Raw genomic sequence first — 72,089 nt, 5'->3', positions numbered from 1 at the left:
ATGTTCGTTTGTTTACTTGTGTGGACAAAAAAAAGGCTATCTACCAAGCCTTTTTGCCACCCTTACTTGCACCAACCTACACAACATCAAACATAACCAATCCAAGCATAAACACACATAACCAAAACAGCCACAACCATGAGAATTTTCATCAAATGCATTTAATAATAATCAATATTAGCCAACATTAATGGCCTAAAAAAATGAATATCACATCCATCTGAGCCAACACTTGTGGTTAAATTAACATGACACTAAACAAAAAGACCAAGTCCTTATACATGCCACACTCAAAACATTTAAACTAGCTATATGAAAAGCTCTAGGTGATAGTGTTATCGATGCCTCCGACATCCCTTGATTCCCGATTCTAGCTTGGCGACACTATATGAAAATGTAAAAGAGAGGGAGTAAGCATAAAGCTTACTAAGTTGCATGTAAATAAGTAACAACATCAACCATGCATATTTAAACACATAGCATATTATAAATCAACACAACATTCTTGAGTGAACAAAGGTAGATATCACTACATACTTATATATCACAAGTATATGCAAAAGATTACAAAATCATCCCAAAATCGTTTTTATATATACAACTTACTCATGTTTTTCTTACCATTAAGGCATCATAACTAGACTCATACCTCATGAGTTTCGACTAAGAACCTGTACCACTCACAACATGATTATATCATTCCATATCTTTATCATAAGCTTTAAAATAACCAGTGAAACCATTTCGAATACTAAGGATATCCGATAAGCCTCACACAAAAGGGTAAATTGCCGATGCCATGTCCCAGACATTGTCTTACGGTGGCTCATATGTTGAGGTAGATGCCATGTCCCAGACATGGTCTTACACTAGCTCTCGTCTCAATGCCAATGCCATGTCCTGGACATGGCCTTACTCTAGCTCTCATAATATAGCTGATGCCATGTTCCAAACATGGTCTTACACTGGATCTCATAATGTCGCCAATGCCATGTTCCAAATATGGTCTTACACTAGCACACATATCACCCAAATGTAATGGCATGGATATCCAATCTTGTCCTAGGTTCAACTGGGAATTTACCACATTAAATTTCATTACGCATTAATCATAAGCATATTCAACATTATTTTGCAAAATCAATCATTCCGCACATAATAATGATGAAGTTGTCTTCCTTACGTACAACTTACCTCGGTATACAAAAGGTGGGTGACTAGTCAGTTTTTAATCCACGGCTTGGCTTTCCCTCGGTCTAGGTCCGAATTTCGGATTTCTTGATCTATAATGATAAATTTTACTAGTTTAATCATCACATTAATCAAGACATTTTATAAACCCCATTTTTGGCAAAATAACCAATTTGCCCCTAGATTTTCACAAAATTATGATTTTACCCTAGGCTCGTAAACTGATTTTCAACAAATTTTCTTACTATCCAATCCTAGCCGAATTCTTTGTAAACCAGAAGCAGCCCACAATTCCAATTATTTCACACATTTTCCACATAATTTATAACTTATGCAAAATGGTCATTAGTTAAGGTTTTGAAGAAAACTACTTCACAAAAGTTGTTTATTTAACAACCATAAGTCATTTTCTTCAATAAAATTTTAGCAACCAACATGAGTACTCTCATGGAAAAACCCTAGACTCTCAACCATTTTGCAAAATAGTCCCCCATTAGTTAGCTTATGCTACAAAGGTCCCAAAAATACAAAAATCATCAAGAAAGACCATCAAAATTACTTACTTACAAGAATAAAGAGTGGCTGAAATTTTGAAGCTCCAAAACCCCTAAAATGGCTAATATTTTCGGTGGTGAAGAGAAGAAATGAAAAAGATGATAGCTAGTCTGTAGGTTTATTATTTTTTTATCAATTTAGTCACCTAACATTTGACCATCCCTTTATTTAAGGCTCTATGTCCAGCCACTAATATTTTATTGATCTATTTACTCAATAAGGACCTCTACTTTAATGTTCCATAGATATTTGACACCTTTATCTAGTAGAACAAAACTTTTGTACTTTATGCAATTTAGTCCTTTTTCGCAATTAAGCATGCAATCTCTAAAATTATTTCACCAAAATTTTCATGCATTCATATAATCATGCTGTAACACATAAAATAATAAAAAAACAATTTTTCCAACCTCGAGTTAGTTGTTTCAAAACCACTGCTCTGACTAGGCCCAAAATCGAGTTGTTACAATTCTCCCCTCTTAGGGATTTTCGTCCTCGAAAATATTACCAGTGAAAAGACTTGGGTATTGGTCTTTCATGGCCTCCTCGAGCTCCCATGTGGCTTCTTCAATCCTATGTCTATGCCATAATGCCTTCACAAGTGCTATACTCTTATTCCTCAACTATTTAACCTCCCGAGCTAAAATCTTAATCGGTTATTCGCCATAAGTCATATCTAACCGAATCTCAATCTCTGTTGGTGAAAGAACATGCAAAGGGTCAGAACGGTAACGATGCAACATCGACACATGGAAAACATTGTGGGTCTTCTCTAACTCGGATGGCAAGGCTAGTCGATAAGCTACCGGTCCAATTCCCTCAGTCACCTCATAAGGTCCAATAAAGCGTGGACTTAATTTTCCTTTCTTACCGAATCTGAGGACTTTCTTCAATGAGGATACTTTTAAAAACACCTTATCACCGACTTAAAACTCAATTTCTTTTCATTTCAAATCCACGTAGGATTTCTGTCTATCAAAAGCAGCCTTCAAACAATAACAAATTACCTTTACTTTCTCTTTGGTCTCTTTGACTAAGTCAACCCTATGAATCTGATTTTTTCTGAATTCAGTCCAAAACAAAGGCATTCGGCACTTATGCCCGTATAAAGCCTCATAAGGCACCATTTTCAAACTCGACTAATAGCTATTGTTGTAGGCAAACTCTACCAGTGATAAATACTTTTCCCAACTGCCTTGGAATTCAAGAACACAACACCATAACATGTCTTCAAGAATCTGAATTTCACTTTTCAACTGGCTGTCGATTTTCGGATAGAAAGCCGTGCTAAAATTCAACTTTATCCCCAAAGCTTCTTATAACTTTTTTCCAAAACCGTGAGGTAAATCTCAGATCCCTATCCGAAATAATCGACAATGGCACTCCATAAAGTCTCACAATCTCAGAAATATAAAACTCAACTAGCTTATCGAGTGAGTAGTCAGTACGTACCGGAATAAAGTGAGTTGATTTCATTAATCGATCAACTATGACCCAAATAGCATCTTTCTTTCTTGGTGACAACGACAATCCCATCACAAAATCCATGGTAATTTGATCCCATTTCCACTCAGGGACCATCACAAGCTGAAGTAAACCCGAAGGTACTTGGTGCTCAGCTTTCACTTGCTGACAAATTAAACACTTAGAGACAAACTATAAAATGTCTCTCTTTATTCCCGACCACCAATACATTTTCTTCAAGATTGTATATTTTCACACTACCCAGATGGATAGACATACAACTGCTATGTGCCTCATGTAAAATTTTCTGAATTAGCTCATCGTCTCTAGGTACACAAATTCTGTCTCGAAACATTAAATAGTCATCCGAACCAATCCAGAAGTCTGATTCTATGTCTGCCCGAACTGATTTATCTTAGCTTGCAATTCTTTATCACCTTTCTGAGCTTCAGAGATCTCTTGGAGAAACATTGATCTAGCTCCCAACTCCATTAGTATCGAACCATCATCGAACACAGTCAACTAAATATTCATAGCTCTCAAGGCAAATAAGGATTTCCTACTTAAGGGATCGTCGACCACGTTCACCTTCCCTGGGTGATAGTCGATCACCAACTCTTAATCTTTTATGAGCCCTAACCATCTCCGTTGGCAAAGGTTCAATTCTTTTTGAGTTGTCAAATACTTTAGACTTTTATGGTTGGTCAATACTCTGCATCTCTCACCATACAAGTGGTGTCTCCAAATCTTCAGTGCAAACACTATTGCGGCTAACTCCAAGTCGTCTGTCGGATAATTTTTTTCATGTGGCTTCAATTGTCTCAAGGCATATGCTATTACCTTGCCTTCTTGCATGAGCACGTACCCCAATCCATTCAAGGATACGTCACTATACACTACGAATTCTTTATATGGCCTTCTTTATATGGCCGTGTTAAAAGCCCGTACAGTTCACGCGGCCTAAACACATCAGAACACGCCCGTGTCCCTAACCCGTATGGAATTAATTTCTGATTCAAACCAACAGGGGTTTCCGCACGACCTAACACACGCCCGTGTCCATGGCCCGTGTCCCTCACACGGCCGTGTCTTAGCCCATGTCCAAAAACCTTGACATTCTGTTTCTGACGTCAGCAACCATTTAGGTGCACACGGCCAAGGCACACGCCGTATACTAGGCCATGTCCTCCACACAGCTAAGACACACAGCCGTGTCTCTGTCTGTGTGTTTACTACCATGATCTTGACTTGAAATTTTAAGGTGCAGGGGACACACGGCCGAACTATACGCCCATAGGGCTGACCGTGTGGCGCACACAGCTTAGACACACGCCCATATGTCTACCCTTGTGGACAAAAACAAGGTTATCTACCAAGTCTTTTTGCCACCCTTGCTTGCGCCCACCTACACTACAAAAAATATCTCCAATCCACACAACAACATAAGACTAAATCAACCACGACATTACATTCAGAAGCAAACCAAATATGCACTTGGTCATTCATACATTTTGTTCATTCATGAGAGTATCATCATTGCAATTATCAATGAATATTAGCCATTAACCATGGCCTATACAAAATGAATATCACATCCATCATATGAGCCAACACTTGTGGCTAAACTAGCAAGACACTAAACAAAAAATTCAAGTCCCTATACATGCCACAATCAAAACACTTAAACTAGCTATACCAAAAGCTTCGAGTGATAGTGTGAACGATGCCTCCGACATTCTTTGATCCACAAGCTAATTTGGCAGCACTACAAGAAAATGGAAAAGAAAAGGGTAAGCACAAAGCTTAGTAAGTTGCATGTAAATATCGAAATCACAACCATGTTACCACATGTGATCATACTCCCAATATATCATAACTAGTACAAAGAGTAAATGTTCATAACACAACTTACTCGTGTTCATTCCTTACTATTCGTACAATAAGAATAGAGTTCACATATCATCAATTTCATATAAATCCCTATACCACTCACAACATGGTCATAAGTTCTATCATTATGATATAAACCGTAAATTTCCCGTTGAACCATTTCGAATACTACAGGATACTCACTAATCCTCAAACATAGGGTATTATGCTGACGCCATGTCCCAAGCATGGTCTTACTCTGTCTTTCACATCTAAGTCGATGCCATGTCCCAAACAGGCCTTACACTAACTTTCATATATCGAGGCCGAAGCCATCTCCCAGACAGGTCTTACACTAGCTCTCGCTTATCAGTGTCGATGCCATGTCCTAGACAGGTCTTACACTAACACACCTCAATTCGATGTCATGTCCAACATGATCTTACACTGGCTCTCATCTATCATTGCTGATGCCATGTCCCAAATAGGTCTTACACTAACACCCACATCACTCAAATGTTATGGCGTGGATATCCAAATTATTCTAAGGTTCAACTGGGAGTCTCTACTACATCAGTTATCATCATGCACATTCACGGGAATAATCCACAATTTAGGCCATATTAATTATACAATACATAAATACCAATAAATTACATTATTTACGTACAACTTACCTCGATACACAAAATGTAGGCGGCTAATTGGATTTAGTCCACTAGCTTGGCTTTCCCCCCGTCTAGGTCCGGATTGCGTTTTTCTTGATCTAAAATAATAAAATTCACTCATTTAATCATCACATTAATTTAAAACATTTCAAAATTTATGTTTTTGGAAAATGACCATTTTGCCCTTAAACTGTACAGAATTTACGATTTTGCCCCTAGGCTAGTAAAACGATTCTAATCAAAATTTCTCACTAATAAAGCCTACCCGAATTCTTGGTATACTAGAAGTAGCCCAAAATTTCCATTATTTCACACAATTACTATCTATTTAACAAACTTTACAAAATGGTCCATTTAGAGGTTTTCATGGAAACCCCTTTCACAAAAGTTGTTTATTTCATAACCATGATTCATTTTCTTCCATAAAAATTCAACAAACAACATAATTAATCTCATGGTAAAACCCTAGACTTTCAACCATTTGCAAAATAGTCCCCTCATTGGCTAGGTTAATCCATAAGGGTTCCAAAAACACAAAAATCTTCAAAAATAACCATCAAAATCACTTACTTGCAAGGGATTAAAGTTGCTAAAATTTTGAGCTCTCAAAACCCCTATTTTTGCTGGTATATTCTGTGGGTGAAGAAGAAGAAGGAAAAAAAATGACAACTTTCCTTTTTGTTTTATTTTATTTCCAAATAAGTCACCTAATGCCCACCAAAATTTGACATTTGACCATTCTTGTCCTTTATTGCCGACCATCCAAATTTTAAGGGTCTATTTGCTCTTTAAACACCCCTAATTTTTGTTATCTAGCTATTTAAAATATTTAGGTAGTAAAACAAAACTTTTTCCCTTTATGCGATTTAGTCCTTTTTCGCAATTAAGCTTATAAACGTTAAAATTAATTCACCAAATTTTCATGCACTTATATAATCATGCTATAATACCAAATAATAATAATAATAATAATTTCTCCGAATTTGAATTTATGGTCCCAAAACCACTGTTCCGACTAGGTCCAAAAGTCAGGCTATTACAATTCTCCCTCCGTTAGGGATTTTCGTCTCCGAAAATCTTACTGGTGAATAAGTTCGGGTATTGGTCTCTCATAGTCTCCTCGATTTCCCACGTGGCTTCTTCGACCCCACATCTATGCCATAAAACTTTCACGAGTGGTATACTCTTATTCCTCAACTGTTTAACCTCTCGAGCCAAAATCTTAACTGACTCTTCGCCGTAAGTCATATCTAAGCTAATTTCAACCTCTGCCGGTGAAATCACATACGAGGGATCAGAATGGTAACGGCGCAACATAGACTCAGGAATACATCGTGGATCTTTTCTAACTCAGATAGCAAGACTAATCGGTATGCTACTGGTCCAATTCTCTCGGTCACCTCATAAGGTCCAATAAACCATGGATTTAGTTTTCCTTTCTTACTAAATCTAAGGACTTTCTTCCACAGGGATACTTTTAAAAATACCTTATCACCGACTTGAAACTTAATCTTTTTTCACTTCAAATATGTGTAGGATTTCTGTCTATTAGAAGCGACTCTTAAACAATCGTGAATCACCTTAACTTTTTCCTCGGTTTCTCTGTCTAAGTCAACCCCGTGAATCTGACTTTCTCTAAGTTAGGTCTAATATAAGGGCATCCGACACTTAAGCCCATATAAAGCTTCATAAGCTGCCATCTTTAAACTCGACTGATAGCTATTGTTGTAGGCAAACTTTACCAGGTGTAAAAACTTTTCCCAACTGCCATGAAACTCGAGAATACAATACTGCAACATATCTTCCAATATCTGAATTACTCTTTCCGACTGACCGTCGGTTTGTGGGTGGAAAGCAGTGCTAAAATTCAACTTTGTCCCCAAAGCTTCTTGTAACTTTTTCCAAAATCGTGAGGTAAATCTCAGATCTCTATTCGAAATAATTGACAAAGGTACTCCATGAAGTCTCGCAATTCCAAAAACGTACAAATCACCAATTTCTCAAGTGAGTAGTCGGTACGCACCGGTGTAAAATGTGTCAACTTTGTAAGTCTATCAACAACAACCCAAATGGCATCCTTTTTCTTTGGTGTCAAAGGCAACCCTAACACAAAATCTATGGTTACCCGGTCTTATTTCCACTCGGGAGCTATTACGGGTTGAAGTAAACCCGAAGGAACTTGGTGTTCAGCCTTCACTTGCTGGAAAACTAGACACTTAGAAATGAACTTTGAAATGTCTCTTTTCATTCCTGACCACCAACATTATACATTTTAAAGCTACCCGGATGGATAGACATCCAACTACTATGTGCCTAATGCAAAATTTTTCGAATAAGCTCATCGTGTTTGGGTACACAAATTCAATCTCAAAACATTAAATAACCATCTGAACCAATTCGAAAGTCTGATTCTATACCCGTATCGCACTGAGCCATCTTGGCTTGCAAATCTTTATCACCTTTCTTAGCTTCACAAATCTCTTGTAGGAACGTTGGTCTAGCTCTCAATTTCGCCAAAACTAAACCATTATCAGCCACAAACAACTGAGTGTTCACGGCCCTCAAGGCGAATAATAACTTTCTACTCAGAGCGTCGGCGACTATATTTGCCTTTCCCGGGTGGTAGTCGATTACTAAGTCGTAATCTTTTATCTATTCTAGCCATCGCCTTGGTGAAGGTTCAATTATTTTTGAGACATTAAATACTTTAGACTTTTGTGGTCGGTGAATACTGGCATTTCTCACCATATAAATGGTGTCTCCATATTTTCAATGCAAACACGATGGCAGCCAACTCTAAATCGTGTGTCAGGTAGTTTTTCTCGTGTAGTTTCAGCTGTCTTGAGGCATAGGCTATTACCTTACCATCCTGCATAAGCACGTACCCTAATTCATTCAAAGAGGCCTGGCTATATACCATAAATTCTTTTTCCGGCTCTGGTTGCACTAAAACTGGGGCTTCAATCAATAAGGCCTTTAATGTCTCAAAACCCTATTGGCATTTATCTGTCAATTCAAACTTGACCTCTTTCTGAGGCAACCTCATCATCGGAGTAGTTATCATAGAGAATCCTTTAACGAATCGTCGGTAGTACCCCGCTAAGCTTAGAAAGCTTCTAATCTCTGATACATTCCTCGATAATTTCCACTCGATAAGAGCCGAGACTTTGCTGGGATCAACTCTAGTTCTATCACCCGATACGATGTGCCCTAGGAATCTGACCTCTCGGAGCCAAAACTCACTTTTATTAAACTTGGCATACAACTGCTTATCTCTTAAGGTCTGCAAAATAGTTTTCAAATGCTCTGCGTGCTCACTCTCATCACTAGAATAAATTAATATATTATCAATAAAAACCACAACGAAACTATCCAAGTATGGCCAAAAAATACAATTCATCAAGTCCATAAACACGATGGGGGCGTTTGTTAAGCCAAAAGGCATGACAGAAAGCTCATAGTGCCCATATCTTGTCTAAAACGCAGTTTTTGGCACATCTTGATCCTTAACTCTTAACTGGTAATAGTCGAATCTCAAGTCAATCTTTGAAAACACAGTGGCTCCTTTCAAAGATCGTCGATTCTTGGCAAAGAATACTTGTTTTTCACAATCGCCTTTCAACTCCGTGTGGCTGTCTATAGTCTACGCATAACCTCATCGACCCGTCTTTCTTTTTCAGAAAAAGTACCAGAACACCCCACGGAGAGTAGCTCAGTCTCACAAAACCCTTGTCTGTTAACTCTTGCAGCTGTACTTTCAACTCCCTTAACTCTATCGGAGCCATCCTATAAGGAGCAATCGAGATAGGTGCCACACCCGGGACTAACTCGATACCAAACTCAACTTCCCTAGATGGGGGCAATCCAGGCAATTCTTCCGAAAACACATCCGGGTATGCACATACCAGTGGTACTGACTCTATCTTCACTTCAGATACTTGAGTATTCAACAAAAAAGTGAGATAAGCTTCACACCCTTTTTCTCAAATATCTATCCATAGTCAAAGACGATATTAATACAGGCAAGCTATCAGCTTCACCTGGTTCAACCCGAAGAACGTCCCCGCTTTCATATTTCAACTCAATAACTTTTCATCCACAATCCACTACAACACCATGAGAAGTCAACCAGTCCATACCGAGGATTACACTAAATTCATCAAACGACAATAACATAAGGTAAGCCGAAAAACACTGACCTTTAATTGTTAAGGGACAATTTCTACATACTTGGTTTACTAACACATATTTGCTAACGGGTTAGACACTTTTACCACAATTTCAGTGGACTCGACTAGCATGTTCATACTGGTTATTAATTTCATACAAATATAGGAATGGGTAGGCCCCGGATCAATCAAAGCGACAACAGGTATACCATGGATAGAAAAGGTACCCGTAATCACATCGAGAGACGCAACCTCTTCACGGGCACGAATGGCGTAAGTCCTTGCAGGCGCCTCAGACCTCACAGCAACATCTCTAGGTGCACCTTTACTGCTAGCCCCACTTTCAGGGTTCTTATGTGGTCTACCCCTCGAAAGAGCGTTACCTAATCTCACACCTTGATCCTTATCTTTCTCGACCATCTCAAACAACTACGAATAAAATGGTCCAGCGACCCACATTTGAAATAGCCTCTTTCATTACCTCGACACTCACCAAAATGACGTCTACCGCACTGTGAATATTCTAGTCTATTTGGTCGAGCACTGCCAACACTCACAATGGAAGTGGTCTGAGCTTTAGACACTACATGCTGCTTGTTCTTGTTTTTGCTTGAGAATCTTACTGATGCATTTGATTGAGTAGGAAACTCCCTCAATTTCTTGGATGAGGTATGATGTGTTTTACCCATTTGTCTTTTCTTTGAGTCATGAGACTCAATGTCAGCTCTTCTCTTCTCTTTGGCCAATTCTTCGGCCTTGCAAGCTCTCTCAACAAGTACCACAAACTCTTTCAGCTCTAAGATGCCAACTAATAGTCGGATGTCTTCGTTTAGACCATCTTCAAACCTCTTGCACATGGTGGCTTCTGTAGATACGCACTCCTGCGCATATTTGCTGAGCCTCACAAACTCGCACTCGTACTACACCACAGTCATATGGCCTTACTTTAGTTCAAGGAATTCTTTCCTCTTTTGATCAATAAACCTTTGGCTAATATACTTTTTACAATACTCTTCCTGAAAGAATTCCCAAGTTACTCTCTCTCGGTACCACTGACATGAGAGTATTCCACCACTGGTAGGCCAAGTCTCGCAGAAGTGACACTACACACTTCATGCACTCCTTTGGCGTGCACGATAGCTTATCAAATACTCTGATGGTATTTTCTAACCAGAACTCTGCTCTCTCTGGTTCATCATCAACACTAGCCCAAAATTCCTTAGCCCCATGCTTTTGGATTCTGTCCACTAGAGGTCTCTCTCTCATTCCACACATAATAACGATAAAGTTTCCTTACTTACGTACAACTAACCTCGGTATACAAAAGGTGGGCGACTAGTCGATTTTTAATCCACTAGCTTGGCTTTCCCCCAGTCTAGGTCTAGATTTCGTATTTCTTACTCTATAATGATAAAATTTACTAGTTTAATCATCACATTAATTAAGACATTTTATAAACCATATTTTTGGCAAAATAACCAATTTGCCCTTAGACTTTCACAAAATTATGATTTTACCCCTAGGCTCGTAAATCAATTGTCATCAAATTTTCTCACTATCCAAGCCTAACCAAATTCTTTGTATACTAGAAGCAACCCATAATTCCAATTATTTCACACATTTACCATAATTTATAATTATGAAAAATGGTCCTTAGTTAGGGTTTTCATGAAAACTACTTCACAAAAGTTGTTTATTTAACAACCATAACTCATTTTCTTCTATAAAATTTCAGCACCCAACATGAGTACTCTCATGGCAAAACCCTAGACTCTAAACCATTTTGCAAAATAGCCCCCCAGTAGTTAGCTTATGCTACAAGGGTCCCAAAAATACAAAAATCACCAAGAAAGACCATCAAAATCACTTACTTGAAAGAGTAAAGAGTGGCTGAAATTTTCAAGCTCCAAAACCCTTAAAATGGCTGATATTTTCGGTGGTGAAGAGAAGAAATGAAAAAGATGATAGCTAGTCTTTAGGTTTATTATTTTTTTATCAATTTAATCACCTAACATTTGACCATCCCTTGAATTAAGGCTCCATGTCTAGCCACTAATATTTTATTGATCTATTTACTCAATAAGGACCTCTACTTTAATGTTTCATAGCTATTTGACACATTCAGCTAGTAGAACAAAATTTTCGCACTTTGTGCAATTTAGTCCATTTTTTCAATTAAGCATGCAATCGCTAAAATTATTTCACCAAAAGTTTCATGCACTCATATAATCATGCTATAACACATAAAATAAAATAGAAACTTGGGTTAATGGTTTCAAAACCACAGTTTTGACTAGGCCCAAAATCGGGCTGTTACACACAACTCCACCTTCAACCGAACTGTATGTGGAAAACCATTCTCTGTTGGAATACATGTGGAAAGAACATCCTAAATTTAGGATCCATTCGGACGTAAGCTCTTGTAATACCCTATTCGCAAGGCACAACTAGATTGCAAACAAGGCCTTTTGATCAAGCTCTTCCCATTCTGTCTGATCTAGATTCTTAGGCTTTTTCCCAATATCAACCTTTTTCAGGTCAGTCTAAACTAGAATTGCCATCATCCAAACTTGCCACAGATTGAAATTTGTGACACCATCAAACTTTTCAACGTCATCTCTGAACAGGCTGATCTACAAAAATTGAACCAGCTCTGATATCACTTGTCAGAGATTGACTCGATTAAGCAATGAACAAGTAAAAAATAGCAGAAGAAATTGAGAAATTGAACACACAAATTTAACGTGAAAAAACCCTCCAAAGAGAATAAAAACCATAGGCAAAGATAATTTAACTATAATAGCAAAAGAATAAAGAGCGAAAAAGATGGAGATAAAAACTAAACCCCGAAACTCGAAAACAAAGAACCCTCAAAACATAAACACAAAATTCTCCACAAGTGTTATGAGTTCTAATCATTAATGGGTGTATTTTTTAATGTTGTAAAAGAGCCTATTTATAGGCTAAATTCGTAGGTCAAATAATAATAAGATAACCTAAACTAATTAAAGTTCGACTTAAACAAATAAACAGAGTTTTTATCTCTTAAATTTGACTAAAATATGAGGCATACTCAACATTATTATATGAATTTATAACTATTTGTACTTGTGAAATTAAGTGTCATTTGGATCCTATTTGGAAGTTAATGTAGTCATTTATTCATAAATGGAATTATTAATGTTTGCAATTTGAAACTATGCTTAAATAAGACTTGAAATAGTTTGGAAATGTTTGGAAATTTATTGATATCATATGTTGATGTTTGGGAAATGATTCAAACTGATTTTAAGAATGTATTCAAGCTTTCAAAATATTAAAAATGGTTTTAAATAATTTTTATTAAGTCCTAAAATGGTGTTTTATTAAAAGAAAATTTTTTTTTAAGCAAAGAAAATATTTTCTTAGCATCTTCTATTTGTATTGATTATCAAGACGGGTATGAGATGTTACATGCCTTACGACATTGCACGAAAGTTCATAGTGAAGGCCCTAGTGTTTGGTGTGATGGTTGGGTTGCATATTTAGTGCAACAAGTGTATGTTGTTTAGTTGGAATCATGAGTACCCGAGTGGCTTTTACTAAGGTTACTAAGGGTGAAATGGTTAATATTTGGCTAATATGAAATAATAATGAACATGACTTGCTTTAAGTGAAACAAAGTGATATGTGTTAAGTGTTTATAATAAGTGTTAATTGGACTAATGATTATATGAAGTATTAAAATGGGTATGGATAAAGTGACATGAGTAATAAGGAGGTATTAGTTTGTTAAGACCCCTAGTATCGTTACAAGGCTAAGTCTTGAGACTTGCAAGCCGAAGCCTTTCGACTTGAACGTTAAGTTTTAACTTTCACTTCCAGATGTGTTTACTTAAGACCCCTATTATCGATACTTAGTTACCAAAATTCCTTAAAAACATTTTAAACTCCTTTAAACACTTTTGTATTAACTCAAAATTATTTTTCAACAAGGTGAAACGTAATTAGAATGTGTTTTTGAGCATTTTGTAAGTCTTTGAAAATGTTTGATCCCTAAATGACTTAATGATAAATTTATCTTAAATATTGTTATATCAGAAGCTCTTGAGTTTGTAGATACTTTGCATCAACAGACAAACATTTTTACTAAAACCTTTAAAGAAAGAGTGATTTTTGACAATTAAAGGAGAGTTAGGAATCATGAATATTCATTTATTTGAACTTTTTTGTTTAAAGAAACCTCAAAACAATGTTATAAAATAACATAATTTTGAAGCCTCTTTTACTGCAATAGTATTATTGTTATTCAAGTAATAAATTTTACAATGAAATAATCATACAACGAGTATTCTAAGGAGCGAACTCATAGAACTGATAGTAACCACTTAGGAAATTAGAATTGAAGTTACTGAATTTAGGCACTAGTAAGTTGCCAACTTATGATTAACAACTGAATTAAGTCTAATTTATCAGTGTGACTGTTTGATGTGAACAAAGAAAACTAGATGCTACACTAAATCTTAATTGAAAACTAAAAATATTTCCTAACTTCAGTCGGACTATCTAACTCGAATCTGGAACAGCACATTGGTCACTTGCGTGACTCTCCATACAAAACACCAATCAACCACAAAACCATCTGTTACACCATGCAAATACATACATAAAAAAAATAATCATCGAGTAAAAATAAGCATATATATCCTAGAATCATGCTTTTCTAGAAAAATGATCAGAATAAAGTTCAGGGGAAAATTTTTCATTTTACACTATTCATGCAATTACTCAAAAACAATAAATAAAACATACATGTAGACAATAGGGTATTAAAAAAAGTGATATGTGAAGGAATTACTGAAAACTGATATATGAAACTCATTTAATTTTAAAATGAAAGTTTAGAACTAATTTGTAAATTTGACACAATATTTAAAAATTACCTTTTTGAAAATTTATAAGTAAAATTATAAAATTAGACATAAATTATTGAATCATGCACAATTTCAAGGCATTTCATAGCATTTAAGGACTCTAATTGCATAGCATAAAGTCTAGGACTAGATTTCAAAGAAACCAAACAACTCAAAAACAAAAAGTGAGTCACGTCATGACCACACGATTTACCTCATCATGACATGGTCTAGGATAGGTTCCTCATCACGATGATGTGACTTTGCTCATCTCGACGTCACCACTTTGTCACAATGTCATTCGAATGACGTCATAACATTGACTGGATATTCTGTAATAGCAATCATGTAACGCCCCTAACCCGAATCCGTCACCGGAATAGAGTTACGGAGCATTACCGAAGTTACCAATTCATTTATCAGATATTTCATTAATCCGATATCTTTTCTTTTTCACGTTCAAGTCTCGTATTCAAGTCATCCGGATCTTTATAAAGAAATTTGATCGTCGTTTTCATTTATTTCATGTTATAATACATTCAACTAATGCTCTAAACAAAATTATCATTTTACCCCTAAACTTTTAATTAATGAAGATTTCATCCTTAGGTTAAAATAAAATAAAATTATTGCAATTTAATCCTTATTTCCAGCCGTTATTCTCACACAAATTGATAACAACCTATGAATTCTATAAAATGTCAAAATTTTCCATAATTTCAACACTTTTCAATTTAATCCTTAAAACATGTTTTACCCTGATCTTGAGGTAAATTAATAATTTCATTCAATTTTGTAATTTAAATAATAAAATAATTCATTTCATGCAAATTGGTCATTTCTAACTTTTTTTTACAAAATTGCCCATAAAATTTTACTTTTATTCAATTTAGTCCATGAGTCTAAAACATACAAATTAGCCATGCTAGCTGAATATTCATACATATTTTCCTCCTCCTCCTCTCCATTCCACATCCTTAATTTATATAACATGCAACAAGTAACATTATCAATAATTTCACTATTTACTTATGTATATTCAAAATTATCTATTTGCGTCATAGTCACTAAATTATTTATATATTAAGCTACAGAACTCGAAATTAAGATCTGTAAATTTTTCCTGAAACTAGACTTACTTATATTATTACCATAAAATTTTCAGAATTTTTGGTTTAGCCAATAAGTACAGTTTATTCTTTAAAGTTGCCCCTGTTCTGCTGTCTGACAGTTCCGACCCTTCTTCACTAAGAATTAATTATCTCATTGTACGAGATTCGGATGATGTTCCCACTTATTTCTATTGAAAATAGACTCTTTAAAGATTTTAAAAATATAAATTTAATCCCTCAATTATTTTTCTCAATTTTTTTATGATTTTCCAAAGTCAGAACAGGGGAACCAGAAATCATTCTGACATTGTCTAACAAAACTTATTATATCTCATGATTTACAATTTCATTGCTTACACCGTTTCTTCTATAAGAAACTAGATTAAATAAGATTTTTTTTTATATTTTATTCATCCTCTAATTAGATTTCTACAATTTTTGGAGATTTTTCAAAGTTAGACTATTGCTGCTGTCCAAAACTGTTTTAATGCAAAATGTTGATTTTCATTTTGCCCCAAATTTCACAGTTCATACAATTCAGTCCTTACTTAATTAACCCCTCAATTAAACTAATTTTCTCAATTAATACTTTTCCTATACATTATAAGTTATTTCATAACTATTGAAATTCAGAATTTCCACATAAAACTCTAACCTCAAACTCTTTTACAATTTAGGTCTCAAACATTCAATTTCTATTCAATTCTTTCAATAAAATCAGCATATAAACAATTTAAAGCTCTAATTCTATGTCAAATCATCATATACTTCTAGCACATATTCATAGAAACTTTCAATTTCTTTCATAGAATCAAGAACTAATGAATTCAACAAATGGACCTAGTTGTAAAAGTCACAAAAACACAAAAATTTCAAGAAATAATCAAGAATTGAACTTACTTGCACTAAAAATATGAAAAACCAGCTTAAGGGAACTCTTCCATGGTATTTTTTCTGATGAGAATGCAGAAAAATAAAGAGAAATCTAGATAATTCCACTTTAATCCTAGCTTTATTAAGTAAATTTTGCAATTTTGTAATTTTTCCCTTAATTCCCCTTATTTTCTTGGTGATTTCATGCTCTTGCCGTCCAGCCCAAATAGACCTTGGGTCTATTTTCCTTTTAAACCCTCTTTCTTTTATCATTTAAGCTATTTAATCATTTCCCACAATTTTGCATTTGATACAATTTAGTCCTTTTTGTTCAATTAGCTATCAGTACTTTAAAATTTATTGATGAAACTTTAATACTAACTTATTAACAGTCCATAAATATTTATAAAAATATTTATGGCTCTATTTAAAATTCCTGAGGTCTCGATACCTCGTTTTCAATTTTAATTATTTTAATATATATATATTTAGTATATTTCACTATTTCAAAATTTTTCCTAACTTCACATTTAACTTATACTCACTAAATTAATAATATTTTCTACTCATTTGTCGGATTTAGTGATCTCGAATCACCGTTCGACACCACTGAAAATTAGGTCATTACAACTCTCTCCCCTTTAGGATTTTTGTCCCGAAAATCTTACCGAAGAAGTTGCTTTCAACACTCATAAAACACCTTTACTAACTGCTCAGAATCACAATTTGATTTAACCTCGAATATCTTTTTCCATTCACCTTTGAACTCTAGAACATAATGTTGGAACATACTGTCAAAATTCTAAATTACCCTCTCAGAAATACATATACTCAACTGATCTGTCAAATGAAAACTCAATACCTACTGAAATGATCATACAGATCTTTCTTTGTCAAATGAACAACCATAAACTAAATAACATTTTCCTTTCCGATGTTAATGACAATCCCAATTCAAAATCTATAGTCATTCTATCTCATAACACACTAGTATTATCATTGACTGCAATAATTCTAAATGTTCTTAATGTTCGGCTTACTTGCTAACAAATAGACATCTAAACATGAACTCAAAGATATTATGTAACGCTCATGCAATCACTAGTACATCTAACTCACAAGAAGATAATAAAGATCTTGATAATTTCTCAAAGAAAGCGAGAAGAAAAACACTGCTTACCGACTCTAGACTTCCATCATAACAGAGATAATATATTTCCCGCATGTATAAAACAAAATCATAATCAGTAGAAACATAAGAACAGTCTCACATAAATTTTTACCATTAACTTCATTTCCAACATATTAAAATAGAATTCCAAGAAGATGAAGAAATGACGATCATAAACTGACCAGACCAATAGGGCTTTCGTCTAACATCATAATTAACTAGCATTCTCGAAACATTAGAACTCCACCAGAGACTAAACAACCACACACATATCTCTGAGGATAAAAGAATATATAGAATACCCAGAAAAGATGACCATATTCGTTTCAACTGTAACTATCACACACAGACATCTTTACTACTTAATTATCATTTTTTTTTACTAATTCTGTCATCATGAACCCCGCATCATTCCGTTCACTAACGAAAACCAATTCAGGAAAAATTTCAGCAAACACATACTTCAGACATTGTATCTGAATAAGTCGACTAGCCGAGGTTAACTTTTTCTTTAACCGTGACATTACGTAATCTGAATGATCTTTAGAATAATCTGATATCTTTTTTTTTTTCAAAACTGTATTCACTTGTCAAACTATTTTCAACTCCGTCTGCATTATTAATTATTTCATTACTGTACTCATTAGTTTCACATTTGTGAACTTATTCAATATTTTTTTTTGTAAATTTTCATTATAAAATACTACATTGGTAAGAGGGTGAGGTCGTAAAGCCTCTAACTGAGTTCTCATAAATTCACACATATAACTTAGCATTTATCATCAACATCATATCATCACAATTACATAATTCACTTCAAGCAAATTAACATACATGATTATGTTACACGAACTTTTCAATTATCCATTTCAAACTAGTGTACTTAAACATACATTCCATGAATTTTGAGTAAATTTACTCATAGCATTTACTTAACCAAACAAGTCAGACACATAATATCATATGAATGCCACACAAACATAGATAAGTTTATCACAATATAAACTTTCATTTCATTCACGTTTCATCATTTCTCAACTTTTGATTATCTCATTTCGTACATTGTCACATACATATCATGAACTTCTATTCTTACATTTCTAAGTTCCTTCTCATCATAAACACATTTCAAATATCTCAATATCACTAACTCATACTTCTCTTACCATATACATAATTTAAATTTAACATTTAATAATAAATAATTTGAATTATAGTAATACAATCGTACGTTGAGTATGTTTATACTCATGGTATTACCATAATTCAAATTATAAATACTATAATAAATAATAGACATCAAACATGTAACAATATAAGTCATATGTGTTAATTATGCTTTAATTTCATATCTCAAAGAATAGTCTTTCATCAAATGGCATCATATATCATCTATATTATCTTTAATCAATTTATGAACCTTTGGTTCAAGCTTTCAATCTCATATCTCTATTTCAATTCACAATTCACAATTCACATTTCTTTTCATAATTCCACTTTTTCACACTTTCAATAGTTTAATCGATCAAATTCATTCGATTTTCTCATTTCATTTACTCAACCCTATTAACATAACTCGGACTCGCATGGATACACGGATCCAACCAAACACACCAATAAGGCACATTGTGCCTAAAACGGTACATAGTACCTGATCAGAATACGACACATAAGTGCCTGAAACGACACACGAGGTGCCTGCTGCGACACACAAGGTGCCTGAAATACGATACATAAAGTGCCTGATCAGTAAAGCCGACAAATCTCGTACACTTCCAGTTCCTACGGCATGCCAATTATATCCGACTAGTCCGACAAGTTAATAGGGAATTCAATTCTCATTTCAATTTCACTTAATATTCATATTTACCCCTATTAACAAGACTCAGACTTTGGAGGATACACGGATTCCATCCAAACACACCAAAATGTCCAACCAAAACACACCAGTATAATCCTCCAAAACACACCAAGATCATATAATCCTCCCAAACACACCGAATAATATAATCCATCCAAAACACACCGAATAGCACAAAGTGCCTCTTCGGATAAATCCAAGGATATAAACATCAGCATATCCAAATCTCATCTCCAAATCCTTCTCAAAATCCTATGGCATGCCAATTATATCCGACTCATCCAGAATGCAGTTAATAGGGTATTCAATTCACTTTCCAGTTTCCAATCAATACGCATTTCAATTAATCACATATTCATATCAATTTCATCACATTCCCAATCAATAAAATTTTCAAATATAACATATATCCAAAATTCTATTTTCACATCAAACACATATATCCATACAAATTTAATTCAATATTGATACTTACCTTAAAATTTTACTTACTATACACATAAATTTAAATATAACATTTATTCATACCTTTATGAGTTCCGACTCATCATAATCTACTTTTGCTCATATATTTGAGTATCGCTTTCAACATTATCGTAATTAGCTCGGTTGGGAAAGTATCTCTATCTTTAAGTAAAATAAATCTCATCAGAGCTGGAAGATATTAAATTATCTTATCACAAGTTACATAATGGCATGTATTTCTAGACTTCACATATGCTACGTTCAGTCTGAGAACCGACTAAACCTTAGCTCTGATACCAATAAATGTAACGCCCCTAACCCGAATCTGTCACCGGAATAGAGTTACGGAGCATTACCGGAGTTACCGATTCATTTATCAGATATTTCATTAATCCGATATCTTTTCTTTTCCACATTCAAGTCTCGTATTCAAGTCATCCGGATCTTTATAAAGAAATTTGATCATCGTTTTCATTTATTTCATGTTATAATACATTCAACTAATGCTTTAAACAAAATTATCATTTTACCCCTAAACTTTTAATTAATGACGATTTCATCCTTAGGTTAAAATAAAATAAAATTATTGCAATTTAATCCTTATTTCTAGCCGTTATTCTCACACAAATTGATAACAACCTATGAATTCTATAAAATGTCAGAATTTTCCATAATTTCAACACTTTTCAATTTAATCCTTAAAACATGTTTTACCCTGATCTTGAGGTAAATTAATAATTTCATTCAATTTTGTAATTTAAATAATAAAATAATCCATGTCATGCAAATTGTTCATTTCTAACTTTTTTTTACAAAATTGCCCATAAAATTTTACTTTTATTCAATTTAGTCCATGAGTCTAAAACATACAAATTAGCCATGCTATCTGAATATTCATACATATTTTCCTCCTCCTCCTCTCCATTCCACATCCTTAATTTATATAACATGCAACAAGTAACATTATCAATAATTTCACTATTTACTTATGTATATTCAAAACTGTCCATTTGCGTCATAGTCACTAAAGTATTTATATCTTAAGCTACAGAACTCAAAATTAAGATCCGCAAATTTTTCCTGAAACTAGACTTACTTATATTATTACCATAAAATTTTTATAATTTTTGGTTTAGCCAATAAGTACAGTTTATTCTTTAAAGTTGCCCCTGTTCTGCTGTCTGACAGTTCCGACCCTTCTTCACTAAGAATTAATTATCTCATCGTACGAGATTCAGATGATGTTCCCGCTTATTTCTATTGAAAATAGACTCTTTAAGGATTTTAAACATATAAATTTAATCCCTTAATTATTTTTATCCAATTCTTTATGATTTTCCAAAGTCAGAACAGGGGAACCCGAAATCAGTCTGACATTGTCTCACAAAACTTATTATATCTCATAATTTACAATTCCATTGTTACACCGTTTCTTCTATAAGAAACTAGACTCAATAAGCTTTTTTTTATATTTTATTCATCCTCTAATTATATTTCTACAATTTTTGGAGATTTTTCAAAGCTAGACTATTGTTGCTATCCAAAACTATTTTAGTGCAAAATGTTGATTTTCATTTTGCCCCAAATTTCACAGTTCATACAATTCAGTCCTTACTTAATTAACCCCTCAATTAAACCAATTTTCTCAATTAATACTTTTCCTAGACATTATAAGTTATTTCGTAACTACTGAAATTCAGAATTTCCACATAAAACTCTAACCTCAAACTCTTTTACAATTTAGGTCCCCAAACATTCACTTTCTATTCAATTCTTTCAATAAAATCAGCATATAAACAATTTAAAGCTCTAATTCTATGTCAAATCATCATATACTTCTAGCACATATTCATAGAAACTTTCAATTTCTTTCATAGAATCAAGAACTAATGAATTCAACAAATGGACCTAGTTGTAAAAGTCACAAAAACACAAAAATTTCAAGAAATAATCAAGAATTAAACTTACTTGCACTAAAAATATGAAAAACCAGCTTAAGGGAACTCTTCCATGGTGTTTTTGCTGATGAGAATGCAGAAAAATAAAGAGAAATCTAGATAATTCCACTTTAATCCTAGCTTTATTAAGTAAATTTTGCAATTTTGCAATTTTGCAATTTTGCCCTTAATTCCCCTTATTTTCTTGGTGATTTCATGCTCTTGCCGTCCATCCCAAATAGACCTTGGGTCTATTTGCCTTTTAAACCCTCTTTCTTTTATCATTTAAGCTATTTAATCATTTCCCACAATTTTGCATTTGATACAATTTAGTCCTTTTGTTCAATTAGCTATCGAGATTTTAAAATTTCTTGACGAAACTTTAATACTAACTTATTAACACTCCATAAATATTTATAAAAATATTTATGGCTCGATTTAAAATTCTCGAGGTCTCGATACCTCGTTTTTAATTTTAATTATTTTAATATATATATATATTTTTACTATATTTCACTATTTCAAAATTTTTCCTAACTTCACATTTAACTTATACTCACTAAATTAATAATATTTCCTACTCATTTGTCGAATTTAGTGATCTCGAATTACTGTTCCGACACCACTGAAAATTAGGCTGTTACAAATCCAACAACCTGCAATTTCGTGTTTTAGGCACTTCCTCACTTACCATTTCGTGCATTTAAGGTCTCTACTCAATCCACACAAGTCATATTACTCTTATTCAACATTTAGAACATGCTTTCAACCTCTATAACACATCATGGCATATTTTGACCCTCAAAGTAAACAATATATACTAGCAAATCATTAGGCTCAACTTACCAAATTAACATACCATGCTTTTCTAAAGAACCTACCTGTACAAAATGAACTATTTGGTCAATTGAAACTTGCTAAAAAATGTGGTATACTGTGTTGTCCATTAAATCACATTTTAATCACTTCTCAAACTCTTTTAACATAAATATATCAAGCAAGCATAATATGTATCATCAAAAATATTCACAACCATTCAAATAAAACCACAAATCAAAGTCCAAAGTCTTTTAACAGTTTGTAAGAAAGTTTAGTCCCAAATAAGATCCCACATTGCCTTTGTCAATAATTTGAAACCAAAAACACCTACTCAAGAGTTATGCCTAGTCACCATCCTTGCCTACTCCTCACTCTTTGGATGCGTTACTAGCCTGCAAGTTTTGAAGAAAGAGTGTGAGCTTTTGCAACCTTAATGAACGTTTAGAAGTACTGCTAAGCACACACAATATTATAAGTTAAATGAAAGCATACAAAGGCATATTCAAGAACTCATTTTCATCAAGTCGGAGAATCATTTTCATGTTTTATATGTCTAAAAAGTTTAGAATATACTTCTAAATATGATTACACACATCACAGCTCACATATTTCAAATAATGATAGATTAGCATCTTGAGATTATGAAACATATAAGTGGACTCAATCACCACACATTGGATAAACTGATCTCCATCACACCAATGACTCAAAGAGTCTAACATGTCTCAAAAGTGTAGCATTAAGTTAAACACTCTCTAACTCACCAAGCATGTCCCGTTGAATGAAGCATATCTCAACATTCCCTTATCTATCTATCTTGTCATAGGGCCTCAATTGCCTAATCATAAAACACAAATGTGAGTACTCACAATCATATGGCATGCCAACTATATCCAATGGTTTTAACAGATCATAAGGCCAAAATATCCAAAATTACACATATTTATTTACTTTTTTAATGCACATAACCTCTGTTCGTATTCACCAATTTTACATCACAACTTCATTCATAATACATACTTATCCGATACACATTTAATTACACTTACAAGTGCCACAATAGTTCTCACTGAGCTATCATATATTAGACCTCATATGTGTGCATTAAAAATCAGTAAATCACTTGTCACATTAATGTACTTTCACATATTGCTTGTTGCATTAGCATTATATATCACAACTCGTCTTACTTAGGCATGATTCTACACACAAGGCAAAAAAAAAGTAGGAAATGCTTACTCTTGGAACTTAGGATAGGGGTTTAGGCTAATCCTAAGCTCCCGATTAACACTATGAATCCTGCATACCACTAGCAACTCCAGAACATTCACCGATCTTGCTTTCGCTTACTAGCTAAAAGCTTAAACAAACTTTGCCTTCCCTTTCACCTTGCTCGTAAAGGGCTCCAGAGGATCTGATACTTCACATACATAATACACGGAATACATGTATGTTATTAACAACCACAAACATAATAAAAATCAAACAAAAACACAAATCCAATCTAGCTCCTCTTAAAATAAAAATTTCTACTAGTTAAGCCTACATTTAAATTTCTTGATCCGATCTTATTTTCGTTGCTTGAAATCGATTCTAAATATATAACTAATCATTTTAGAATAGATCTAAATCACTAAAACACCTAGAAATTTAGATTTAAAGTTTCTAGAAAATTTGACTTTCATGAACATCTTGATCAAGAAATCATTAAATCTTTCAAATCTCTAAACAATTGGTTAAAGTAATAGTGGAAACCTTTTAATCTAATAAAAATAAGTTTCAAAATCACTTAGAAACTAAAGTTTAGTTTGGAATTCCCGATTTCACCGTTATTGACTTCAATTTTTGATATAATCCATTAAACTCGTAAAAACTCATTCCAAAGAATCAAACCTTGATTTGTAAAAATAAGATACATGAAAACATATTCAAGACACATAATCTTACCTTGTTTGGTGAAGAAAAATGAACTTAGAATTGAATTTCGTGAAAACCCAATAGAAAAATAATGAAAACATTGGTGATGTTCTTGATGGTTTTCTTAAAAATTGAGAGAGATTTTGGAGTTTGGGAGAAAGGAAAATCAAATTGAAGAGTTTGATTTGAGAGCAAATATAGAGTTTTGATGTTTGTAAAATTTTGAAATACTAAGTAGGGAAGAGGGAGGAACAACGGTTACGTTTAAAAAAACCTAACTCTTTTAATTTTTTGGTCAATTTACTTGTGGGCAACTCCCAATTTTGCCTCATTGTCAAATTAATCTTCCTTTCCAACTAAAATTTTTTTCGTCATTTCTTTTTAAATTAACTTTTATTTTTGAAATTTTTTTAAGGAAAATATTTCTCGGTTACTTAATTCTGAATTCTCAAACCTAATTTTAGGCCATAATTTCAAAAATTAATCACGAGCCCAAATCGAACAATCGATTCATTAACCCGAAACTACTAGGTCAAATTTTGGGATGTGACAAGAAATGAAATAATTAAACTACTAAGATAAAACATGTCCAAGAATATTGATCTTTCTTAAAGTGTTTTACATGAGTAACGAAACTAAATTATTATATGATTATGTTTTTGTTTCTAATTAACTTATGACATTCTCATTTGCAATTTGGAATTACTCGCTTTGTATTTATTTATCCCAATCTCATAATTATTTTGCTTAACAAATCATTGTTTTATTGTCTACTAAAGTAGATCAAAAGAAGATCAACTTATATTTTGGGGTCACATCACCATTACAAGGTAGAAAAAGTATGAAAATCTAGTATGTGTACCATTTCGTTTCATAGTTGGAATGTACTTAGGTGTTCTAAGTTAGTTCAATTATGTTCTATATATTTTAGTTTCTTATTCCTTAAAGGTCTTAAAGGTATGAATGATACTAGGTTAGTTTTTTAATTATTATTGAAAAGTTTGTCATTGAGACACTAGGATGAACTATGACATTAAGTATAATTTTTTATTTATTTTAGCGTGATGAGTTATGGACTAGTTTATATGGTATTCCTTTGATGATTGAGCTATTTTAGACGTCTTTAAGTGTCTTCTTTTGTTATTGTATGAGCTGTTATGATATGATTGAGTTTTGGTATGATTTAGATGTGTTTTAGGACTTAAAATTTGATTCCCTGCTCTTAAGTATCAAGACATAGTACTTGGTCTTAAACAATAAAAGTCAGTAACCAAAATTTAGCTCCAAGGATCCAATGTCTTAGGACATGGACCTTATGCCTTGGGACTATACAATTCAATGGCTAAATTGCTATAGTATCAATGTCATGTCTTGAGACATGTTTCTTAAGTCTCAATACATTTTCCTAGAATGTCCATCCTATATCGATACATATTCATCTTGTCTTGAGACTTATGTTTAAAATTGCATAAAATAAGGTTTAAAATCATGCAAACATGCCTCAAATTGCATCCAAAACATGCTAACTTATAACCAAACTTATACCAACATATTTGACATGTCGAAGTATACTCAACACATGGTGGAGAAAATTTTGAGATATGGCACCAAAGTCTCGAGAAATAGCTTATGAGTTTCAACACATAGGATCATGTATCGATACAGTGGCCCTAGGAATCGAGACTTGGCTCCCAATTTTTAAATTTAGACCTCCAATCAATGTTTTAAGGCCCATTTGAGCTTAGTGTTTTGTTTGTAATGATTTAGTATTGCTCAAATTGATGAAATACTTGTTTTTAACTCTAGTTTAAATGTGAATTGAATGTACAATTGGTCTATCAATTGGGTCATCGAAGTGACCTATGTGGTACTCTTTATCCAAACAGGCCTTCAATCTGGGTAAGGGTTGCTACGTAATAGGAGTAAGCATATTTTTCTAGTTTTATATGCCTACAACATATTGCTTGCCATTAATAAGTTTAATCTCGATCAATGGCCTAAGAATGATTTTGAGATTAAGGAAATGCAAAATACTCCCTATGCTTCATCAGCAAGAAGTCTAACGTATGCTTAGGCTTGTACGCATCCAAATATTGTGCACATTATTGGGATGTTAAAAAAACATTTGAGCAATTTAGGTATGAATCATAGGAAAGCATCCAAATGAGTTATACATTATCTTCAAAAATCAAAATATTACATACTCACATATCAATGGTCTACTAAGTTAAAGATTGTCAGGTATACAGACTCTAATTTTGTTGGAATATGCATACAAAATTTGGTCACTAGACTATGAATTGTGACAATAGATGGTAGCCATTTATTCTCATAACAATACGAGTACATCAAAGTTAAAACACATAGAATTTAAATTCCTAATTATTAAATAAATAGTTTAGATTGGACAGGTGTTTATATAACATATTAGAATAAACTCCATCATTGTTGATTCGCTTACTAAGGGAACTACCCAAGGTTTTTATGAGCACACCGATCATGTGGGTGTAATGACATTTGAGGATATTTAGGTTTAAATATTTTCTATTCTATTAGCATTTTCAATTATTCTAGTTTATGGATATTTTAAGGTTATTTTCTGCAGAAATAAAGTTTATTTGGTTTATTCACACTTTGGTTTTGGTAAGATTTTATTTCACCAAGGTTTAAAAGAGGACCAATTGGAAATAGACATGGTTAAATCACATTGCATACAACTTCCATACTACACATTCATACTTGATCTATGTCATTTTGTTGTGTTGATATAGATGATTAGTGATGGATTTAGTTACGATGTATGTAACAAAAGTCGTCCTGATTCTATATTAATGCAATTAATGTACAAGATTATTCATAATACCTTTTGGTTATAATAGTAAAATTTTTAGTTCATAAGATTATATTATGACATGTGATTATAACATAATTAGCTTTTGGTGTCTAAGGGAGAGGTTGTTAGTTAATATGGACATCACGTATATATAAGAGCAATTAGATGTTATCATTTACTATCATAAAAAGTTCACCGAAATTAAAAGTGATCTAATATGGTTAAGGCTTAATGGGTTTCAGTTATTAAATAAAGGGCGAATATATATATAGATACTCATATAACTAATTTCTAATTGATGATGAACTAATTACAAATTGAGGTTAATGTGCAAAAGTTATATATATTAAGGATCTAATCTCCTAGTTACATATACATAACTTTTTTAGGATTTCATCTTCCCGAAAAGAGAAAAAATTGTATTCTCTAAAATACTTGTGTGTTAATTTAAAATATCAAAATCATAAAATTCAAATATTTCGACATATCTAAAGATGCTTCCTTATCTAATTTTTTATTTTATTTTATTTTACCTAACAAATTTATGCAAAAATTTGGATATTTAGGCCGGTATTATTTCTTTACTTTGGAAACACACTGTGAAAAATATGTAGTGTTAATTTATCTGCTTTTATCAGTTAGTCCCATGTGTATATGGCAAGTCGAATCAACATAAATTAATGAAAGTTGAAATTGGTTTTGTTATTACATGGATTTGAGTCCATCTCCTAATAATGAGATGATGAAGTTGATCTTATAACATCATCTCAAGATTCAACAACCAAAACATATTTTCTCCTATCCATATATCTGTTGGGCCAACCACAATCTTACCTCCTTCAGCCCTCAGGTTTGGACAATGTCACTCTGCTAACATTTCGGTTACTCATTTTTCTCCCCCAACTACATAGTTCAACAATATTGTACCAATATTTCTTCAAATTTCCACTTGCATCAATTCCAACTTCACAAACAAAGCCTTGCTAGTTAGTAGTTGAAGTTTTGGCTCTCAACACATGCTTACTTCTTCAAATTGCAGCCTCATTTATATATATATATATATATATAAAACATAATAATTTACTTCTAAATCCAATTTTACAAAAAAAAAAATTAATCCTTCATTTAACTTTTTTTTCTCTTTTAGTCGTTAAATTTACCTTGTTTCTTGAATCACTCAAAAATTAATTAAAAAATTAACATCTGTTTACTTTGCCAATATGACCAGAGGTGGATACAAGGGGGCTGGCAGTGGCCCTGGCCCCCCCTAAAATGGAAAATTTATATTTAGACCCTTGAATTTTTTTAAATTTTAAATTAGTAAAGGTATATTTGTACTTTGGCCCTCCTAAAATTATAAAAATTTGATTTAATCCTTTAAAAATTATAAATATATAAACTATAAAATATTAAAATTTCATTCGGCCCCCTAAAAGTTCGTTTTGGCTTCGCCCTTGAATATGACATCCACATGGTAGTCCATAATATTCCACATAAGCAATTAATTAATATTTTAAAATTTTAAATATATTTTATATATATATTTTTAATTTTTTTGAAATTTAAAAATTTAATGAATGGTTGAAATGGCATCCACGTGTATGTAAGCAAAGTTAATAGACTTAACTCTTCTCTATTTTGAGTAGATTTGACAAATAGAACAAACTTAAAGGTTTAAAGAGACGAAAAATTAAATAAAAGACTAAAATAATTTTTTAATAAAATTGAAAAGTTAAATAAATTATTATGCCACAAAATTTAGGAAGGATGGTAATTTTTTTAAAACATTTGACAAAGTGTTTTTAAAGAAAATAAAGTGTGCAAGTTTTACTTTGGGGGGAAATCTCTCTAGTTGTCTTGGATTTGTGAGAAATTCAATAATCCCCATATTTACTTATATAAGACTCTTAGATTCACTTTCAAGTAAATGTGAGAATCAAGTTCTCACTTTTTTTTTAAAAAAAAAAATTGTTCAATTTATTCAATTTTTTTTTGGAACTGTTATTTAAAAAATTGTGTAGATAAAATACAATAGGATGTTCATAGTTTAGTTAAAATTGTATTAACTGAGAGAATGAGTCTAATTCGATCAATGGAGCTCTTAGTTAAAAAATTGTGTAGTTAGAATAAAATAGGGAAGTTCATAGTTCGGTTAAAATCGAATTAATTGACAAAATCGATCTAATTTGGTTAATCTATCAGTGATCGAATTTAGTTCGGTCGGAAGTCAGTTAATTATTTTTTGAAATTTCAATTATCAATTAATTTGGTTCGAAATCAGGTAATTAACTGAATTAACCAATTAACCGAAATAAATAATATATATTATATATAATTGTTAACTTTTTGTTTGGCTGTTAACTTTCAAGATTTATGTAGTGTTTCTAGTACTTTATTTGTTGTTTTCACTTTCATTTAAAATTTTTTGAACTATTAAAAAAATGAACATTAGCAATGTATTTTTTATATGTTTTATATTTATTTTAATCAAAAAATGTATAAATTTCAGTTTATTCGGTTAATCGACCGAGCGAAATATTTCGATTCGTTAATGGTTAAAAATTTTTATATTTTAAACAATTCGATTAATAGTAATTCGGTTCAAATATTAACTAAACCGATTGTTTAAACAAAATAAAATGATCATTCAGTTCCAACGGATACAATTTCAATTTAATCATTTCTTCCAAACTAAATGCTTGAGTTGTGACTTTTCGTAAACCTTTCTAACCTCTGCCCTTTGGAGGGGCACATATTCCTGTACCATATTCAGGCCTTCTTCTTTGGTGTTATGTGTCGAAACCATTTTTTGAAGGATGGGGTCGACTTTGTTTGGAAACAAAAATTAAAACGAGAGTCGCCACCGATCTTTATTTGGTGTGATCGGATCACCTTTGTTTTAATAAAACAATTTTAGTTTACTAAAACGGCATTTTGGTCTACGAATTCCAAGAGAACAAGTTCGGGAGTCAGTTACGTGCGAGGAAGGATTAGCAGCTCCGACACGCTCAAAAATTGGTACCGAATTGATTAGTTAGTGTCTTAATGTCGAAAATCAAAAATCGGGAATGAATTTGAAATATGATCTTTTCTATCAATATCGATTTTAAAATTTTTGAATTAGCTCAAAACAATTTGTTTAAAGATTTCCTTATCTCGAGATATCGGAGCATCACATCCCGTAAGTTAGGACACAATACCATGAATTCTCGAGCATAGGTGTACCTTTAATTTTAATTAGAATTTCGTGTATTTTAAAACTCAAAAGGATACTTTGCCATTTAGAACCAATGAGAAAATCGAAACCTCATAAGTTAGGGCACAATTTCTCGATGTTCTAAAACGCGAAACATTGCCTTATTTTGAAATTTTTGTTTTTTTAAACCATAGCAAGTGTGATACTTAAGCGACGTGTATCATTTGTTTGGATTAAAACGATCCATGTTTGGACAAATACATTTGAGGTAGATGCACGATATGATTTAAACGAAACAAAATGAAAGGGAGTATAGACCATGAAATAATAATACAAGAATAACATCACAAATGTACGACAAATATAAATATGCAAGTGAATGAATTAAGGTACACGCAATAACAATAATCACTCAACATGCATTATTTAAATGTTAATATTAGTAATCAAGGAAAATAAATAAATAAACAAATAAATGAAATAACATATGTGATAATCTAAAAATATATAGTATAAAGCAAATTAAAACGAATAAAATATAAAAACTATTTAACATGATCATAACTAAGTTTTAAAAGTAAATAAAGTGAAAAATGGATCTTTAAAATCAATAATATATAAAATGATTTAAGGAAAGATGATACGTTTATTTACAAAAAATTTAGATCAAATGATGCATACACATATATATGTATATATAAGTATAAAATATGTAATAGTATAAGGAAATAACTTATAATGGGTGATAAATAAAAATAAATAAATTGAGCTCTAAAAATGGGGCATAAAACAATTCAAAATAATAAGACAGTTTTAAATAAATAATACATAAAACAATTTTAAAATGAAAAGGCAATTTAAAGTAAAGAATATAAAACAATTTATAATAATTAATATATATAATATTTTGGGCATAAAATAAAGTAACCTATATAAAGCAAACTTCAAATAAACAATATGTTAAATGAAATAAGATGAATAATACAAAAAATAAAATAAAAATAACAAGAACACTTTAAAATAATTTACCAAAGAGCTTAAAATGTGTAAAAGAAAATTTTAAAATAAATATTGTTCAAAAATAAAATATATATAAATCCAAAATAATATTTATGAAAGTTTTTTTAATAAATACCTATATAGTCTTAAAATTAATAATAATAAAGGTTTACAATAAATAATAAAAGAGTTCAAAATAATTTTCATATAAAATAATGTAACTAAGTAATATATAAAAATTTTAAAATAGAATTTAGTTCAAATGACATATAAAATATTTAGAAAGAATAACGTGAAAAAAAAGAAATTTGATGTAAGATAATGCATAGAAAAATGTTTAAAATAAAAGATATATATATAGGTATACATGTAATAATCTAAAATACCAAGATACGATAAGAATCTAAAAATAAATACTACATATGATGATTAAATGAAATGATATATATAAAATATTTAAAATTGGTAATAATTTAAAATGCATGATGTGTTCAATAATAATAATAATAATAATAATAATAATAATAATGTAGATAAATACATAAAAAATGATATAATAATAATAACTAAGGAATAACAATATACTAATAATATAAATAAAAATATAAACAACAAAAAACATAGCAATAGCAATAATAATAATGGAATGAAGGTGATAATAATAATAGCAAATAATATGCAAGAAAATAAAATATAATTATAATACCATAATATCAAATAATAAAATAAAATATAAAAGAAAAGGACGAAAAGGGCTAATTTGAACTCTAGATGAAATTGAGGTAAAATAATAAAATAAAAAGAAATGGGACCGAATTGCTAATATGCATAAGTTTCAAAGCCAAATTAAAAAGGAAGTGAAATAAATGTGGCATGATTGAATGTTTGCACAAATGGGAAGGACCTAATGTACAATTCCCCCATTTTCAATTAAAAGGCACATATTAGGCCTGTTAAACGGGTTAAAGTGCAGGCCTTTTTTTACAAATAACTTAAAACCCTTTTTTTTTTCTATTTTGTGTTTCCAGCTCCCATTTTGAAAAGCAAAAAAACAGAGAGTTCCTTGGCTCTCTCTCCCTCATTTCCCCTTTTTCTAGGGTTTATACCCATCATTGCCGCCGCCATGGAGCCACCGTAGGTGGTGGTCGGAGTTGCTTGAATGGGGTCTTTTGACCCCGATTTTGGGGGCGCCTGAAGGCCCTATTTTCTTAGCCCGAAAATCTGAAGGGAGAAACCCCCATTTTCCTTTTTGAGAGCTGATTTCAACGACGAAGTAGGGCTCCGATGTCGCGGCCCCGAAGTTCAGGTAAGTCCCCTTTCTTCTTTTTTTATTTTTTTGTTTTAAAACTGATTTTTTGAACAAAAAAGGAAAATAAAAAATAAAGAAACGAAAAAAGGAAATAAAATTCAACCTTTTTATGTGTTTTTTTGCTTTTGATTTGCTAAAATTCATGATACAATTTTTGTATATTGAATCCCCCCCTTTACAATCAGTTTCATTTCGGCTTTATAGCCGATTCCCATATTAAAATATTGTTTGTTTTTTTCTCTGCTACTGCTTGTGCTTCTTGCTGCCATCTTTTCCTCTTTTCCAAATGTTTGCAGGTTATGGGAGTGTCAGGCGCATTGAGGAGGAGGACATGCGCGGGGTGTGGTGGCCGAGCGTTGAACGTGCTGCCCGAGCACGTGGGGAGCGGCGGCTAGAGGCTTGGGGCTAGGGTTGGCTGCTGAAAATTCTTAAGATTAGTGGGCTGTTATTTGGGCTCTTTTTTATTGTTTTGGGTTTTGTTATTGTTTTATTTGTCTGGGCCAAAAATTGGCCATTACATTATGGATTGATACTATATTTTCATAATTTTAATTAATTACACTAGCGATTTCTGGTTGAATCATCAATATAATTGTCTAAGCATTCAGAAAATTTAATAAAATTGAATTCTATTGTTTATTTGCTACTTCAATTTTTTTCTGATTTTGGGTTTAAAGGGGATTTCTAACAGGCCCGGCCTTGGGATCGTTTAGAGGCACGGTTGCCCAACGCCTAACGATGAAAGGAGTTCAAATATTATTTTCTAATTTTTAAGGAGTTCAAAAAAATTTTCTTTTAAAAGTAAAAAGAATTACCAACTTTTAAATGGCATGAAAAATATTTTTAACTTTTAAGTACCTAAATTTTTTTTTTACTAACTTTTAAAGAACTTAAAAACTCTATTTTATTAATTTATCTAAGATGTCAAAAATATTAAGAAGAAACCTGATCCTGAGTAGTAAGAGTGCTAACAAACCAATCAAATTTGAGTTGAGTGGATTTCATTAAGTTAAAATAAGGTTGGATACCCATCGTATCCTAATCCTAATCCTAATCCTAATCCTAATCCTAATAATACAATTTCTTAAATATAATTTCCTAAAGAAGCTTTGCTTGGATCCCGCAAATCTACGTCCAACACAATAAAGAAGAAAGATTCCATGGTCAACTTCTTTTTCCCGATTCAGTAATTTAGTTTCTTCCATAAATTCTATATGTAGGTTATTAATTATTAATTCAATTTTTAAATTATAGTAACAATAATTTTAAATTTTAAAATTTTTAAATATAAATATAAATTTTAAAAATAAAATTATAAATAAAAATTTCTATATATGTAAAAAATCTTAAGAATTTTGAAACCTAAAACTATTATTTTTTATAAGATTTTTTCCCTATTTTACTGAAACCTAGAAATATCAAAGAAAAAAGATTTCTCATGCTTGATTAAAGCTAAAAGTAAATAAATAAAAACTTCATTGAAGCAAAAAAATAATAATAACTAAAAGTTTTGATTACTCACTTTCAAATTTTTCATGGTTTTATTAACGTTCAGTTTCACATTCATTACCCATGTTTCCAACTAAAAGATACATAAAAAATTAATTTAATGTTTACTTCCTTCTACTTTAGTGAATACTTATTTTCGCATCTCTTATGCTTTTGTATCTCCTAATGGTGTGTGATTACCGTTATAAAATTTTGATTACTCATTTTCACATTCCCTTAGTTATTATAAACTTTTTTATTTGAAGATCTTATTGTCTAATACCCTAAGGAGCATTAATCTTTAAGTTACTTGATTTAACAATTTTTGGGTCTTGAATTTTTAATATAAAATTTTGGGTTCTGAACAAGGACTCCATGAGTTTTAAAATTTTAGAAAATAATGTTTTAAATTTATAGGAAGAAATGAAAGATAAAAAATGGAATTTTAATTTAAAATAAAATCCCAAAGCCATCAACACGTTTCTGGAGGTGGAGAAACAGCAAAAAGAGCTCTTTTTCTTCATCTTCTTCTTCATCACTAAAGAGAGATACAAAATCAAAAGATTTTATTAATTGTAAATGTGTTATTTCTTTGGTTTGATTTTATTTCAGCAATAATAAAATCATGATTTTATTGAAATAGGTGTTTTTAGAATTGCATTGGAGAGCATCTTCAACAGGTAAGGTTATTGTCTCATTGCATTAGATAATTCTCATAAACTCGAGAATTTTATTGAAAATGGAAATGTTTTCCCATTACTGAAAGAGAGCTAAATTTTTCATAAAATAAAAATAAAAATAAAAACACCATGATTCACTAAAAAGGAGCTTATTTGAATTTGAATGTAAGTTTTGATTTTAATAAATTTGGGTTTGATTTTGTTTTAATGGAAATCTGACCTTGATTTCTTAAGAAAAAATATAAAAATATATTTAATTTTTTAAAAATATAATTTTAGTACTTTTTAAAAGTATTTATACTATCATTTATAAGATTTTTATTTTTTAGAATTATGGTTATAAAATTTTAAAAGTATCAAAGTCAAATTTTACCTATAGTTTAGGGTTAAATTAATAATTAACCATTTAAATTATCATGTCACGTCATTCTCTTAATGGCAGTTAATAGAAAAGTGACCAAAATGTAACAATTCGATAATATTAATGACTATTATGTAACTTTTGAAAGTTAGGTGATACAAATGTAATTTCAAGCAAAGTTTAGGGACAATTGGTTTAGTTAACCCTAATTTTTTTTTGTGTGTGTTTTATCTCAACTTTTTATATATATATATTGTAACACCCCAAACCCGGTCTGGAAGTTTGGCTCGAACTTGGCGTGTCACATTGAAGTGTTTTTCGAAAACCATGTTTCCATTAAAACCCTTCTTAATAATTAAAACTTATACCCTTTTTAAACCTTGTTAGAAAACCTCAATTTGAATAACATTCTTAACAACTTCGTAAAAATCTTGGTAGTTGCGAAACTTACTTTAAAAACAATTGCGTTACGTGATGTTTTGAATAACGATGAGTTGCTTTGGAAAATCGTGTTCTAATACTAGCAATTATAAGAACAATAAATAAAATTCCAAATTTGAAATCCGAAAATTACAACGGCTTTACTACAACCCACATAAAATAATTTAAAGGTAATAATCAAAACTGTAACATAAATAGTGTGTGTGGCTTCCTCTGAGCCCCTCGCAGCCCCGATCCGTCTAAGGTTGGAAATTACCTGAAAGGTTAATAAACGGAGTGAATTTACGAAAACTCAGTGTGAAATCCCTTACTATATAAAAGGAACAGTCAGTCATATAAAAGAATTAAAAGTTGGCCCTAGCCCTACTTACGATTCAGATCAATTGGGCCTTAGCCCATTATAACGACAGATGCAGATGGACCTTAGCCCATTACGAATAAGAAACATTATCGAATTGGAACCAAAATGAGAATCGAATCGAATCGAATGAAATCGTAATCGAATCGTAATCAATATTAGTAATGAAATTAGAATCGAATCGAATTAGGTGACGAATCGTAATCGAATGTGAATGCAATCCCAACCCAATCCACCAGTATACACCCCGTACCAACCTTACACCATGTGGGAGACAACTCGACCCACCCATTAGCTACATACCACGTAATTTGCGGCATGGTCGCGAGCGAATATCGTGATGAGTCACAAGATGCGAATATTGTGGCGAGCCACCGAATCGAATAATGTGGCGAGCCACCGAATCGAATAATGTGGCAAACCCACCTAACGAAATCGTGGCACAAAGCCATAGATAACTGTAATAACTTCGGCACATAGCCATCAGTGACGGTAATATAGCTGGCGCACGACCTTCAAATATGATCGACACGTAGTCGTCAACAAATATGTTAGGCACATAGCTGTGTAAATACGTTTGGCACGAAGCCATAGTCAAGATGGCACAAAGCCATATTTAGGTTGGCACAGAGCCATTAATAACGGGTCTATAATCGGCACGAAGCCGACAACAACGGCACACAGCCTTCCGTAGCGTGATCGGCACTTAGCCATCGATCGATCAATAGATATTGTGACAGAGTCACCAACATGATATTGTGGCGAGCCACCGATCAGAATATTTGTGGCATAGCCACCGTAACGCTTCCTCCGTACAAAATCCCAACCCATGCAACATGTCATGTATGCGAATGTCATGCCCATATTTGAATCAAACAATCACAGTCAAGTCATTCATATCACCAACATATATTCACAATCAAATCCACAACCACACAAATTAAGTCACCACTTGCCCACAAGGGCAAAAGCAGTCATTTAACACCCTAGGGGCAAAATGGTAATTTTACCCCACAAAGGTATCTCGGTAATTCTACCCTACAGGGGTATTTCGGTATTTCTACCCTACAAGGGTATTTCGATAATTCTACCCTACGGGGGTATTTCGGTAATTCTACCCTATAAGGGTATTTTAGTAATTCTACCCTATAAGGGTATTTCGGTAATTCTACCCTACAGGGGTATTTTAGTAATTTCACAATTGAGGGTAAAATAGTAATTCTATAAATCGAGGGTAAAATGATAATTTTGTAAACCGAGGGTAAACCAAAAATTCTATAAATCGAGGGTAAAACGATAATTTTACAAATCGAGGGTAAAACAATAATTCTGTAAATCGAGGGTAAAACAGTAATTCTGTAAACTGAAAGTAAAACGAAAATTCTGTAAATCGAGGGTAAAATGGTAATTCTGTAAACTGAGGGTAAAACGGTAATTCTGTAAATCGAGGGTAAAACAATAATTTTACAAATTGAGGGTAAAACACGGTAATTCTGTAAATCGAGGGTAAAATAGTAATTCTGTAAACTGAGGGTAAAATGGTAATTCTGTAAACTGAGGGTAAAACGGTAATTCTGTAAATCGAGAGTACTTTGGTAATTTTACAAGTCGAGGGCATTTCAGTAATTGGTAAACTAAAGTATTCTAAACATGGATAACAATACGAATGGGCCTAAAGCCTATTCTCGGCCTAAATGGGCCCACACGCTCGTGTGGCCCTTTTAGCCCAAACCTAGCCACATATATGCGATTCACCTAGCCTAGTCCAATATTTATTACACAATCAAACAACTTATCCAATTGGGCCCGTAGGCCCATTGGGCCCACATGGCCCCTTTTGACCCATCGCGGCCTGAAGTAGCCATCCAACAACAAGAGTAGTGATAAATACACACCTGATTGGAGACTGGAGTTAATTCACGCTCCGAGCACTCTTAGCCGACGCCCAACCCAAACGAGCACGCCATAAAGCGAAAGGGATCAGCCAAGAAAGGTACCTTTACTCTCCTCATGGTTCTCTCTATTTAAAGTCGACTTCCCATCCACTCTTATGTTAGCTTCCCGATGTGGGATCCTCCAACATCGAGTTTAAATTCAACACCAACTCTTGCCTACCCCTGTTAGCAAAATAAATGCTCTTTGCTTGCCATGGGATTCGAACCCATGCCTCCCCTCAAATGCTCCACACGCCACTTGCCACTAAGCCATAAGGTTTTTTTATGTCACAATTTCTCCAACAATATTCTTAAGGCCTACCTACTACACCCAGGGTTTGATTCACCTTAAACCAAATTTTTTGCTAGAGTCCAGGTTTAAACCCAAGACTTCTCCAACACTTCTTAACACACTTAACCACTAAAACAAGCCTTCATTAACGAAATTTGCATGCACAACAAAATATTATAAGCTGCCTTCAACCACTCCCATGCTCAAGGCCCAAAACTTCTAGGCCCAAATTCAAGGTGTTACATATATATATATTTTGCAAGTTGCTGAAAAGAGTGTACTCTTTTAGCTATAGTTCAAGGATCAAATTAGCAAATAATCATTTAAATTAATTTTCTACATCATCATTTAACTTATAAATTTTAACAGAGGAGATAATTTACATGTTTCGAAATATATAAAGATTAATTTGTTTCTTTTTTTCAATAGAGAAATCGAAATATAATCCGCCCCTAAGTAAAAGTGATTCCATAATACTTTACTTTTATTTCTTCCAATTCACTCATTCATTTCAAAATGTCCCAAAAATGGTTTTATAAAATGGAAGAGAAAGGTGAAATTTCAGCCTTGTAGTCTTGATACTTCACCTATATCCCAAGTTTCAAAATTTCAATAAGTTATGTATTCTGAGTTGGAGAAGATGAAGGGAATCATAATCTCTAAATGAAAAAACCATTTATGTTGCTCACTAGGACTTAAGGTATTAAAAACTAGAAAAAGGAAGACATCATGATTCTAGCCAAGATGGGTGTTGGGTTAATTTGCACTAAGCTGCCTCATAAGTCAAAACCCCCCGTTAATGGAATTGAATAGGACCGAAACGGTTATGTAGGCAGGGAATTACTATAGTTTTAGTGGGATATATGATGTGTTCACCCATCTTTTTTATAAACACCATTAAAAAAAGGTTACTTTTTATGGGTTCCTCATCCTTATTGGGTTTTGGTGGATTCAACCATCAAATAATGATCCCTTAGCTTTACTTCCACTCCACTACCACCCCCAATCTATACAAATCACAATTACCAAAATCTACATGCCTTAAAAGTAAACCCATGCTTTAAAAATTCCCAAATCAAGGCACGTGCATTGTGATATGTGGAAGGGTCATAATTCTAGATTGGTAGTGCTCCTTCTTTCCCTTTTTCTCTATCTCTTGCAACTTGGTCTTTTGGAGTGGGACACCATGTCATAAAGGGAAATTGTGTTGCAAGGGGAACAGAGAAAAGCAAACATCAATTTTAAGGTGATGGACCAGCAGTATGCCCCCATTTTATTTCACATTTGAAAAAAAAAACCAAGTAAAAAAAAGTAGAAGAAAGGTTAAGATTCACAACTAGGGTCCCACACCTCTTAATTGGATCCATATTTCATGTTCAGTTTTGTGCACTCCATCCCCTTCAATACCCCACCCAACTGCATGGAATAAGGATAAATGTACAAAGTGGAATGCTTTATGACACACCTTTCTCTCTTTACACAACTGGGACCCATCCCTCTTTACATTTTTCATTGTCTTGGAAAGATTAAGAGATCCTGTATTTTGTGTCAGCTAATGGGTCCTTTAACACTGACAAAATACCAATACCAAAGGTGGGGGCCAATGTGTCATTTTCAGTACCTGTAGGATATCAAAGGGTTGGCAAATCATGTGGGATGGACTAGTAGGTTTGTCTTGATAGCCTGTTATGTTACTTTCTTCTTGATATGGCCATGTTGTCTAATGAATGAGTCTTATTCTCCTTTATGAAAAAGTTCCCTAAGCATCTCCTACACTCCAAACCTTCCATTCACATTGATTGAATCAATGGGCCCTTTCACGAAAACAATGAATGAAATCTACTTCTTTTACCTATTTATATGCTTGATTGTTCAATTTTGTTAATTGCTTATAAGGATAAATTTACTAATTAAGCTATGAAGCAAAGCAAGCAAAACAAAATGCCAAAATTCCTTTTCTGTTGACTGCATCTTTTCTTGTCATCAAAGAGACATGATGCATGGTGTATGGGGCTTTGAGTCTATCAACTTTTTCTAATCTTGTGTTATGATTGAAGGATAAAAAGAAAGTTTTTTTTGGGAGAAATGAAAAGGCGCACATCACATTAACATGTGTGATTTTATGACATTGATGTTGAACGTATTTTATGGTTAAATTATGTCTTAAATTATTAATAAGTTTATGTTTTAGTGATTTAATTTAAAAAATTATAAAATGATTATTAAATTATTCGAAAATTCTTATTTAAATGATTAAATTATTCAAAAGTTTTTATTTAAATTATTGAGCTATTAAGTTTGTTTTAAAAGTTAAATTAATGAACTTCAAGTAACGATTCGATAACCAAGATAATAGATTAATATCACCAACAAGTAAAAAAACATACATTAATTCTAAAATATCTAATTATGAGGATGGAAGAGATGATGATAAAATCAAAACTATAGATATCCAATCTTTTCAACATGGTAATACATATTTCTTTGATATTGTATAAAAATAGTAAAAACATAAACATAAATATTTTTTTGAAAACATAAATAGTAAAAACATAAGCTACATTGGTTCAATGGTGCAAATTTTCAAGGAATAATTAAAATTTTAATATTTTTGCTGAAAGCTTTGTTTACCCTTAAGTGTATAGTTTTCTTTATCATTTGTGTAATAATTTTCTAAATTTTATATTATTTATATATTTCATTTAAATGTTTTTATTTTATTTTAAGTTATGTCATCATACCTAATACCACGATTTATTTCATGAAAAATGATAAAACTGAAGTCTAAAGTAATAAAGTACAGGGATAAAATCGTAACTATAAAACAAAGATAATGAAAATCAAGGGAAACTGAAAATTAGCCACTAAACCCCAAAGGGGGGGGGGATTTGTGAATTCAAAAACAAAGTCGTTTCACGTGGATCCCTCCATGATTCAGACACTTGAACTCGCACAAATGTGCCTAAATTAGCAGGTCCTCGTTTTCTTTTTCTGCTTTTTCTTGATGTAAATTTTGTCGGCTTTGCACCCTCCAAGATTAGGCATCACAACTCTATGCGAAACCCAACACAGGAAAAGAAAAAAAAACTATTATTATTGTCATAATCTGCAACAAGGGAAAGTTTGAATGCATGATGCTTATGTTGGGTCATGCTCACGCCCCCACTATCCTTCTTCACCTTTCCTGGCCTTGTTTCTAGGGGTTTTCTATTCACCTCTCTTCCACACTTCCCTAACCCTTCTTTCTTTATATATATATCAACCATTCTATTGCATGTAAATATAAAAACATCATCCACCTTTCTCTTTCCTCTACACGTATGATATGAAATATCAATTACCGGAGAATTCAAGAAATAAATAATTAAATATTGTTATGTCATTCACTTATATATCATATCAGTATTTGTTTATCTATTTTGATAAAAAATATAAATTTAAAAAATAAAAAATGAAGAGTTAAAATGGAAAAATTAAGAAAGTAAAAAGGAAAGACTTTGCTCATTTATCAAGCATTTAAAGGTTTTATCCGAAATCCAAGGAATTAAAAAAATCCCATAAATATCTTAATTTATTATAAATTATATAACAAAGTGAGATAGTTATTATGTTTATGTGGAAAAAATATTAATTAGATTTATGGTGGCAGAAAGACATAAGTTAGTAAAAGATGTAATAATTATTTTAAGGTTACACATGGAGGGTGGGCCTACTTCAAGAAATTATCATTGTCTCTCTTTCCTAAACTGATGTGTCAGCTCCGCCAGCCCACTGGCCACGTTCTCTTACTTTAATGCACAAAAAAGTTCCTATTTATCTCATCCTCTAATTTATTTTCTATTTTTAATTATTACTAATTACCTCCTCTCACTTAAAAACAAATAAGGCCTTCATACTTTAAAATTTTAGTATTTTTATCCTCCCATGATCCTTCTTTTAAGATTCTATGTGTGCATATGCATATTTATATCAGTATAAAAATTATTATATTTATAGTTAAATTTATAATTCTACATATAGTAAATACAATTTATCTCTATAATTTTCTTATGACTCTAAAGTTATATAAGATTTTAATTAGTACGATAAAGGAAGTTTACATCATATGCAGAGTCCGTTAGTTAAGGTGGTTTATATTGTACAGGTGCAGAGAGTTGCATGATTAAGTGCGATTTATATCATATTGATGTAGAAAGCTGCTTAGTTTGGTGGTTTGAAAAGGTGAGGTGATTTTAAATAATAAAAGCAAAGGGATTCAATGTTTCAAAACTAAAGTCTATAGAATAAATTTTAAATTTTAATAGAGTATAAAGATTTTTTGGCATATTTAAACCTACAACTAAAATTAATTTATTTTTAAAGTTTGGTCAAATTTTACTATTACTCCTTGTATTATATGTAAGTTATGCATTTAGTCCAAATTAATGCCTCTATTTTTAGATTTTAAAATTTTAATTTTGACTCAAATAATAATAGTTAAATCCTACATAAATAAAATTTGTTAATCAAAATAGTATCAACAATAATATATAAATACAATTATAATTATTTCTGAATCAAAACAATATAGCCAAGGAACCAAACCTGGAATAGATATAGGACAGCCCCCCTCTCTTAGATAGTTGGATAGAGTTTTATTTCTTATAACTAGAAGTAGCAAGGAAAGCTAAGGCAACCTTTAAGTAAGGTAGTGGATAGTATTAAATACCACTCATTCAAAGGAATAGCTGAGCTGACTAGATTTTTCTTTTTCTTTCTTTCTTTCTCCCTAGTACCAATAATGTAATCATAGAAGGAAAGGCAACTAATACTTGATTGCCGAGAAAATGATAGCTAGCTCTAATTCCTTGGCTGTTGGGGAGTCCCATAATTACATTGCTTGTCTTTCAAAATTCTTTTACACAAAGGGAAATGAAGAAGAGCATCCTAAAAAAAAAAGGTTTATTTTGTGAAATCTTGTGAGGAATTATATCATAAAAATAGACCATTGACAAGTGAATGAAAATATTTACTTCAGATATGTCTCTGCCTTTTTAACTCCTTATAATATAAAAGAAAATCTGGACAAAACCCCAGTAGGTGAAAAAGAAAAAGAATCATTCCATTTCAATTTCAATTTGAGAAGTGAAGTATAAACCAAAATCATGGTTAAATTTTTTTTTATCATTTTTCTCTCCTAAGAGGGCTTTGGATCTTCATTAATTAAGGTTTTATTATTATTATTATTACAATATTGAGGTAGAAGAAAGGGAATTTGAAACCTTGTATCATTTAAGTTCACCAACATTGAAAAAGTTTTCAACTCAGTAGTTAAAGGGGATTAGAAAAAGAAAAAGTTACTAAATTAGATGATTCAAAGATGTTTGGAGTAAAGTGATGGGAGGGGACTAACCCCACTCATTGCCTTTTCCGTGGGGGCAAAGAACAAAGGGCCAATGGCTCTCGTGGGTGGCGACCACCCTTTAATTTCCATACACCAAAAAAGTAAAAAGGAATGGATCGATGAATGACCACCTCCCCTCTAAATTTATAACATATCTAACTTACCCATTCCTTATTTCTTTTTAGATAACATAATTTGACCCAGTAAATGAACAATAAACCTCTAACTTTGACCATTTTTGTTATACAAAATTCATCAAAATAAAACTCTTGATCCATTTGTAGAAATATATTTGCATTTCCTTTTTCTTGATTTTGTTTCACTAAACAACTGTAAGAAAAAGTAAAAAGAAAAGCAAGTGTTCATAACATGTTAACATGAACACTGGCGTTGGTAAGAGAAAGACAAACAGGGCAAGTGCCTACCATGGTGGACCCACACATTGTACAAAGACATAGATGTCTGCATGGCAGCAACAGGACACTTGACTCTTTCTCCCCACACTTTCTGCACTTCCTATTATTGTTCCCAACAACCACCGCCTTATTATTATCCTGCGCCCCACAACTCCCCTGTGCTTGTGGTGGCACCACCTCACGCCACCCTTGGTCGCTGCTGCCACAGCTGGACTCTGCATCATCTGCCAAAGCGGCACCTCCTCTCCCGCTGTCTCCCGCATGTGCCAGGACTTGTTCTAGATTGTTGCGTAGGGAATTGGCCGTCGCTTCGTTTGTTTGTGCCAAGTCTCTCCACAGTTGATTCTCTACGTATAGGCTTTTAACCCGTTCTTGAAGAACCCAATTGAGTTTCCCTATTCTCTGGATTTCTTCATCTTTTTCCTTGAGTTTCTTCATCACACTTTCTTGGATCGCTGTAATCAACATTCTTGACTGCCTCTTTCGTCTCTCTTCAACTTCCAACCTCATTTTTTCTGTCTGTAATTAATATGTAAAACATAGCAATTTTAATTGACCATAAGGAAACAACTGTACTAACAAAAGTTGGTTTTTAAAAATAATAATATTAAAGGAACTTACATGATCAGAAATAAAACGGTCAATATCATGTTGTTGTTGGATCTGGGAGAAGACATCATCATCAACGTCTGAGGAAGCACCAGAAAGGTTGTTGTTTTGAGGGAGCGAATACGAATCAAAGCCATTGGTGAATGAATCTCTAGACCTTTTTCCTGGAGCTGAAACTGGGATACTCATGTTGTAAGTTGTAAGACCGCTATCAGCTTTGTTGGCTGAAATATTTGGATGACAAAGGAGGGGTTGATATAATGGTAAAAGTTGTGAACCTTCATGCATTGAATTTGAATCAATTAAAGGAACACAAGAATCCATCTGGGTATTGTATATTTCCCCAATCCCTTGATTTGATTTAATAAAAACCCTGCTACAACAACCAAAAAAAGAAAGAGATCATGTTAAACAAGGAAAGAAACTTGAGAATAAATTAAACCCATTTTTGAAAAAGAAAGAAAGGAAAGGGATATAGATGTTATCAAGCACCTGTGACTATTGGTGATGAACTGAGAAGAGAAAATATTCAGATGCCGAGCTTCAACTGCCATTGAAGGAACGATAAAGAGAGCCTTTGGATTTCAACAAGGAGAGAACAACGAAAATAGATCAGCATGAAAACACACACACACATATATATATATATATATATATGTATATAAAAGATAATATATAAAATAAATTAAAAGAGAGTCCACAATTAAAACAAGAGATAGGAAAGAGGGAATCAAGTAGTTATTTGTAGTACACAAAATTTTCTTTGCTAATTAGTAAAACATGGAGCGGAAGATTTTGTTCCTTGGATTTGGTTTCCATATAACTTCTTTCTTATCTCTCTTTTTTAACTTTAGGTGGATTTTTCTGTATTTTTATTTTAAAGTTTCTATTTGACTGATTAAAAATATAATCTTAGAAATCTAGGTATTTGATTTATATCTTTGCTTAACAATTTGTCTAAAGTATAAAAATTAAAAAAATCGAACGAGTTTTAGTTCGATTGGTATTGACATTATTATCGATGTAAGAACCATTTAAAAATTGAGAAATAAGTATGAATAGTTCTAGGTATTTTATAAAAATAACATATATTATAAAATCTATAATGAGTTAATGTTAAAAAATAAAAATAAAAAAATATTATCTTTGTTATTTTACCTATCAAATAAACTTAAATTGCATTTTTTTACCAATTTTATTCAACCTTAAGTTTTTTAAGGATAAAATTGATTTCAATTAAATATTAACAAAGATCAGTCATAATAGCTTGGTGAATACAATAGGGATAAGTAGGAGTGTTCAAACGGTTAATCGATAGGTTAATCGAATGGAACTAGTAATCCTTTAACCATTAACCGAACTGAATTTTTTTCAAACAAAAATTAATCAAGCCAAAATATTTCGATTAATTCAGTTGATTAACCAAATTAACCGAAATTTAATTTATTTATTTTGGTTAATTCCATCTCCTCTTTTGCAACAATAGCTAAGGAAACTAGCATTAGAATTTACCTTAATTAAGCTAACATTTGTCCCTTTCCAATTGCATAGTGGCGGACGCCCTTGCTTATCCTTTAAGATTTGCAGTAATAAACTTGCAATGCAGGTTTTTAGCATTCTCAATAATCTTGGCTTCAAAATCTTTAGCATTTATGAAAATAAAGCATTTTTAGAGATCCATAATGACCACAAAAGGAATAAAACTATATTGAACTCTTCTTTTTTAAGTTCCCTCACTACCAATTCGACCCACTCAACTCTACTTGAGAACTCTCCATTACGCATCCTATTCGGGATATCACTTTTCATCATTATCCTCTTAGCAATAGGACATTCTCTTAGTGCGTGCAATGTGTCCTTGACCTCATAGCCACATCTCAAGCAAGAAATGTTTATACCTTGTAAATGAGACTTCAAAGCACAATTGGAACGTAATATGTTGTTGCAAATTTTGCATGAGAAAACTTTAATATTGTTGCCAACATTGGCTCTCCAAATTGATTTCCAAATAAATTTGTGTGGCCCCAAGTTATTCTCCTCTCAAAGTAGATATCAGTATCCACTTCTAATCGGGTAGATTCCATTAGAGTTTTCATTCCAACTAATTTATCTTCAATTTCTAGCCTCATCAATGGAATCTTAAGAATGGATTCCAGTTCTTCGTTTGAAAATTCATCCTTGATGAGATCCTCTTTCCATTGCATTCGTTCACATCAATGAAGGTACATATTTTGGCCTATCGGGAAATGTTGTGGCGTAGAGATAGGACCAATGAGTTCTGTTGCATGGGGACCCATACATCTTTTTTGATGTGTGTGGATTTTCTATTCCCAATTCTTCATTTAGTTCCTGTAACACCCTTACCTGATCAAAGCGCCAAACCTAAGCTATAGGAGGTTACCAAATGAAACTTAAATAACTTTCACATACTTTAACATACATGGTGGATCATGCTAGAGGCTAATAGGTGGCGGGTTGCTCCAATGGATCCATCAACTACACATTGATATTCAGATGGCTAATTGAAGATTATTTTGTGGATACAACTATTGTAAAAAGTAAGGCGGACATCTAATTTGGAACATCTCCTATAGATACTTAAAAATGGCGAACTGTTTCACGGACACTCCACATTACAATAGGTCCCACGAAACATAGCAGAATAAAGCTTCATATTTAATATCATACATCACAGAACTCAAAACAATCACCTTTATTAAGGTTTAATAAGTTTTTTTACAAATAACCAAACAACTATATACATGCCACTTAGATCGACTCAAATAAAGAGTCTAGCACTTAGATCGGTTAATCAAACTGAACTAGTATTAACCGAATTAATCGAACCTTTTATACTTTAATCATTAATCGAATTGAAATATTTCGGTTAATTCGGTCGGTTAACCAAATTAACCAAATTATATATATTTTTTGTTAAAATAAGTATAAAAACATATCAAAAAAATAAAGTAACAATGTTCATTTGACCAGATTAACCGAACTAGTAATAGCTTAATGCATTTAATATATAATATTATTTATTAAGTTTGATTAATTAACCGATTTTGAACCAAATTAACCGTTAATCGAAATTCTAAAAAACTTTTAACCAACCTCCGTCTGAATTAGATTTGGCTAACTGGCCGATTTATTGAATTAGATCGGTTTGGTTGATTAATTCAGTTTTAATCAAAGTTTGAACACCCTTAAGGATAATCTTCAATCCAAAATAAACAAGTAGGAACATTGAGACTAAATTTAGCAAGATCATGGGTTGCTTTGCTCCCTCTCTGTGAGTATGGCTGATTTGTACAACAGAACAATTTTGTAGAAGAGCTTTGGCAGTTAAAAGAATAGGACCAATTTTAGTAAAGTCCTTTTCATTACTTGCAAGGCCTTTTATAATAGTAAGCACATCACTTTCCAAAATAAAATTGAGACCCTCATATCCAGTGTCATTTCAATTGCTTTGACCACTACAATAGCTTCAACAACAACTGGGTTAGCTACATTTACCAGCTTAATAGTTGTAGCACCCACAATGAATCTATCAAAATCTCGCAAAACAATTCCCACTCCTCCTTTGTAGTAATGGCTAAGGAAACTAACATCAAAATTGACCTTAATTAAGCTAACATTTATTCCTTTCCAATTGCATGATGGCAAATGCCCTTGCTGATCCTTTAAGATTTGTAGCAATAAACTTGCAATGCATATTTTTAGCATTCTCATTAACTTTGGCCTCAATATCTTTAGCATTTATGAAAATAAAGCATTTTTAGAGATCTACAATGACCATAAAAGGAATAAAAATATATCAAACTCTTTTTTTTTTTAAGTTCCCTCGCTGCTAATTTGATTAACTAAACTCCATTTAAGAACTCTTTATTATACCTATTCGAGATATCACTTTTCATCATTACCCTCTTAGCAATAGGACATTCTTTCAGTGCGTGCAATGTGTCCTCGACTTCATAGCCACATCTCAAGCAAGAAATGTTTATACCTTGTAAACGAGACTTCAAAGCACAATCGGAGGGTAATATGTTGTTGCAAATTCTGCACTAGAGAACTTTAATATTGTTGCCAACATTGGCTCTCCAAATTGCTTTCCAAATAAATTTGTGTGGCCCCAATTTATTCTCCTCTCGAAGTAGATATCAATATCTACGTCTAACTGAGTAGATTCCATTAGAGTTCTCATTCCAACCAGTTTATATTCAATTTCTGGCCTCATCAATGGGATCTTAAGAATGGATTCTAGTTCATCATTTGAAAATTCATATTTGATAAGATCCTCCCTCCATTGCATTAAGTTCACATCAATGGTTGCACACACTTTAACCTCTCGAGAAATATTGTGGCATGGAGATAGGACCAATGAGTTCTGTTGCATGAGGACCTATACATCTTCTTTAATGTGTGTGCATTTTCCGTTCCCAATTCTTCATTTAGTTCTTGTAACACCCCTTGCCTGGTTCGATCGCCAAACCTAAGTTACAAGACGTTACTAAACAAAACTCAGATAACTTTAGCATACTTCAACATACATGATGGATCATACTGCAGGCTAATAGGTGGCAGATCGCTCTAACAGATCGATAAACTACACATTGATATTCAAATGGCTAATTGAGGATTACTCTACGAATACAACTATTGCAAAAAGTAAGGTAGACATCTAAACATCTCCCGCGGATGCTCAAAATGGTAGACTGTTCCACAAACACTCTACACTACGATAGGTCCCGCGGAACTTAAAACACAAAACAGAAAAAAACTTCATATTTAATATCATACATCACTGCACTTAAAATAATCACCTTCAATGTTTAATAAGTTTCTTTAAAAATAACCAAATGACTATAGACATGCCACTTAGATCAACTTCAATAAATCAGGACTTTACCACAACTTCTGGTGGATAGTGTGAACTTTTTGCCGATCCAATCAATGTGTTTCGAATGTTCAAAATCTATAAGGTAAAAGCAATCTAGATGTAAATATTTAAAATACTTAGTAAGTTCATACAATTTCGATAGTCTACTTACATCACATAATAACTATATGATAATTTAATACGCAAACACAGTTTACCTATCAGCCAACACTATTCGCCAACAAGGTAAGTGCATATACTTTCACATACAGTATATTAAGTATGTAATATGATATAATAATATTTGTGTCAAATTCATTCTCATACTTTTCCTTTCTCCTCATTTTTTAACTTGCCAATTTTATATTTCACATGTTTTGTATTACTCGATGAACATCGTAAAAGAACTCAAAACACAGGTTTGCTTCGCATCAAAGGCTCATTCGAACTAATCAAAAATAGGGTGTAAGGTTACTCATCTGAGCTAAACCTTTATTGACACAATTAAAGCCTAGCTAGGGCTATATATACATGTAAGGTTAGCAATCTAGGCTAAACCTTTAAAATAATATCAGATTACCAACCTAGACTAAATCTGTGCCACATGTATCTTTGAGTTCGCAACAAATGCTGGATCTCGAAATCATCAGGAAATAACATGTAACCATTTATATGAGTCTTTACTACGTTCATCGGGATGCTATCATTTTGTAATTTCATTCACATTAATTTAGACATAATTTAGCATTTCTCCTTTATATATATTTAGCAACCAAATTTACTTACCAAAATTTCAATTATACAATTTAAGAATCAAAAAGAAAGAAAGTTAGATAATTTTTATATTGTATGAATTTATTTTGTGGAATTGTAACACATCACAATAAAGTCTACTCAACAACTTTTCCTTTCCCACAATCTTCTTTTGACAGATTCAAGTCTTGATCTATAACATAATTTTAATTCAATTTTTATCAATCGACGTTATTCATTTGCTTGTAAAACATATAAGTCAATTCAGTTCTATCACTCAAAATTCCCTTAAGCCTAGCACGTTATACAATTGAGCCTTTTTTATAACATAGTTTATGGAAATCTCAAACTGGCGTCGAAATTTCTTTACTTAAGACCTAATATTCAGAACTAATAAATTTTCATTTTATCAAGTAATCCTTTTTCATAGCTTAACTTCTAATCTAATCATTTAGCATTATAATTTCAAGCATCCAATAATGGTAATCCCATGAAATCCTTAACAGTTTTAGAAATGAACACCACAGTTAGCTAGATTTAAACACAACAATATCAAAAATATAAAATTCATGCACAACAGATTCGATTTAGCTTACCGCACAAACTTAACTGACTTTCCTAGCTCAACAAAGAAGAAAAATGGCTGTGGAAAGGATGAAGGAAAGAAAATGAATTGCCTCTTTCCATCCATTATGATACGATATATATACATGTCCAATCTAATTATTAATCAAGATTAACATCATTATAAACAAAGCCAACACTTGTCTAACCATTATATAAAAGTGGTTAAATTATTGATTTAGCCCTTAATCGATTATCATATTACCACTAATGAAAGAAATCCATAATGGTAAACTTTTACCACATTTATGATTTCATCCTTACACTAAAATAGATAATCCAAACAACCAAATTAACAAACCAAGATTTCATATAACACTATAATAGGCTAATAGATATTAAATATTAAAACTTACTTAATCATCGGTAAACGGGGTTTTGAAACCACTAAAAACGGGCTATTACAGTTCCTCTCAATGACACCTTTTTACTACTCCAAACATTTCTCCAAATAAAAATTTTTTTTCCCAATAGTTGCTTCCTTAAAAGAGCCATTTGGGAAATATTTAGCCTTAATGACCTTGTAGTAAAGCAAGTTGTTGGTATGGATAAGGCACCACCCTTGTTTAGCTAAAACAATCAGATTAAACAAATGAAGGTCTCGGAATGCCATACCACTTTTGTTCTTTAGTTGACAAAAGAAATCCCTTTCCCAGCTTCTTTATTATGCCAACAAATAACTGTGATAAATTGTTTGTTAACCCATGACCACATTTTATATTTATCAATCCACACAATGCCAATGAGAGGATATTGTTAACTCTTTAATTGAACTATGAATTCCATTGTTGCAAGAGAGAAAATTTTCTGAAAAATTATTTCAGAAAATTTTTAGAGATATTTTTCTTATTTACAACTTGACATAAAAGTTTAGAGAAATTATGAAATTACCCCACTGATTGTGGAAAATTTTCTGATTTGAAGTGAGCCCACAATCGCAGACATGAGTTTGAGGATAGCAGAGAAGACTACTTGGTTAAAGCATTTATCCTAGCTGAATCGGAAATGTACAATTTTGATTAAGTGTTTATTACTTTAGATATCACAACCAAGTTCTAGTTTTGGAAAAATTAAAACTCTGTTTTTTCCTTAAACTTAATTTTCCGCTATGTTTTCCAAACCCGATTTTCCAACAATTAGTATCAAAGCTAGGTTGTGCTCTATCTATAAATATAAACAGATAATCAAAATATATTTCTCTTATTCTTAAATGATTCAATTACATAGAAAGTGACATTCTTTAGATCTTGTACATGTTTTGAGTTATATATGAGAATGGATGTGATATTATATATATGTTATATAATTATTAATTTTGTTATGGTTGTGGTTCTTAGAAAATAGACTGTGAGCTATCATCTCCACGTAGGACTGATTTTTTTTAAATTCACAGAGTTCTTGTGAGCTAGAAATGAACATAAGGCTTAAATGTAATTTTTCAAAAGGAGTCTATGATGATGAGAATATAGAGCGATGGCGGCTAGAAACCCAAGTTGTGGAGAAAAACTACGTAATTTTTATTTTTGATTTATTTTCTAGAAATAGAACCATGAAAACCTTGGTTGACAATTTTATTTTAATTACCCATCTCCTTATATATCTATTTTATAATTGTTTAAAATGTTTATATTATGTTATATTATAACTTATATAATTGTGTGAGATGATCCACAGTAGATCAATTAAAAAAAGTATGATTATGAGTAAAGACATGTATTGTATTGTTCCATTCACTTTTTTAGGTTATTTGATTGTTGTGAGAAGTGTTGTAATGAGAAGGTGTATGCCTAAAACTGAAACTGGAAAGGAAAAGCTTGGTTTTTAAGTGGTCAAGTATGACTTACCTCCCTTTCTTGGGACCCTACCTGTTACATGGTTCACATTCAGTTCTTCAGTTTTTCCCTTAAAAGAAAAACTATGGAGAATCAAAATTATTTGTTTTTATTAGAGGTGTGCATGGGCTGGGCTACCTAGCATGGCTTGAAGGGCTTCCTGAAAAATGGGAGGGTTCGGGTAAAAATATAGGCCTGAAATATGGGTTTGGGCAAAAAAACGAGGCCAGTTTAGAAAACAGGCCAAGCCTCTAGTAAAACTTTTTTGGCCCGGGCCTAGCCCAGCCCGACCTGAATTATATACTAAATATATATATTTTTTATTTTTAATCATATTTACATTTTATTTTTAATTTTAATATAACCATTTTTTATTATATTTTCAATTTGTGTATTATTTTAAGAATTGTTTTAGTCTCATTTTTTATTTGTTTCTTGTTTTAATATTTGTTTTTATGTTTTGAAATGTATTTGATTTATTATATTTTAAAATTTTATTTAATGAAATAAGCTAAAAAAATTATATGGGTCGGATGAACCGGCTCGAGGCTAAACAATTTTATTTTGGGCGGGCTTGGACAAATTTTTAGGCCCATATTTCGGGCTGAGTCGGGCTCGAGACTAAAAATGGGCCTAAAATTTTGTCCAGGCCTGACCCGAACCCGGCGTGGCCCGACCTATGCACAACCCAAGTTTTTATGATTGATTGGTTCTTGTGAATAAATGAATGTGAATATTATTATAAAATTTCCATAGCATGCCATGCGTATATGGAAGCATGTCATATAAATTAGGTAAGAATGCCACTAGGACTATTGTATGATCATTCTTGAAATCTGAGATAAAAACCTTACATGTTTTTAAAATATTGAGTGGGAGAAGGTCCTTGAGCAATACCTACAACCTCTATTGATGGTCCTTAAATGATAGCATGATAAAGTTTCGAGTTGGTTCCTACCCTGGCAGCACCCCAAGGTAAACTTTATCATTTGGGTTCACTAGATGAGATTTCCTTTTAAAGACGACTAGTCATGCATGACTTTCAATGAGATTGTCCCAATATGACTCACAAATGAAAGAATGTTCATGATGAGTGTTGAGTCAATGGCTACACACTCAAGATTGTCTCTTATTAAATAATTTCTCAAAAAATGATATTTAAGCTAGAGATGATGACCAAATATTAAATGGTTGTTGGTTCGTATGGAGTCTTGAGAATTAAGATTCACAAATTGATTAGATGTAACCCATGTTCTTGCTATTTAATTATGGGATCCCAATGCGACATGATTGATGAGTGTGAGAATGATTGTAGTAATAGAATTTTTTTTCAAGGTTTTAATACAAGACGCATGCATCATACTATATTCTTGATATGTTGCTGAAATGAAAATATTTGCTTCATACAAAGATAATAATTAGTGAATCTTTACTATTTTTCAATTCAAATGTCTCCTACTCCTCTTATTAGCATTCTTACTAAGAATAAATTTAATGTGGATAACTTTCAAGAATGGAAACAAAACTTGCTAATAGTTCTTAGTTGTGTGAAACATAAATTCTGTAATAGCCCATTTTTAGTGGTGACGAAAACAATGGTTTCGAGACCACGATTTCGATCAATGAGTCAATATTTTTATTATTTATTTATTATTTATAAGGTTATTACAATCTTATTAAATTTTGGTTTGATAATTTTAACATTTAAATAGTTAATTAAGTAATAAGGATTAAATCATGAAACTTGTAAAATTTAATCGCTATTAGTTTATTTGTGTTTAATGGTTATAAAAACATAAATTAAGGGATTTAAAAGGAAATGAGACCTAACTAATATATAGTGGGTGGTTAAGGTGGTGATAATTATGAAATTTGAGTCATTAATTAAATATAAAAATGGTAAATTAATTAATAAAACAAAAGAAACAAAATCAAGTTATCATCTTTCTTAGTCTTTCATCCACTGAAAATTGAAGGGGAAACTCCATGGTTAAAGCTTAAGTTTTAGCCAAGTTAAAATTTATGTATGTGAGTCATTTTCTATATCATTTTTGGTAATTTTTATGTTTTCTACATCGTTGTAGTTTAATCCAGCTAACCTGGGAACCAATTCATAAAATTGTTAAATTTTTAGAGTTTTACCATTTTTATGATATATTATTAAGCTTGATAATTAAATAGGAGTAAAGTGATTTTAGTTAGTTTTAAAGTTCAGGGACTAAGTTGTTAAAATTGTAAAATGACATGAAATTTTTATAATAAAATGATAAAATTGGACTGTAAAGAGACCGTATGGAATTCTACAGAAGGGTTTTCGGGTTAATTTATGATAATTTTGAGAATTTTGGTTTTATAGACTAAATTGAATAAAAGGTGAAAGTTTAGGGTAAATTTGTAAAATGTCATTAAAGGGTTAATATTATAAATTTAAGTGTTGTAAGATGTTTAATTTGGTTAATTGAATTAAACTATTATATTTAGATCAAGAAACAAACCAATTTGTTAATAAACGGAGGAAAAGAAAAGTCGTTGAGTAATCGTTGTCTATGTCGTTAGTTATCGTGTGTTGGTAAGTTCGTATTTCAATTATTATGTTTATAATTATTGTACTTATTACTTGTTTAATTAAATGAAATTGAATATGGTTATGATCAATTGGTTGATAAATGAAATGGAAGTATAAAGTCGAGTTTGAAATGTACTGGAAAAACATGATAAGCCCGTGTGTACTTAGTGAATAGCTAGGGCACAAATGACATGCCATTTTGGGCGCAGTAGGCTTTTGAGTCGGTGAATTTAGTAGGCTTCTTAGTGATGTTTCAAACAAGTTTCTTGCCAGTGTATTTAGCAGGTACTATGTACCAATGATGGATAGCGTACTGATGACTTGAGATCCTACATGTGTTGTAGATTCTCTAAAACTTGTGTGAGCAGCATCATGTATTGGTTAATGTCCTTATGTTAGCTCATATAAGCATTTCCCTTTCATGTATCCGAAGTTGATTTACTATTGTTCTTCGGGCAAAACAATTAATTATTGAAAGGAAAATGGAATAAGATGTTATGATGATTTACATTATAGTATATAATTATTTGACTCATTTTATTTTGATGATATGAATCATCCAGGTTTAAATATTTCAAAAGGTTGAAATGATGATGTATATATGGCAAGAATTGTTAGTTTCATGTATGTACATTTTAAAATAAGTTAATAAGTATGTGTTGTTTTGTTTTACGAACTTATGAAGCTTATTGTAAGCTTACCTTAGTTGGTTTTCTTCATTATAGATTGTCAGATTTGCACTGTCGTTTGGAACGTGTTGGAGATCACACTATCTGGCAACCCATTTAGTAGCTATTTGTTCATTTTGGCTGGTTATAGGTGGCATGTAAATAAGGTTTTGGTTATATAAGTCTAAAGCATTATGATCATATGATGTGTATTTTGAAGATCATAGAGACTGTGAGTATGTAAGTTTTATTTGGTAAATTTGAATGTTTGTGGTTTGAGTTGATGAATGTATGAATGGTTGTATAGGTGTTTTTAAATGGTTGCTTTGGTAGGTTAGGTTAATAGGCAACTTTGAAATACTTGTGCTTGAAAAATGGCAAGTTTGGTTATGACAAGATATGATCTTATGATAATTTAAATGAACATTAGATGGTTTGATTGAATATTAGAATGTGTTATCTTTCATTTGAAGGATGTTTGAAAGAATTTTACTTGTGATACATGTGATTGAATGGTTGTTGTATATATATTTGAATTGTGGTGCCAATTAGGGCATATTGGTTAGACACTTAGGTTGAGTATGAATTTGTATGTTTTGACACTTTTAGGCACATTTTAGATAGGTTTAGTTGTTGGTTATTGCATTACTTGGAGTCTACGCATTTGAATGTGAATTAGTTTGATTTTGAAAGAAATATTGGGCACACACGGCTTGTGACACGGGCTACCACACAACCATGTGCTTCACACGGTTGTGTGATTCTTAAGTTTTGGTAAAGGCTTTTCCCACACAACCACAGGTTGTTACATGGTCTGGTAACACGGCTGTGTGACCCTATTTCGAATTGCACATGGTCTGGCCACACGGTCGTGTGATCCTATTTTCAAATTCTACACGCTTTGGTCACACGACCATGTCCTTGATCCATATGGCTTGGGCTTTGTCACACGGTCGTGTGACTCTTGTTTTTAGTTTTTTCTACATTTTCTATTTGGTTTCAAATTAATCCCTAATTGTTTCCAAATTGATTTTTAAGTTCCGTACACTCGATTTAAAGCTCGTTTTTGTATGAATGTTATGAATGATAATTGGATAATAGAATTTAAATTATTATTTGATTAGTTTTTATGATGTAATAAGAGTCGTTATGTGTTGTAATACTCTATAACCCTCATGCGACAATAGAGACGCGCTAGGAGTGTTACAAATTCATCCTTGATAAACCTTGCCCACCTAAAGCTAAGCACAAAGCGAGAAATCTCTGGAGAGATTTTGAGTTGATTGCTCAATATTATATATTAGCGTGAATAAGTAGTGTGTTGCAAAAGTAATATGAGAATTTTCGTACTGCTAAAAAGATCATGACAATTTTGGAGGATTTGATAGGTGGTTAAGTCACATTGGCTTGACAATCCACTATTATAAGTTTGATGAACTTTTAGCAAAAACCCGACATTCTAGTCAAAGAACATATGTTTAAGCCTGTGGGATTCTTTGTAGAAGTGGAGGACAATGGTTGAATGAGACATGAACACTCAAATTGAAATAGTGTTAAATCCTTGACCAATGAGTTTGTTGGCTTTAGGGTCGTTTACAATTTAGGGAACAAGACGCTTACCTTGACTCAGTTCATGAAGGAATTAAAATCTAATGAGTTGATACTGAATGGTGGTAAATTAGTTCAGGAGAAACCAGAAGTAAGCTTAGCAGTGTGTCCCTCGTCCTCTAAGGGGAAGTAGAAAGCTAAGAGAAAGAAGAAACAAACTAAGTTTTTTGTTCCACCTCGCATGGATAGGAAGAAAACTAAGAAGTCAAAGGATCCTAAAAAATCAAATGTTTCTTCTGCAACAGGAAAGAGCACTTCAAATCAAATTGCAAAGAGTATTTAGATTATCTAGCTGAAAAGGGCAAAAGTATGAAACTTTTTGTGATTGAAGCTTTGCTTATTAGAAGAATCAATTGACAACTAGGTTATTGATTCTGGTGCCACTAACCATGTTGTGTTTCTTTATAGGGGTTCAGCAAAATGAGAAGTTTACGTGACAAAAACCTTTCGTTGTGAATCAAAGATGGGAACTATGTTTCAGCTGAAGTAGTGAGAGAAATTATTTTACATTTTGATAAATTTAAAAAGATTATTTTAAATGACATATTTTATATACCTCATTTTGGGATGAACTTAATTTCTGCAGCATGTTTATTTAAAGACAGTTATTCCATGACATTCAATAAAGGGATTGGTATTCATAGAAATTGTTCTTTAATCTATAATGGATGGATGAAAAACAATCTCTACTTTATCAAAACAAATAACTACTCAATGATTTAAAATGAAATTGTGAATAAGAAGCTTAAAACTTCTAACTCTAATGAGGGATACTTATGACACTTAAGACTTGGTCATATTAACCAAGAAAGAATCATTAAACTCTTAAAAGATGGTCTCTTAAGTATGCTTAAGGAAGTTAATCTTCCACAATGTAAATCTTGTGAAAGGTAAAATGACCACGAGGTCTTTTAATATGAAAGGTATAAGGGCAACCTACCCTTAGAACTTGTACTCAATAATGTATGTGGTCCGATAAGCATCAGTGCCCGAGGAGGTTACGATTATTACATGCCTTTCATCGACGACTATTTTCAATATGGATATGTGTATCTAAGCATCGTAAAAGTGAAACATTTGATAAATTTTGAGAATTTCATACGAAAGTGGAAAAGCAATTAGGTTGATCCATAAAGAATCTTAGGTTTGACCGAGGTAGGAATACTTGTTCGACGAGTTCTTAGGATGCCTCATAGAAAATAAGATCTTATCCCACTTGACTACGCTGTACACTCCACAATAGAATGACGTAGTTGAGAGAAGGAATAGAACCTTGCTTGACATGGTTCGTTCAGTGTTAACTATTCACAACTCTCTACTTCCTTTCAAGGATATGCGATACAACCGGTTTGCTATATTCTGAATGATGTGCCAACAAAGTTTGCTTATAAGGCACCTTATGAGCCGTGACATAGAAAGAAACCCACTCTAAATCACTTCAGAAATAGGGTTGTCCAACACATGTTCTAGATAAAGATGCAAAGAAGTTGGATGCCCGGACAAAATTGTACATGTTGTAGGAAACCTGAAAGGAACAAAGGGTGGGTTATTCTACAATTTGAAAGATAATAAGATTAAATTTTCTACTCATGCTACTTTCCTTGAGGAAAACTACATGGATAACTTTAAGCCTCAAAATAAAGTGGTACTCGAGGAACTTTCAAGAGTTGTAAAAGAATCACCAATTTCAATTCTCAAGAAAGTTGTAGAAAGACCTGCAAACAATCAAGAACATAGGGGAGTCTGTCATAGTGGGAGAGTTTCTAAGAAACCAAACTTCTTCATCTATGATGATAATATTAATAATACGAAAGCTAATCATTCTGATGAGGTTATGCAAGACATTGATTTCAAGCTCTAGAAACATGTCATGGATGCTAAGATGGATTCTATGGAATCCAATACGGTGTGGAAACTTGTAGGCTTTCCAGTTAAGATTAAACCCATAAGGTGTAAGTGGATCTACAAAAAGAAAAATGCGAAAGGAAAAGTAGAAACATATAAAGATAGACTTCTAAGGAAAAACTACACATAGAAAGAAAGTATCGATTATGATAAGACTTGTTCTCCAGTAGCCATGCTCAAGTCTATCCCCATACTCTTATCCATTGTTATTGCTCTCGATTACGAGGTCTAGCAAATGGATGTCAAGACAACATTCTTGAATGGCTATCTTGATGAGACCATTTGCATGGCTCAACCCACTAGCTATGTCGTCAAAGGAAAAAAGTAGAAAGGTTGCAAACTGCTAAGATCCATTTATGGACGTAAGCAGACGTCCCGCTCATGGAATAAAAAATTTGATCAAATGGTTAAGAATTTTGGGTTTGAGAAAAATGCTGAGGAATCTTGTGTTTATACATATAAAGGACAAAAAGGTTGTCTTCCTCATTCTGTATGTCGATGATATTCTACTTATAAAAAACAATGTACGGGGGTTATCATCGGTTAAACTGTGGTTATCTTAACAATTTAGCAAGAAGGACTTGGGTGAAGCTAGTTATATTCTTGGAATTTGATTTCTTAGGGATTGAAAGAATAAAACTATAGCTCTATCACAAGTTTCATACATCGATAAGGTACTGGAACGGTTTGCAATGACCAATGCGAAGCCAAGTGTTCAACCGACTGGATCAAGTTTTCATCTTTCTTTGGATGACTATCCTATGACAACAAAAGAAAGAGAGCATATGAGTAAGGTTCAATATGTTTTGATAGTTGGAAGCCTTATGTATATTATGCTTTGCACACATCCAAATATTTGTTTAGCTGAAGGAATAGTAGCTGTAGTGAAAGTAGCTTCTGAATATAACCTTGCAGATTTGTTTGCTAAGACTCTTGTAACTAGGAGTTTTAACAAACATGTCGAGGATTTGAGAATGTAAAACATGACACATTTAATTCACCAGGGCAAGTGGGAGATTGTTGGTAAAGGTGCTCATATTGTAGTAAACATGTAATTATTTTCTATGTATTTGAACGATGAATATATAAGTAAAATTAATTTCACATTTCACTATTATGTTTTTTATGTTTCTGTCTTTCATGTTTTGCATACATAGCTGAACTGTGACAAACAAATATTAACTTATTAATTGTCTAAGTTCAAAATAATGATAAATGGCACTATAAGAATATTTACATTGCGAGAAAGACAATTTACTTCAGTAGATAATCTAAACAAGTCCGTAATCTCGTAAAAGAATCAAAGTGAGCATTTGATTCAAATACTTAGAAGGATTATTATGTTGTCTACAATTCTAATTGAGAAAATGACTAGTCTTGGCTATCGGACCAATTGACTTCACAAGTAGAGATATAGATGTACTCATTGGAAGAATGATACATCGGATTAAACCCAAGTTAAATTAATTCTAAATTTTTTTGTAAGTTAATTCACTTATGACATTCATGGTGTGATTTACCTAAATCTTGAGTTAGTCATTGACCATGCATATGTAACTCATGTGCTTTGATATAAGTGGAGGCTTATGCTTTAAAGCTGATCGTACCCATAACTGGTATTTTGGGTACATAACTTGTGTATGGCATGGCTTTACTAGCAACAATGGAATTCATAGCTTGAATAAAGATTTAACGATATCCTCTCACTAGAATTGTGTGGATTGATAAATATAAAATGTGGCCATGGGTTGCTTGTTCTCGAATAAGCAATTTATCACAATAAGCAATTTATCACAATCATTTATTGACAATGATCATATTAATCATTAAGAAAACACAATAGTGAAAATGAGATAAAATAAGATTGTATTGAGTAAACAAATTTAACTTAAAGGAATCAATGATATCATATAAGGATAACACACACATGACGAGGTCATTGGACAAAATAGTTTGATGAATTACTTTCGTAAAAAGTATATAATAAAGAGTTTTTAATCGCGGTACTTCTTGTAGACTGACTCCATGATTAAGTAAATTACGAATTATCGAAACGATACTTTTAGACATAATTACAATTACTCGAGCCTAATTGTATGTTCGATTAGTCCTTCCGCTAGTTCAACAAAAGCTTGATCGGACTGCATTTGAATGAGAAGAAAGTTCTACAACTTTGAAAAAAAATTAATGGAGTCGATTTATTCAATGTGAAATTAAATTAGGTAGTGAGAATTGTCTAACTAGAAAATTTGATTAAAGAATAAAGAAGAATTAGTTACTTGGATATCTTGATGAGGGAACCTTGATAGTTCACAAGTAGACAAAACATGAATTAGATAACATTCACTCATTGAGCTACTAGGACGACTTTCCTCCACACATATAGTAGGGAACAATCAAAAGCCCCAAAACAAACAAGAACCCAAGAGAACCAGGTAAATGAAATCAGACTCCATAAAAGGAGCCCAGTTGAGGCTTCTAATGACGCTTAGGAAATAAATAGACCAAAGAATAACCTACACTCATATTGATTAGGACAAAAACACCTAATGGGCGTGAAGGATGGGAAATAAAACCAAGCCTCTCCACTAAGGAGTAAAAAGAAAAACATAATTAGGTGAAGGAAGTAACAAAGAGAAGAAAGAATCTCAAAAAACAACATCAAAGGCATGTCCGTTTTCGGTGGTGGAAGGTTAACACGAAGAAAGCTTCGATAGAGAAAAAAATCCAAGCTATCTAGTTTATACAACCTTCCATATTTTTACACTAACAAATACAAATAACTACTATTATCCTCAACGCAATTTAAATTTCCTAAGGAGTAAATGAGATTTATAAGGGCATGAAAGGAATTTCATTCTCACTTTTCGGTCTGTGAAACATGGGATTTAGTGTCTATAGCAAAAAAATACTGACCATGATTAGATTATTTTTTAATTGCCACGTAAGCCGATCACTATAGTGTACGGTCTAACCATGAACCAATTGCACGTACAATTTGTGGGATGGGGATCTTTTTCTTTTAGTACCGACTTGTTTTAAAAGAAGCTCATATAAGTAATTGATTTTAATTAGAGATATAAATTTACTCCAAAATATTTTTAGGCTCCCAATATCATTTAATACATTATTAGAAATTCTATCTCATGAGTATGTATGTAAAATCATGTATATAGAGATTGGTTTGAAAATAACATACAATAAATAATTAAATGTATAGTTTGAAACTAATTAATAATAACACATTTAAAATAAAAAAGATTAAATTGTGAATAAAATTAAATTTAAACACACAAATACATCATATTAAGAATACTAAATGTACTACGATTGTTTAAATTGAGAATAAAATGAAATTTAAAGACAAAAATACGTTATATTAAGAAAATTAAACAAATACAATTGTTTATCATGAAGTAATAAACTGTATATCAAAATAAAAACGTATTATAAATAGTATAGATGAGAAAGGTAAATCTTTCCGTTTTCTTCCGCTCTATTTATCTAAATTTGTGATGTAATCATTTTATTTTAACTTTTAACATAATATAATATAATATAATATTTATATTTTTATAAATTACTAATAAGTTTAAATAATTAATATCACTAACTATTTAAATTAAAATATTCACTTGAATTTTTATAAAATACTAGTATTATGAATTGAAATAAATGTTTTTAAAAAATTTACATTATCTAACTAAATGATTTAGACTAATTAATATTATTATAATAATAAAGGAAGCAAATTAGATAAAATAAAATAAAAATATACAAATTAAATCATAAATTTAAGTGGAATAAAGTGATGAGTACCATAACATAATTTAAGATAACCTATACTTAACACAATTTATACCGTCATTGAAAATTAAAAATTCAACAATTTTCAATCTAGTTTTTTTATGGATATATATTACATATTTGAATATTAGATTTACGATATGGTATTAATTCTGCGTATAAATATGAGACAAAAATCATTGCTTAAATTCACTTTGATTTTAATATAAATATTTTGGAGATTTGAAATTTTAATCAAAATTGAATTACTAGATAAATATTTCGGATATTAAAATAGAATATTCGTTTCATTTTAAATTTTGTGAATATTTCTCCACGTAAAATTATGAATGAACAGATCATATGGGTCACATCCAATTCTTCAATGTTGAAGTGTAGGGAAAAATAAAGTAGTTATTGTAGCTAATAATATTATTATTTTTACCTGAAGATTTGCATGTTATAATAATTAATCGTAATTTTGATTTCCAATATAACTTAATCCATTGCTTATCTGTAATGAAGTGTTGAGAGGATGAAGATAAGTGTGGCGTGGCTGATGTATATATGCACCATACTTTCACATGTTTTTTCTTATTTGAGTGTGAAAGTTGATAGCAAAGGTGGGGCTTTGGATTCACAAAAACTATTTCCAATTTCCAAATTTATACATGAATTAACATTAATGTTTACAATTTCATTTCTATGGCTACCTTTTATTTATTAGTGTACAATGGGTTTTCTTGCATTCCAAACACCTCAAATTTGTCGGTGCCATATTAGGGATAGATAAAAAAAGTAGTTTGAAAATTTTGCAACTTCAAACAAAAACATCCAGGTGAAATTCACTTTTAGTTTTATTATTATTATTATTATTATTATTATTATTATTATTATAATAAAGATAAAATAAAAGTCATAAATTAGTTAAATACTTATTTGCAAGTTTTACAAGTAGTATAATAATTAAATATTATTTTGAGTTATTAATTCTACAAAATAATTTAATTTAATTTATCCATATAAGATATTCTTTATTTCTCTTATACATATATTGATCAGTTAGTATTGGTATTATTGTTAATATAAGAAGGTATAGGTTTGAGTATTCTTATTTAAGGGTTAGGAAGAATTATGAATAATTTTAGGTATTGTATAAAAAAGATAATTGTTAGATCATATGTGTAAATTTTAAAATTATAAGTAAAATGAAAATAAAAAGTAATTGAATATGTATGGAATTTTAATCTAGCGATAAAGGTATTAGTGAAAGGTTAAAAACATCCATGAATGGCATTGGGATGGGTGCTTTTGATACTTTGATCAAATCCCTTTTTTTTATTTTGCTTAAGTACCTGAATTGTAACACTTTTTCTAAATTAATATCTGGAATTTTTATTTTATCATAATTGGTATCTAGACTATTAAACTTTTATTTATTTTATCCCAACAATTAGTTTGCTTAAGAAAAAAAATTGCAGTAATTCACAACTTGCCACGTAAATATCTATTTATTTATTTATTTTAAAATAGTACTACAACTTGTTAATTGACATTGTAATGATGGTTGGTCGCAGCCTCGCAAGTTGTTGAATTTTGTATGTACGCTGAAGAGAATGTCTCTAAGCTTAGTTCAGTAGGAAAAAGTATGCCGGTGAAATTGTAAAATGTATGGGGATTGCTTCCGCCGACTAAAACTCTTCCGTCACAAAGTAACGTCGTTGTGGAATGGAACATCCGAGGGATGGTGGTTGCGTTTTGAATCTCGAACCGTGAGCCAATATCATTTTCGGGTCGGTACAAAATCGGACTCAAAACTAGGTCCCAGCCTTGCCCCCATTCGGCTATCCCCAACTTAGCACCTTTGATGAGCCAGACGTTGCTGTTTGGAAGAAATACCATGTCACCATGACTCTAGCTAAAGGCATAGTCTCCATTACCCATTCTAGATTCGGGTAATTTATTTTAATTTAAGCGCATGTATCCAAGGCAGCCATGAAAATACCTTTTAAAGATTGAAGGCAAGATCCTTTAGAAGCACCATCACATACTAGAACTTTAGCTTCAATGGCTGAAGCTTTCAAGTTCTTCAATGGAAACAAAACGACTGAAGTAAGGTCTAGTGGTAAGGCAATGATGCAAAGAGAAGCTAGAGAAGAAGGATTGAGGAAAGGAAGGAAGGAGCTGCTATTTTAGTAATATTTTGAAAAAAAGAAATAAATAGATACTTAGCTGGCAAGTTGTGATTGGCCAAAATTTTTTTTCTAACAAGACTAATTGTTGGGGTAAAATAAATAATTGTTTAATAGCTTATGTATTAGTTTTGACAAAAGAAAGTTCAAATATCAATTTAGGAAAACTAGTATAGTTTAAGTACCATTTTATTATTCAAACTTTATTATTAGTAAAGATCACTATAAATACACGAGAAATCAAACCAGCAAAAGTCTATATAATATACACACCATTTGAGTTAAAACTCAAATAATATATATATTACAATTACAAAAAAAATAGTAAAATTATTGATGAATCGTGAATCAAACTAAGGCTTGGATGACATTTTTATTATTGTCATAAAAACGTGAATTTAATCATGCTGAAATGGGTTATATTTTTATTTAAATGTTGAGGAGAGATTATTAATAATTATATATATTATATCAAAAATTATTGATAAATTTAAATTTTGTTAATAATCAAACTTAGTCAGAAATGAATGGGTAATGTAATAGCCCAAATCTGCCCGGGCCTTTAAAAATAAAAAAATAATAAATAAATGTTTAAACAGTCCATTTACAACAGACCGTAGACCCAAAATTAGAATTACCCAACAGACCCATTTACACCCTACCCCTGAACCTAGGACTTAATCGGCCTAATTGGCCCAATCTATCTTCGGTTTCAGGGAACCCTAGTTAGGGTTTGTGCCGCAATCAGACCAAGAGTCACGCCCCTTTGACTCGTGTCCGTTCGTCGATCCAGCTACCCTCCATCAGCGCCGCAAGCTAGTGCGCGGTTAGTAATTGATCTGTCGTCACCATCGCCAAGCCTCTATCACCGCCGAATTTTTCGGCGTTACCTGCAAAAGAAGGAAGGAAACAGCAACAAACGAACAAAATAGATATGGAAAGAAATAAAAGATTTCTTTCCCAAAATGTAATAGAAACAGTGGCTATAAAAGCCCCTTTTGTAACCTAAAAACGATACGAATACGGAGGAAAAAAAAGCAAATACAAGCAGTTTTTTTAAGAGGTGAATCTTCTATTTTATTTTTATTTTTCATATTCAAAACATATACATACACAAACAGCTTGATAAATAGTTTTAAAGTGTGAAAAAGGGTTTTACCTTTCATCTTGTGTCAGAAATCGAGGTCTCTAACCTCTGAAGGTCGTGTACGACGGCGAAAAGGGTGGCGCGTGGGCGCGTAAAGCGCGTGAACTGCCCAATGACGGAAGCTTGTCCAGAGCTCCGAGGGCCCCTTTTTCTTCCTCTTCTAGAGGACTTTCTAATTTTTTTTTTAAAACACGGATCAAAATGAAACTTTAGAGTTTTTTTTTTGTATTTATAAGCCTCTTGAACGACGTCGTGTTGGGGTGATCGTTTAGTGACAGAAACGGCGTCGTTTCAAGGCCTCAAGATCATCGTGTTGACCCGTATCCCGGGGAGGATCCGCATGTTTTTGATACTTGGGTTAATTGCTCAATTGGTCATCTCGTTTTTATCTTTACAATTTCATTTTTAATTCAGCCCTAATATTTTAATTTTATTTCGATTTGATCCTCATAGTGGCTTTAAAACTGAGTTGGTGGAAGCGCTGTCGTTTTAGGATTAGGGTTAATTCCCAAGGAGTCCTCTAAATTTAATGCACATTTCAATCAGGCCCAGAGTTTTCGTTTATTTTGCAATTAACCCCTAATTCTTTAATTAGATTCAATTTTAATCTTTTTATATTTTTAAATTTATTTTAAATACTTTACATATTTTTAAATATTAGTTATATAAGCAGTACATATTATTTTTATTATCCATTATGTTATATTTATATTTTACTATATGGTATATATTTTATATTATTATATAAAATACTTATTATATTATTATTTTATATCGTATTTCATTATATTTTATTTATGCATTTTATTACATGCTATATTATCTATTGTTCCTTGTAATATCAATCTTTCTTATATATATATATATATATTATAGATTTTATTTTATATTTTATATTATTTATTATATGATTTGTATATATTTTATTTGTAAATTATGTCATACACTCTATTTTACCATGTTTCCTTACATCATTTTTATTTTATTATAAAGTATACCCTATAATATGGTTTTATATATTAATCTTTTGGGTTTTCTTGTATTATTTTCATATTAATCTAAAGCCTATGAATATTTTTATTTGATTTATATTTCATATGTTTATACTTTGCTTATTTTTCATATTTCGTTATTAAATTATGTGTTATTGTTGTTACGTATGTGCATGGAAGCTAATTATTTATATTAATTTAAGGTTGTTATATAAATGTTATGTTATTGAATTCATTATACTCTATGTTGTATTTTTCATGAAACAATGATACATGAACATTTAGGTCATTTATGATGATATATGCCTAAAGTGGTAGTGTATATTGTGTAATTTATGTCAAATTGTATATCATGCATCACTTTTAAGTTAATTATTATTTTGCATGTTTATATGTCCTGCTTATTCATCTTCAATATATGCTACGTGTATCTTTATGTGCATGATGTAATTTTAAACACGTATGTATCTAGTGTATGATCTTTGCATTATTGCCATTGAATTGTTTAAATGCATGTTTTAGCTACCTATTATTTGTAATATGCTATCTTGTATGTTATATTCTATAAGGTTAATATGATTCATCATGCATTAATCAAAAAGGAGATTCCAAAGTTTTCAAATCAAAAGGCAATGCTTGGTATTTGGAAGCTTCGAGAAAGGTAGTGCCCTAACTTACTGGGTTGCAACTTTTCTCGTTGAGTTCGAATAGTCAAGCACCCTTCTAAGTTTTTTAAGGTTTTCAAAATACGAGCAACTGTCTTGGAATTTCAAAGCGTTGTGTCCTAACTTACTGAATATGGCGTTTTGTTGTTTTGAGATAGAGATTTTCAAAAGGTTAGCTTAGCTTCGAATGTCTTAAAAATATTGCGGATGTGATATTTTGATTCATATAATACAAGTGAACCCTAATCAAAATATTCTAAAGGGGATCGCATCTTAAAACTTTCAAATTTTCGACATTAAAGACACTTGATAATCAATTAGGTACCAATTTTTGGGCGTTACGAGGGTGCTAACCCTTCCTCGTACGTAACCGACTCCCGAATCCGTTTTCTCGACTTTCGTAGACCAAAATTAATGTTTTGAAACAAAACATTTTATAAGGTGATCCAATCACACCTAAAAAGATTGGTGGCGACTCTCGTTTTCGTTTTTCTTAAAGTCGATTCCCATTTTCCAAAACTCGATTTAAAAATGGTTTCGATAGCTTGGCGACTCCACTGGGGAATAATAAGAGAGTCAAGCCGTGTAATTGATTATCTCTTGTCTTAATGTCGACATTTTTAAAATTTAATCCTCTTTGCATTACATGTGTTTCTATTATTGCATGTGTTGCTATATTCTGATACGCATTGCATTTGCATGACCGTTGTGGTCACACCCTTAAGTGGTAGTGAGAAACTACACCTTCGTGAGGTTTTTGCCTCCGTGCAGGATAGTGGATCACTTTCGGGATACATCCGTACCTATGGTTTCGTAAGATTTTCATCTCCGTGTAGCCATAGGGAAATGTATTCCCCTGAACTGGACTCATTTCAAATGAGCCTATAATGGGTGAGAATCGAGGAATCTGCTAGTTCGGGTACCTCAAACTTTAGAACTAACCTCATATAGAAAAACTGTAAGAGCCCAACTTAGTTAGAGCTATACTTTAGATATTACCCTTATAAATTATCGTTGAAATTTATTGATATCATGTGATACTGACTATTTCTTTTCTTTTGTTTGCATGTCATTTTGCATTTACAAAGGTATCGATTCACGGTCAGTTTCAAAGTTAAGAAGTTTTATTATGGAGAACGGACTTCTTGATAGAGTGGAGGGCAACGCCAATGTTCATAGATGGTCAGAGCAAACTCAGCTAGAAAAGGGAGACAATATAACTATGGGATATGTGTCGGAGCTGTCAGATTATACTCGTCTTAGTGTCACACAGAATAATCTCTAAGAGCTTAAGAAAATTTGGGATCAGTGGGGCAACGAGACCAAGCAGTTATTCTACAATAATTACGGAGATTTACCTTAATTTCTCGATATTCAGGTAGATGAGCACTTGTTCCGAGCCCTTGCTCAGTTTTGGAACCCGACGTACAGTTGTTTCACTTTTGGGGAAGTATATTTGGTACCTACCGTGGAGGAGTACACTACCTTACTCCGTTGTCCTAGGTTTCAGAGTGATAGGATCTATTTTCGAGCTGCTTGTGTCCCTACCTTTTGGAAGAAATTAATGACCATTACGGGAATGAGCGAGCAGTGGATCACGGCCAGAATTAAAGAAAAGGGTGAGTGCAAGTGCATTTCGTGGGACTCTTTGAAAGATCTGATTTTGACACACCCCGATGAGACGAAGAAGGTAGACGTTTTTGCCTTAAGTTTGTATAGACTGATGGTTTTCCCTAGGGCTTTGGGATACGTGGACGAGGCAACCACGGATCTTTTTCATCGACTCAGTAAAAGGGTCACTTTCATCCTTGCAATTTTGGAGGAGACATTCAGGTCCTTAGGTGCATGCAGGAGGGCTGGTGCAGGCAGGTTTATAGGGTGTGCTCAGTTACTTTTGGCTTGGTTCTACAGTCACTTCCGATTGATTGATGGGATTGTTTGTCGGGTTTTCTTTGAGAACTACTCCCCGTTGAAAGATATAGTAGCCTTATCTAGGAAAGTGGATGTGCCGGAAGAGAATTGGATGGCATTACTTCGGAATCTACAGTTGGAGGATGTTGAGTGGAGAGGTCCATGGATGGTTCCTGGAGAGATACTTTATCGATGCGGCAGCTTTGATTGGGTTCCCCTGTTGGGAATTTGGGGTGCCATTGGTTATGCCCCTTTTCTCGTGCTAAGGCAGCATGGATTGACGCAGTTCATACCAGCGACTCATGGGTTGGCTTAAAGTGAGTTTGTATACAGAGGAGCCGATTACAAGAGGAAGGTTAGCGAGGTTTCTAGTACTTGGAACAAGACTTGTCAGTTGAAGGGAGTTGCCATTAATCCTGCTACGACACCGGAATATGTCGAGTGGAGGAGTAGAAGGATTAACGATAATGTCCCTATGACAAAAAGGGAGGAAGTTCGACCAATGGAGGAATATCTACAAGTGATATCCTCAGAGCTTGATATCATGAAGCAAGAATTTAAGAGAAAGAATTTGGAACTTGAAAAGAAGATAGGAAAGCTTGAGGAGGAGAAGATGTACCTGGATCTAGATGTTGACCTACAAAAGAAGGAGGTTGAAAAAGTTAAGAAGGAAAAAAGGAAGGTTGAGGAAGACCGAGATGATTTAAAAGAGGAGTATAGAAGGCACAAGTATCTTTAAAGTGAGTGGGGTTAAGAAGCTCTTCGGAATAGTGGCAGAAAGAAGTTCAAGTGGAAAAAGCTAGAGCCGAGTATTGGGAGAGGAAGTTCCAAGAGATGCGGTCGTAGAATTTGGCATTAGAGGAAAAGAATAAAGGGTTGAAGACCAACGTAACTGATCTTGGAAGATCCCTTCGTTGGCATCAAAACCATGATCCTACGGTCGAGTTAAAGGAGCTAAAAAGAAAGGTTGAAGATTTGGAAGTGGCATTGCATGATGGTGAACTTCGGATTGAGCAGCTCGAGGTGCAAGAAGATTGTATAAAAGGAGAGCTCCATCAAGTTAAAGGTCAGGTCAGAGACAGGGATTACGTTATTGGGGAGGCTATAGCCCAGATCCGAGAGATTGCTAAATATGTTTGAGACTTAGCAGTACGAGTTGATGCGTTGAGTATGATGTATGAGTCAGTGTCTGATAAAGGTCGAGAGTTAGCCCTTTTATTAGATAAAGTTAGAACTTTGGGCATTAGGGCAAAGGCATATATGTAATCTATTTGTATGTAAAGATATTATTTTTCTAAA

General features: G+C 32.3%; 1 protein-coding gene and 3 long non-coding RNA genes across 7 annotated transcripts; 1 reads left to right on the top strand and 3 right to left on the bottom strand.

Moving 5' to 3' along the window:
- Positions 1-32,968: 32,968 nt before the first annotated feature.
- Positions 32,969-33,892, top strand: LOC128294156 (uncharacterized). Its single transcript, XR_008284431.1, has 2 exons — positions 32,969-33,297; positions 33,597-33,892. It is a non-coding gene; the product is annotated as an uncharacterized LOC128294156 (long non-coding RNA).
- A 2,464-nt stretch (positions 33,893-36,356) lies between these two features.
- LOC128294022 (uncharacterized) lies at positions 36,357-38,633 on the bottom strand. Its single transcript, XR_008284195.1, has 2 exons — positions 38,524-38,633; positions 36,357-36,526 (listed from the first exon to the last, which is right to left on the bottom strand). It is a non-coding gene; the product is annotated as an uncharacterized LOC128294022 (long non-coding RNA).
- A 2,974-nt stretch (positions 38,634-41,607) lies between these two features.
- Positions 41,608-43,759, bottom strand: LOC128294195 (uncharacterized). The gene is made up of 2 exons (XR_008284497.1): positions 43,439-43,759; positions 41,608-41,906 (listed from the first exon to the last, which is right to left on the bottom strand). It is a non-coding gene; the product is annotated as an uncharacterized LOC128294195 (long non-coding RNA).
- A 755-nt stretch (positions 43,760-44,514) lies between these two features.
- On the bottom strand, positions 44,515-46,045 carry LOC108450600 (BOI-related E3 ubiquitin-protein ligase 1-like). 4 transcript variants are annotated; one of them, XM_017748293.2, is made up of 4 exons: positions 45,755-46,043; positions 45,541-45,638; positions 45,275-45,438; positions 44,515-45,172 (listed from the first exon to the last, which is right to left on the bottom strand). In XM_017748293.2, exons 1-4 carry the CDS (start codon positions 45,814-45,816, stop codon positions 44,600-44,602), a joined length of 897 nt encoding a protein of 298 aa, XP_017603782.1. In that variant the 5' UTR covers positions 45,817-46,043; the 3' UTR covers positions 44,515-44,599. The 4 variants fall into 4 exon arrangements, with proteins under 4 accessions (XP_017603782.1, XP_052886166.1, XP_017603780.1 ...); XM_053030206.1 differs by having other exon boundaries at positions 45,541-45,635; positions 45,755-46,042; XM_017748291.2 differs by having other exon boundaries at positions 45,275-45,638; positions 45,755-46,045.
- Between the last annotated feature and the right edge of the window lie 26,044 nt (positions 46,046-72,089).

The sequence above is a fragment of the Gossypium arboreum genome, chromosome 6 (assembly GCF_025698485.1).
Source record: "Gossypium arboreum isolate Shixiya-1 chromosome 6, ASM2569848v2, whole genome shotgun sequence".
Lineage (NCBI taxonomy): Eukaryota > Viridiplantae > Streptophyta > Magnoliopsida > Malvales > Malvaceae > Gossypium > Gossypium arboreum.
Note: the sequence above shows the minus strand (reverse complement) of the source record. Positions and strands in the feature narration are given on the sequence as shown.

Coding starts and splice junctions, on each gene's coding strand:
- LOC108450600 (XM_017748291.2), bottom strand. CDS start 45,816: ATGGCAGTTGAAGCTCGGCATCTGAATATTTTCTCTTCTCAGTTCATC. Junction 45,639..45,754: donor TTCATCACCAATAGTCACAG/GTGCTTGATAAC, acceptor TGGTTGTTGTAG/CAGGGTTTTTATTAAATCAA. Junction 45,173..45,274: donor ACCGTTTTATTTCTGATCAT/GTAAGTTCCTTT, acceptor TATTAATTACAG/ACAGAAAAAATGAGGTTGGA.